We start from the raw sequence: 69,855 nt of genomic DNA on the forward strand, positions 1-69,855 counted from the left end.
CCTGGTATGTGAGCAGAAGGGTGGTTGTTAGGTGCCATCGAGTCAGTACCAACTCATAGCGACCTCATGCACAGCAGAACGAAACACTGCCTGATCCTGGGCCAACCTCACTGTTGCCACGCTTGAGCCCATTGATGCTGCCACTTGGCCAATCCATCTCCCTGGGGGTCTTCCTCTTTCTCAAACATGTATATTTGACCCTTGAACAATGCCGCTGCCCCTCCCCCCCTCCACAATTTAAAATCCATGAATAATGTTTGATTCAACAGGAACTGAAGAGGGTCTTCATCAAGGTCATATGCAATAGGCTATGGGAGGAGGACTGGGAGGGACTGGCCTTGCTGTCTCAGGTGGCAGAGGTGTACAAGGTAGTAGGGGAGGCAGACATACTTGGTGGCACTTTTCAAAAGAAGTGCAAGGTTGTCACACAAATTTCTACACAAATTTCTTTCCTCTTGCACTGGATTCATGATTCTTGAAATGGTGGCCGGCCACGCCTGCAGACCTCAATGGACAGTACCTGCCAAGCAACTCAATTCTTTTTTTTTTTTTTTTTTAAATAAAATCATGACTTCTATTTTGTTTCTGAAAAAAAATCTACATGTTTTTCAAGGGTCAACTGTATTTCTGTATGTTGCGCTTTTTTTTTTTTTTTTTAACATGGTGAATCTGCACAGCGGAATACGCACCAACTTCTCCATGCACAACCCAGCAACATGGATCCCATTCCTCCAGTTCTGGAGCCCACCTCATCCCCGCTCTAGACTCCTTGCTGGTTCTGCTTGGTTCTGAGGGACTCTGAAAGTGGGTGCACACTTTTGGAAAAATGGCACCGATAAACTAGCTCAACGCAGGCTGCTACAAACCTTAGATTTGTAAAAATAAAATAAAGTATCTGCTAAGTGCAATAAAATGAGGTATGCATGTATTTCCACCAGAAGGAAAGGCAGACCCCTGCAGAAAGCTCAGACCTGCCACCATCTTTGTAAAGACCCAGGGGGCTCAGATCCTCCTTGCTCTGCTTCTGGAAGCATGACATGCTCTCTTGATGCCCCCACCAAGAAGGACCCTGAAATGCGAGAGCAGTGAAGTCTGAACATGTAAAACCATCGGAGTGTCTCAGTTGAGGAACAACAGGCCCCTCTGGTACAGTGCATTTTTTATTTACAATTCCTTGAATCTCGTACAGATTTGATCAAGGACATTTCTGGAGGGAGTGGGATCTCCCAATCACTGTTGGTGCATGCTCCAGGCTCCCCATGTGGGCTTGGGCAGTGGAGCCTCTGGAGGGAAGGGGTCCCACATTCACAGGGGGCATCAGGTGGCCCCTCAGTCCCTCACTGAGTTTCACTCCTTTGCAGGAATGAGGTTTGTGAGCCCTGAGACCTACACGTGCATGTATGAGGCTTCTTAGTCCAAAACCTATTGGGTTTTTGTTTTAGAAACAGAGGAAACTGTTTACTAAGGAGCCATACAGCACAGACGGCTGTTGTTACTAAGTGCTATTGAGTAGCTTCGACTCATCACGACCCTATGTAAGGTTTCCAAGGAGTGGCTACTGGGTTTCAACTGCTGGTCTTGCAGTTCAAACTGAACTTGCAGTCCAGTGATTATTCTACAGTGCCATACCAGGACTCCAGCACAGACAGCGGTGACCCCCCACCCCCCCCACCCCCCACAAAACCCGCCCCACCCCCCCCCCCCCCCAGCACAGACAGCGGTGACCCCCCACCCCCCCCACCCCCATAAAAGCAGTTGGTTCTGGGACTCAGTTTTCCAATGTTGCTTTGCTCCACAAAGACTGCCTGCCCCAGACCAAGTGGGGCTTGCCGGGAGCCCTTCGGTCACTTGTAGTTTGGCTGGGACATTTCTGAGCCAGTCACTGTAACCCCATCACACCTGGGACTTGTGGGAAGTGGTTCACTTGACAAACTGCGTGTGTCCCAGCGATGCAGTAGACCTGCAGGTCAAAGCCTGGACCGAAGAGGAGGCAGTCTAGGGTGGGATACAGCTCGACAGCAGTGGGTTTGGACTCAACTTAGAAGTTTCCAAAACCCAGAGGCAAGCCATATGGATATGGTATGATGGATGGTACCATAATTTTCAGACATCTGCACTCTTATTGCTTCATGCTCTGGAACACAAGGCTTCATGCCCCAAAATGGCTGCTTTAGCTCCAGACATCACATGCACACTCCTATCAGCAAGAAAATCTCACGAGATCATTTCCACTTACATCCCACTGGTTAGAATCAGTGGCCTGCACAGCTAAGTACTGTCTTTATTCTAGGTGGCTATCGAATCAATCAAAGTGGGCGGTTCTAAAACTGAAAAAAGAGCAGTTCTATTACTAGAAGTCCTGGTGTGGCACTGTGGGGTACGTACTGGACTGCAAAGTCGGTTTGAATCACATGTCAGCGGTTCAAACTTATCAGACACTTCTTGAAAACCCTATACAGAGTCGCTATGAGCTGGAACTGATGTGACAGCACTTAACAATGACAGTTACAAGGGAAGGAGTCCTCGTGAGGTACTGAAGGATGAGCACTAGACTGCTAACCACAAGGTTGGCAGTTCAAACTCACCAGCCATTATGCAGAAGAAAGAGAAATCTTTCTGCTCCCATAAAGATTTAAAGTCCTGAAAACCTTATACAGAGTCACTATCAATCAAAAATCAAACGATGTATTGCATTAGACAAATCTACTGCATAAAACCTCTTCAAAGTGTTCAAAAGCAAAGATGTCAGTTTGAGGACTAAGACGTACTTGACCCAAGCCATGGTATTTTCAATAACCTCATATGCATGTGAAAACTGGACAGTGAATAAGGAAGACAGTAGAAGAACTGATGAATTTGAGTTATGGTGTTGAATATTGACGGTACCATGGACTTCCAGAGAACAAACAAATCGGTGTTGGAAAAAGCAAAGCCAGAATGCTCCTTAGAAGCCAGGATGGCGAGACTTTGTCTCTCATACTTGGAACATATTATAAGGAGAGAGAAGGACTTCGTGCTTGGTAAAGTGGAGGGTCAGCAAAAAAGAGGAAGACCCCCAACGAGATGGATTGGCACAGTAGCAGCAGTCATGGACTTAAGCATAACAATTGTGAGGATCATGCCGGACCAGGCACCGGGCAGTGTTTTGTTCTGTTGTGCGAAGGGTTACTATGAGTCAGAACCAACTCGACAACACCTGACAGCCTGAGTCAGCATGGAGTCCTGGTGTGGCGTTGTAGGATAAGCACTGGACTGCTAACTGCAAGGTTGGCAGTTCAAACCCACCAGCCACTCCTCAGGAGAAAGAGAAGTCTTTCTGCTCCTATGAAGATTTACAGTCTCAGAAACCCTCTATAGGATAACTGTGAGTCAGAATGAACTTGAGGATCGTTTCTGTGAAGTTTTGTTACTAAGAAAGAAAAGAAGATTGGGTTCAGAGGGAGGGCCAGTACTCTACCACATCCCCCTTCCTCAACACCCCCTCCCAACTGCCTTCCTTTTAGGGGGAGTTTGGTAGGTACTGTTGTGAACACAAAGAGCCCTGGTGTGGCACAGTGGGGTTAAGTATTGGGCTGGTAGATGGTTCAAACTCACCATCCTCTCTGAGGGAGAAAGAGGACTGTCTATACCCATAAAGGTTTACAGCCTTAAAAACCCTATGTAACAGTTGTCCTCTGTCCTATAGAGTCACCATGTGTCAGGAAATGACAGCAGTGATTGGAGCAAGTCGTGAAGTAAGGGTCTCACCGGCTGCTCTGAGGAGGAAAGATGAGGCAGTGTACCTCCATGAAGGTGACAGCCTCGGAAACCCTCTGGGATGGTTCTGCTCTGTCCTACAAGGTCTCTGTTTGGTTTGGGTGAATCAGGAATACTTGCTTACCCCTTGCTCAGCAGACTGACTTGGGTTCCATCTGATGCCTAGCTTGTTGCCCACCCCTCCCCTCAGTCCTGAGAGTCTCTCCAGACCTAACCTCTGCCCTCCCCATTCCAGGAGCCCCTTTGCCCTGGTGTTTTTTATTGGCAGGTAATCCTTCCAATGGTGCCCCCCCCCAAGCCCTGAGGACCACCCCCATCCTCAGGATGTGTCCACAGCATGCAGCCCTGCCAAACTAGGACCTGCAGGACTCAGGGGACACGTCCACTCCCCTACCATACGTCCTGGGAGCTCAGGGCCCTCCCTCCATGAGTGAGCGTCCCAGACAGAGGAGCCCCCAGATGAAAACACCAAGGGCTGTGTGGGTAGAGGGGAAGTTGGGAGGCCAGAGAGGGAGGACTTGGCGTCTGTTCTGAGAAAGAGTCGTGGGAACCAGACCGGCTTTGGCAGGAGAACAACGTGGGGTCGGATTTGCATTTTAGGAGGGAGAGGGGACCTGGCAGCTGAGCTATGCACTGGGTCCATGACTGGGGAACCCTGGGACAACAGATCCACCCCCAGTCCCGGCAGAGCAGCCCCTGGAATCTTCAGGAAGGAGCTGGGGTGTCATTTGGAGGGAGGGAGGGCAAGAGAGGGGAGCTTGCTTCCTGCTAATCTCTGACCCTAGCAAGAGCCCCCCTCTGAGCTCCCAGAGACCTCCAGCATAGGTGGATGGGTGGGGTGCAGTGTAGGCACCCCACAAAGCCCACCATATCCCTGAGGCAACTCTGAAGTGAGCCTAGGTGCCTCTATGTTCCCCTCCCTTCTCCCCATCCTCCCTGCTGCAGAGCCAAGCAGAGGTCTGGGAGAGGGCGCTCCTGGCCAACATAGAATTTGGACCTCAGTTTCCTTGTGTGTGAGTGAGGGTGCTGATCCCTTGCAAATGATGGTTGTTCCAGACACCACACTATGGTATTTACCACACGGTCACTTCAGCCTGGCTTCCAAAAGCCCCTCCCTCAACCCTGGATGGGTTGAGCGCCTCTTGGGACTTAGGATTTTTGACTTGGTCCCAAGGCCCTGGAAGCTGGGTTGGGGCTGGCAGGGCAGTACCTGGACAGACCTACTCTTGAGCACTCTTGTGTACCAACCTCACCCTGCTCTGTACACCTGCCCCTCATACCCCCAGTGACCTTGAGTCCTGGGAAGGGCCTCTCTGGCCCCCAGAGCCAGATCACGGTTAACCAAGATGAAGTGAGCTCCGGGGCCTGGTCAAAAGAGGCTGGATGGTGAATGTGGGGTCCTGCTCTGAAGGCCTTCCCACCTCGTCTTCTCGCCTGCCTTAGGAGGGGAGTACACCCTAGTGGCCTCTAGAAACTTCTCTGGTCTTTGCAAATCCAGCACCCCTCCCTGGGCTGAGCAGGGCTCACCAAGGTGGCCAGCATTCTGCAGAAGGCTGGGGAGGCCTTCTGCCTTCTGTGCACACCACTTGAAATCTTCATGCAGGCAGGGAGCTTCATAGTGGGAATAGAGGTCTGAGGAGCCCTACCCTGAACCAACTGGAGGAAGTCACGGGGCCTCTATGGGGGAGAGGACAGTGGCTCCAGGCTGAGGGATGAGTGATGCATCTACGGGGGTCTTGGGGCCAGGTCACAACGGGCAGGGGCAGGTCACAGTCTAAGAGAGAGCTGGCTTAGGATTCTGAACATCCCTTTTCTAGCATGTCCTGGCACCAACCCAGGAACAGACAAAAGTGTAGCGTCTGTTGCTTGCCACTGGGGACATCCAGAAGAGGAGAGTCCCCTCCCAGAAAGGGCAGGACTCAGGGAAGGGGAGGGGAGGCCTGTGCTCCCCCGTCAAACACACACACACACACACACACACACACACACAGAGTCACTGCTGGCTGCTTCTGAGGGAAAGAAAGGGTCTTTTCTCTCTTGGAGTACCAGGGAAGTGGGGCTGGTAAGCCAGCCTCTCAGCAGCTGCTTGGCCTTTGTCCCCAGAGCAGACTCCTCTCCCTCTCAGAGTCAGAACAGCATACAACCCATCCATGACCATCCTCTCTCCTCTGCCCACCACACACAAAAAACTCACACACCTACTGCCTTCCAGTCAATTCCAGCTCACAGCCATCCCGTGTGTTAGAGAGTGGAACTGTGCTCCATCATGCTTTTAGTGGCTACAGTCTTTATAGGATCCTGGTGGTGCAGTGGGTTGAGCCAACAGGCTGCTAACTACAAGGTCAGGGGTTCAAACCCACCAGATGCTCCCCTGAAAAATGATAAGGCTGTCTGCTGCTCCTGTAAAATTAAGTCTCATAAATCCTACAGAGCATTTCTCTGTTCTATAGGCTTGCTGGAGTCCTGGTGTGGTGCTGTGGGTTAATGCACCAGACTGCAAAGCCATTTGAACAGCAAGATCAGAGGTTCAAGCTCACCAGCCGCTCCTCGGAAACCCTATACAGGGTTGCTAGGGGTCGGAACTGACTCGATGGCACTTAACAGCAACAACATAGGCTTGCTAAATGGCAATGGGCTTGCTTTTGGATTAGAATCTTTATGGAAGACGATCTCTAGGCCTTTTTTCCACAGAGCAGCTCAGCAGGTTCAAACCGTCAACCTCTGGTTCATTGTTGTTGTTATTGTCAAGTGCTGTGGAGTTGGTTCCAACTCACAGAAACCGTGTAAAGGGTTTCTGGGGCTGGCAGTGTGGGCTGGGATCAGCAGGGTGGTTCTTCAGCTGCTCTAGTCTAGAGTCCCGTTTCCTGGCTGTGGAGCCCTGTTTTCTTGCCTGTAAATGGGCTCATGCTGCCTCCCACATGGGCTTAGAGAACAACACTGGCCCAGAGCCTGGTGTGTGGCAGTAAGGGTGCAGATCCCTGCTAGCCATTCCCTTAGTGAAAAAGGCTTATGATTATATGTTCCTGGGAATCAGGGCTTTGGCCTGGGGTGAGCTTGGTCCCCTCTCAGAGCCTCAATTTTCCCATCTGTACAATAGGGAAATTGAAAAGACCCTCCAATCCCACTCCTAGGTATGGACCCCAAAGACCCTAAAGCAGGGACTCAAACAGATATGTTACCACAGTACTATTCAGAATCATCAGAAAGTGAACACACTGCATGTGTCCATCAATCTACGATGGATACAACCAACATGGGCCATCCACGCAATGAACACAGGATGCTGAGTGAAACGTGAAATGTCTACAAAAAGTAAATTCATGAAGACAGTAGATTAATGTTTATCAGACCACAAGCTAAGGAACACCTGGGGTCCCCAGACTGGAAGAGACTGGAAGGATCCACACCCCATGCATTTGGAGGTAAGCACAAACCTGCCCATGCATTGATGTCTAGTTGGTTCCAAAGCCTAGTGACCCTGCAGAACAGAGTGGATGTTAAGTCTTTACAGGAGTGGATTGCCTCACCCTTTTCCTGAGGAGCAGCTGCTGAAGCGAGTTCAAACCACCGACCTTTCAGTCGGTAGCCAAGTGCTTAACCACTGCACCACCAGGGCTCCTGAATTTAGACTTCTGCCCTCTAGAGTGGTGAGAGAATACACTGAGGTCACGCACTGTGTGGGCCTGGGGCACTGCTCCACAGGAAGCTCACACAATGAGAAGCCTGAGCTGACTCACCATCAGGGGTTGCTCCTGGACTGGGCTGGGGGCCAGCCAGAGACAAGGAGCCACATGGGGGGTGAGGGGGATCTCTGTGATTTCCTGTTAGCACTTGGAGCAAGAAACCTGGGCTCCTTTCAGATGCTGTCCCTGAGCTCTGGGGAAGTGAGGCTGCTGGACAACGGTGGTTCTAGGTAGGAGTTACTCTGTGTCTGGTGTCTGGCCGTCCAGGGACAGTGCTGGCTAGATTGGAGGCAGCGTCCTGTGCTCTGAGTGGTCAGGCCAATCATTCAGGTTATCTGGTGAGCAGGGCCTCGTGCCTGCCCTTCCCCTTCCGCCCTCACAGGCCTCACTGGCTGGGTGCCAAGCACAGGGAATCCACTGTCCTGGCCCCGGCCCCAGTACACGAGACCAGGCCCTGCCCGGCCACGTCAGCATAAGCCTGGCCTTTCTCCCAGAACCCATGGGTCTGGGCCAGCCGCTCAGGGGCCCCTGTCCACTACCTTCCTAGCCAGGAGACAGACCCTTCCCCTGCCCATTCCAGATGCTTTCAGTATCTCAGCCCTTGTGTGCTCTCCTTGGGGATTCTCTCATCCTCAGAGGAAGGGAGAGACAAAGGGGGAAGGTAGGAGGGAAGGGGGAGGGAAGGGATATGGAGGGAAAGAAGAAAGTGAGGGGGGAGAGAGAAGGAAGGAAGAATGAGGAGAAGGAGTGGGGGAGGTAAGGGACACTGAGTGAAGCCCCTTCATGAGGCTCTTGCTTCTTTCATTCATTTCTCAAATCTGACAGGAGACATGGCCCCTCCCATTTCACCAGAATAAACACTAAGGCTCAAAGGGACTTGTAACTGGTATATAGCATGAAGACAGTTGACTCACATCGACCCCACATGTGTCAAAGTGGAACTGCATCCATTGAGTTTTCAGTGGTTGATTTCTCAGAAATCAATCAATCACCAGACCTTTCTGACTAGGCGCCTCCAACCTTTCAGTGAGTAACTGAGCATTTTACCATTTGTGCTAGTCAGGGACTTCAGAGCCTGGGATAACTTTAGGTAAACGCAACAACAACCAGGGACGAACTGGGTTCCAGCAGTACAGTGCACAGGTCAGGGATTCTGTCCTGCTATCACAGCACCAGGGAGACAATGACTATTTTTGGTCCTAGGTTAGAACAGGGATTCCCAGGCCCATCTTTTGGCCACTGGAGTGTGTGGACAGTACAGACAGGGGTCAGTGTTTTCATTTCCAGGACTTGAAATCACCCTGTCTAACCTGCTGAGGTCTGGCAGAGGCCATGCGTGACTCCAGAACTTTCTGGAACCTTCTAGGACTTTCCAGATTCCCAGGTCCTCAGGGTTGAGGGGAAGGGATTCCTAACATCTATCTGACCACCACCTGGGGAGGGCTGGAGGTTTCCTCATTCATCGCAGTATCCCCAAATCCCTCTGCAACCAGGCATACTCCCCCTCCCTGCCTCTGCCAAGCCAGTGGGATGAACAAGCCCCCAGACAAAAGCTGAAGGGGAGCCAGGAAGCAGAGGAAGCCTTGCTTCTTGCCCTATCCTCAATAGATGTTCATTTCCTGTGTCACAAAGTGTCACAAAGTGGAAGGTTGAAGCAACAGAAATGTGTTCTCTCGCAGCTCTGGATTCTGGGGGTCTGAAATCAAGGTGTTGGTCAGCAGGGCCCTGCTCCCTCTGAAGGTGCTAGGTGAGGTTCACCATCTCCAGCGTCTGGTGGCTCCTGGCAATCTGGCCTCTGTCATCACGTGGCCACCTTCTCTCTGTTTGTCTCCATGTTCCTTCCTGTTTTATAAGGACACCACCTAGATGGGATCTAGACCCACCTAATTCCAAAATGACCTCATGTTGTCTTGTTGTTAGGTGCCTTTCAGTCAGTTCCAACTCAGCAACCCTGTTTCGGGCTTCTCAGGCTGTTAATCTTTACAGGAGCAGAAAAGCTTATCTTTTTTCCCTCAGAGCGACTGGTAAACTCCAATTGCTGACCTTGATTTGCAGTTCAGTGCTTATCCCACAGAGCCACCACACTCCCAGATAAAAGTACAGATGGTAAAAAACTAAGCAAACCCATGTACAACAAAACACAACACTGCCCAGTCCTGCACCATCCTTTCTCACTGTTGTTGCTAGGGTTCAGTCCATGGTTGCAGCCACTATGGCAATCCACCTCATTATGGGTCATTCTAACTGATGACAAAGCCACAGATCCTATTTACAAATAAGGAGAGTTAGCTGAAAGGCTGACCTGACACCTTGAACCCAGCCACAGGCACCTCAGAAGAAAAGCCTGGTGATCCGCTTCAGAAAGTTCACAGCTTTGAAAATGCATGGAGCAGTTTGACTCTGAACACCTAGGGTCGCCATAAGTCATTTCCAAACATGTCCATGGATACCAAGGGTTAGGGCTTTAACCTGTCTTTTTGGGGGTGGGGAGGCACAACTCACCCCATGATGTTACTGGAGTGGATGCTCTCTGATCTTACCTTCACACTTCTGGGTGCTAGGCTCAAGAACTCGGTACGTGTCTGCCTGAGATCACACCACTGCCAATCCTTTGGCTATGAACCCCATTCCCTCCCTGCCTGCCTGCCAAGAAGGTCTATTTCTTGACGATCCCCCACGCCCCACCCCTAGCAGCATCGGGTTGGGATAAGGAGCAGAACTGGGGGGAGTCCCTCTTTTCCTTTTTCACGAGACCCTGCTAAAGAGCAGTGGGTTAAGCATTCGGCTGCTAACTGAAAGATCAGCAGTTCAAACCCTCCAGCTGCTCCAAGGGAAAAAGATGAGGTAGTCTAGTAGTGTAACGATGACAGCCTACTTTCTCCAAGGGAATGTCTTGCCTGCTCACCTCTTCACAGCTAGCAGCCACTTGGTACCAAGGGAGAGCATCGACCTGGAAAGGTACCAGCTACTCCAAATGAGACCTTGGGTTGGTAGGGATTGGCATGGCCAGTTCTGACCAGGGATCCCAGCAGCTTTGGCTCCAGGGAAGAGATTGGAAGCTATGTTGTTGTTGTTAGCTTCCAAGAAATTTCAGTGTCTGTGGCTTTGGCATGTTATCAAGAGGTACCAATCTCTGGAGAAGGATATCATGCTTGGTGAAACAGAGGGGTCAACAGAAAAGAGAAAGGCCCTCAACGTGGCTGATTGATACACTGGCTGCAACAATGGGCTCAAACATATTAATAATTGTGAGGATGGTACAGGACTGGGCAGTGTATGTTCTGTTGTATGTGGGGTTGTTATGAGTCAGAACTGACTTCATGGCACATAACAACTAAAAGGACGCTCCCAGAGATCTAGCCATCCTTCTCCTTCTCTCAGTCCCACCATCATTTTGTCCTTATTATCCCTCATCGGAAGGAGCACCAGTAGCATAGTGGTTATGAGTTTGGCTGTTAATCTCAAGGATGGAAGGGGTGACCTCCCTGGGTATGGTTTCCATCATGTGGTGGTTGGGACTTATCTAGCTTTGCAAAGGGCTTTTTTACCTGACCCAGCCCTGCCTGACCCTTGCCTTATCTTGTTAAGTACCATCAAGGAGGTTCCAATCCACAGTGACCTTGTATAGGATTTCTGAGGAGCAGCTGGTGAGCTTGAACTGCCAATCTTATAGTACAAACTGAGTTTGCAATCTTGCCCATTAACTCACAGCATCACACCAGGATTCCTGCTTTATCTTAGGAAAAGGGTAAGTCAGGGCAGTTGGAAGAGCAGACAGACGGGTCTACTAGGTGGGCCCTGCCCAACCAAAAGCCTGCCCAAAGGGTCCCATCTGCTGGGAGAACTAGCAGAGTAGAAGGATGAGAGATATCAGAACACAGGAAGTCAACGAGGAAGACGGCTCAGAGAGTAAGAAGTAAAAACTCAAAAACCCACCTCCATGGGGAGACGAGTGTTACAGTCAAGTGCCCACTGTGGGAGCCTCCTCCATTTGAGAGGCTCCCATCTGTGGCTGTGTGGTTCCAAAGTCCACATTCAGCTGGGAATTTCCAGGCCTGATTTTAGGGGCAAAGGGGCACCACCAGGAAACCAGGACAAGGCACTGTCTTCCTCCAATTAATTGTTTGCCATATAGTCAGTTTGGACTCATGATGACCCACGTCCAACGGAACAAAGCATTTACATGTCACCCATCCTGCACCATCTTCTCAATTGTTAGTTCACTTGAGACCACGTTTGCCAACACCCTGTATTTGGAGTACCTTCCCACCTAGAGGACCCCGGGTAGTGCAGTGGGATAAGTGCTGGGCTACTAATCAAAAGATCAGAGGTTAGAACTCACTAGCTCAGAAGGAGAAAGATGAGGCAATCTGATTCTTGAAGATTTACAGCCTTGGAAAATCTATGGAGCATTTCTACTCTGCCCCACAAGCAGTCCTGGTGTGGTGCTGTGGTTAATGTGTCAAACTGCAAAGTTGCTTTAACTGCAAGGTCAGCAGTTCAAGCTCACCAGCTGCTCCTCAGAAACCATATACAGGGTCGCTATGGGTGGGAACTGACTTGACAGCACTTAACAACAACAAAAACAAGAGCATTAGGAGTAGGAATTTACCTACTAGCAGTGGGTTTGGTTTTTCTGGATTTTCTACCTTGGGGCTCATCTTTCAGCACTTCACCAGGTAATAATACTCCATTGTGGCCCAGAGGGTCTTTACTGGCTGCTTTTCAGAGGTAGAGTGCTTGACTCATACGACCTTGTAGGAGATAGCATGACTGCCCCCAGTGGGTTTCCACGGCTGGAAATCTATATGGAAGCAAACAGCCACGTCTTTTTATCGCAGAGCGGCTGGTGGGTTGAACCGCCGACTTTGTGGTTAGCAGCAGTTAGCAACCGAGCGCTTTGGGCACAGAGAGGTTGTGTCGCTTGGCCTAGATCACACAGCGCCGGGATGACAGTCAGACTCGGAATCCAGTCACCCCATTTTGTAGGCAGCGTGGAAGTCGCGCGGCCGGGGAAAACCCGGGGTCGCGGGTGGAACCGGGTCCTAGACCTCCATCCTCTAGGTCCAGCTCCATGAACAGGCGCGAACACGTGAGGCGAAGTGCAGTTCAGGCGGCTGCACATGGAAGGGCACCGGGAGCAGGGCGCCGGGACCCTGGACGCACTAAGTCCCGCCGGTGTCCTACGTCTCTGGAGGGCATGGGCGGGATATTTATTTGTCAGCCAATGACGATCAAGGGGCGGGGACAGTGGCCAACTGTCGTCAGGAGGAGGGGCCGGTGTCAAGAAGTCGAAAGGCGGTGAGGGGCGGAGCCACTGGCTCGAAAATGTCCGTCATCTCGGGGCGGGCCTGTAGCAGGGGACCAATGGTGCTTCGGAGGCAGGGCCTCTGATGGGAGGGCAAATAACAACGAGGGGCGTGGCCTCCGGCAGCAGCCCAATGGCCCCACGGGGGCGGGGCCGGCGCGGGGTGGTGGTGGAGGGGGGCAGACGGGGTGCGAGAGGAGGCGGCGGTGGCGGCGAACAAAGAGGCGGCGGGCGCGGGCGGCCGAACGGAGCCGAGCGCTGCCGAGCCGGGCCGAGCCGGGCCGAGCCGGGCCCACCAGCGGGCGGGAATGCGGGCTGCCGGGCAGGGGTCCGCGGGCCCCTGAGCCCCGCGATCGCCGCGAGCCGAGCAGCCAGCAGCTGGGCCGCCATGGCCGGGGTCAGCTACGCGGCGCCCTGGTGGGTGAACCTCCTGCACCGGCTGCCCCACCTGGACCTGCAGTGGGAGCCCACCAGTGACCGATTCCGGCCCGAGGACCGCGACTACCAGCAGGTGAGGTGGCCGACCGTGGCCTCTGGGGTCCCGGATCCTCCACCTGGGGTCCCTAACCCCTTCCTTCTCGGGGTCACTACACTCCCCTCCTCCCGGAGGCCCTACAGCCCTCCTTCCAGGGTCCCTACAACCTCCTCCTCCTGGAGTCCCTCCACCCTTCCTCCCGGGAGTCCTCCACCCCCTCCTCCCTGGGGTCAGTACACACCCTCCTCCCTGGGGTCACACACCCCTCCTCCCCGGGAGTCAGTATACCCCCTCCTCCCTGGGGTCCCTGCACCCTCTCCTTCTGGAGGGTCAATACACCCTCTCCTCCCCGGGGGTCATGTATCCCTTCTCCCTGCGGATCCTGATCCCCCTACTTGAGGGTTCTGGTTTTATAGTTCTCCCTCCTCTCCTCTGAGGATCACAATATCCTCCCCAGAGACAGGTCCCCTCCCTAAAGATCATGGTCCTGACCCCTCCTCCCTCCAGTCTCCAGTCCTCATCTGGGCCCTGATCCAGCCCCCCATCTGGGGTTCTGTGGATCCCCTCCCCTCATACCAGCTGTCAATTCCACCTGGCCCCTCTCCATCCTGGATGCTCACCCCAGGGACCCAGGGAATCCCATTGCTGGGCTGTTGGTAGCTGAGTGACCTGGGTCAATGCCAGCCCTCCTAGTTGGTAATGACCACCGCTCTGTAGTCAGCCTGTGGGATCTGCAGTTTGTCCATGTGGTGACACCACTGAGTCCAGGCTTCCAGAGTCCTGGGACAGGTGGGCCTTGGGCTGGGCTGTGGGATTGGGGAGACACTGAGCTGGCTGAGCCTCCAGGGCCTGGCTGCCTGCCAAGGTACCGCTACCCCTGTGATGGATCCACTGGCCCTGGTGTCCAGGCAGGGTTCTGGCAGCTGTGGGCCTTTCTTTCCTGCCCCGTGGTCTGGGGTGCCTTCTGGCCCAAGTCCCCCTGGGTCCCCTTTGAGCTGTTTCTGCAGAAACCCAGGTGTGCTGGGCTGGCATGGTACTGGACTTGTACATCCACAATTCCATAGGCTTTGAGCTCTGTGGCCTCCCCCACCCAGGGAAAGGACCGGAAGTGAAGGATGGGGAGCGGGGGTGGATGTATGCTCTGCAGGGTTGCTTACCTGCTGCTCAGGTTCCCTAGTTTCTAAGCAGATGAAAAAGGGGCCTTGGGATTGGCCCGGGCTTGCCCAGAGACCTGGGAGCTGGGAAGAAGGGGAAGGGCTATAAAAAGCAGACTCCCACGTTCTAGCTCAGGACTTGGGGCTGGTTAGTATGGAGTGTCTTGGACCCCCCCACTCATGCACACCAGGAACCTAGAAGTGGGTTGTCATTCTGGGAGGTGAAGAGGTGGGCTGATTTACCTTTCAAAGTTGTCCTTTCAGTGCATCGCAAGGCTCCAAGTGAGCTCAGAGCTTCCTCCTTGTGTATACTACCTTCCCCTCGGCTTTCAGGGGTACTCTCACTGCAGCCTTGGCTGGAATTCCGGATATGTGGTGGGGGAGTGAAGGAAGGGGTCGTGAAGGTGCCCTGGTGTCCGTGGGAGACTCTGACTCAGCCCGGTCTCTTGTGTTAACCGCTGAATAATTCACAGTGTGGAAACCATCCCATCTCCATCCCAGCCGCCTCTGCTCCAAGGAGCAGCAGCAGCAGCAGTAAGGGGAAGCCAGGCCTGGTGTGCCTATCCTCTTGCTGGGCATCCCAGGACATGTGTGCAGCCTCTCTGGGCCTGTGTCACTACACCGCTTCCTCTAAGGCTGGGGTTGCCTTTGCAGTGTTCTGTGGGGGGCAGTGTTCTTCTAGATGCCCATGTAAGATAGAGGTGAGGGAGTCTGGGCTGTGGTAAGGAGTCCTTTCCTTCCCTCACCTCACTCCTGTGGTGTAGCAAGCACTCCCCATTCCTAAACAGGTTGAGGTACACCTGGCCCCTTGCCCTTCCAAGGACCCCTTTGTGTCCTGGCCTACCTAGTCTCAGGGGTCTGGCAGCTCCCCCACCTACCCCATGGGCCTTACACAGGGAGGTGGGTCTGGAGCTGGGCAGGCACATGGGGGATCTGCCTTCATCCCTTGTTACCTCTTACCCCCACAGCTGTTGGTAAGGCCCCCTGGGGACTCCTTGGCCCAGCAGCTCTGTGTTAGGCCTTCAGAGATGGAGATAATGGTGGCCATTGTACAGAATAGCAAACTGAGGCTCTGAGTTGGGTGAAAAGAGCAGAGCATAATCCTGCTTCAGGCCTCTTGTTCCTGCCCCACCAGGAACCAAAGCCTGGGCTGGGGCTGGGAGGCACTTTCCAGGGAGGCTGAGTGGGGGGAGCACCGTCTGTGGTGTTGGAAGTTGTCCTGGGCAGGGTGGGGTGGCTGGGAGTGTGAACTCCTGGGAGTCCAGCCTGGACATGCCTACCCCCATCAGGCCTCCCAAGCATGGAGCTAGGTCACGGGCACTGGATGCCCCTTGCTCTAATGAACCCTCAGTTGCCCTTCTGCTCCCCTCTTTCCCTGTTTGCCAAGCCCCTGCTGGGCCCACACTGAGTCTCGCAGCTTCTGCCTGAGTGTGGTGAGTATCTCCATCCCACAGGGTTAAGATGTGTTGGGGACGGAAGCTACTGGGCCACCATGTATATCCCCAAGGTCTCTCCCCTAGTGGAGAATTCCCCATACTGCATCCCGCTCTTTAGGGACCTCATTTCTTGGGGACCCCGTGACATTTTCTGAATAAACAGACTCCAAGAAGGGGGCCGGTGAGGTGGGTGCTGTGGGGGTGGGTGGGAGAGGAGCTTTGGTGCTCCGCCCTGTCCCCCATGCCTGCCTAACACAGGGACCACCCTGCTCCCAGACTCTCAGCATCCTAACTCAGGGTCTTGTGAGGGGGCTGGGCCATCCCCAGCATGCTGTGAGCCCCAACCCTGCCTCTGCTGGAGCCTCTAGGGTCTTACCCTCATGAAGTAGGTAGGTAGGGGCGCTCAGAAGCACCTTACTCTTCAGGGAAGGGGTATGGGGGTCACTGGTAGTCACACAACTGAGCTGGGACCTGCTGTCCAGGTAGTGTGGATCCTGATTTTCTGGTTGGGCAGGTCTCACTGTGGATAGGGTTCCTGGGGTTCCCTGCTCTGAGGGGTTGGCTCCAGGCACATGGTAAGAGAGAGGTAGCTGTGCAGACTCCCGGGGAAGGGTATTCCATGGAGAGGGAACAACATGTGCACAGGCCCAGAAGCAGAGAGAAGCCTGCGTCCCAGAGATGCAGCCTCAGCCCAAACTAAGGGAGGAACTGTGCATGGGAATGTTGTGCCTCAGGTGGTGGTGAGCTCCCTGAGCCTAGTGGTATGCACATCAAGTCTGGATGGCCATTGGGAGGGGATTTGAGCTCTGGACTGTGTGGTATTCCAGCAGAGTCGGGCCCTGACTCACAGAGCCACATCACAGTCCAGGTGCTGGGGTTGGGACTGGTCCCGTTCTCCTCATAGAATGGCAGGAAGTAGGCTTTTAACGAATAGTGTGCATCTCCTGTCTTGTCATTTCCGGATTAATACCCAATCACAGAATGTTTAGGAAATGGGAAAGAGCAAGACTCCAGAGCAGGTCCCAGCAATGAGATTTTGTCCATGCAAGTGTACCTGGAGGGCAGGTGTCGCTAAAACAAGAACCATTTGGGACACCTACTTTTTAGACATCATGTATTTAGGGTTATGTCTTTTGTCTTTTATTTCCTTTTGATAATTATGTTAAAATATATAAAACATTTGCCATTTTGACCATTTTTATACATAGGATTCAGTGACACAAATCCCAGTCACTGTGTGTTGCAGATACTTGTTGTTAAGTGCTATGGAGTTGGTTCCCACCCATAGCGACTGTATAGAGCTTCTGAGGAGTGGTTGGTGAGCTTGAACCACCAACCGTACATATATCAAACGAACTTTGCAGTGCAGCGCATTAACCCACAGCGCCACACCATCTCTATCCATTTCCAAATTTTGTTTGTCACCTTTCACAGAACTCAGCACCCCCACTTAAACAACAGCTCTCCATCTCCCCTGACCCCACCTGCTCCAGGTAACCACTTACTTTCTATTCTGTTTCCTGCATTTGCCGGTAAGCGAGGGCATATAGTAGTATTTGACCTTTGGTGTCTGGCTTACCTCACTCAGCAGGATGTGTTCAAGGTTCATCCATGTCATAGCATGTTTCTCTCTTTGTGGCTGAGATCAGAATGGACCAGATCTTGTTAATCCATTCACCTGCTGATGGGCACTTGGGATGTATCTACCATTGGGTTGTTGTGAATTGTGCTACAGTAAACATTGGTGTTTGTGTATCTATTGGATATGTCCCTGCTTTCAAGTCTCTTAGATTGATACCCAGGAGTGGAATTGATGAATCATAATACTATGGTCAACTGTTGTTTTTAATTGTGGTAAAATATATGTAACATATGTCTATACAACACATAAATATAAAATACATAGAACAAAACATTTGCAAGCATTTGATGGAACCTCCACACTGCTTTCCATAGTGACTGCGCCATTTTCCACCCTCTCTAGCAATGCCCAAGGGTTTCAGTTTCTTCAATTCCTCATCAGCACTTCCTGTTTTCCGGTTTTCTGCTGATAGCCACCCTAGTCAGGGTGAGTAGTGTCTCTGTGGTTTTAACTTGCATTTCTTAATGACTAACAGCAGGGGCATCTTCTCATGTACTTTTGGTTCTTTGAAGATCTTCTGTGGAGAAATGTCTGTTTGAAACTTTGCCTGTTTTAAAATTAGGTTGCTTATCATGTGGGATCCTTGGGTTCTTGATACCTGTCCAGAGCCCCAGTCAGGATTCTGAGGTTGCAAGTGACAGAAAACCTGTATTGTTCTGTCCAAGGGCTATGTGGGGAGAGGGCAGCAGATGTTTTGAACCTGGTCAGGGGCTCTTGGTCAAGTTCTGGAACTGAGAGATGGGTCAATCTGTAGCTCTGACCCGGGTCCCACAGCCTCTCTGCCAAACAGGCAAATGCTGTTTGTTTCATTCCTTTATTTGGTGAAAAGATACACAGCAAAACATCCAGCACGTCAGCAATTTCCACATGTACAATTCAGTGACGTTGGTGACATTCAAGCAGTCACCTTCCTCAACAACCTTTGCTAAACATTGAGTTGCTGTTGCCAAATTTATCACACACACAGGCAGACCTCGGACACATTCTGATTTGCTTCCAGACCAGTACAATAATGTGAGCATCAGAATCAAGGGAACCACATGCATTTTGAGGTATCCCAGCACAAATAAAAGTGATCTTGACACTAGATTGTTGTCTGTGAAGTGCACGGTGGCATGATGAAAAGAGTTGAAAACATTGCGAGAATGACCAGCACGGGACACAGAGACACGAAGTAAACACACAATGTTGGAAAAATTGTGCGATAGATTTGCTTCGATGTAGGATTACCACAAACCTTTTATTTGTAAAACACAGTATCTGCGTAGTACAATAAAGCAAAGTGCAATAAGCCAATGTATACTTATAAATAGTTCTTTAAGAGTATAAAGCATAATTCTTCTCTAATTAGGCTAAAAGATTCTTAGGCTCAACAATGACTTTCGGAGTGGGGGCATAGTTTCAGTTTAAGGATTGAAGGTTCTATTAGGAAGTTATTAGAAGTTATTAGAAGGTTCTATTAGGGTAATAGCGTCAGGGTTCATCTGAACTCAATGGTTCCAGAAAGTCTGAATTCCATGAGAATTTTATTTTCTGTTCCACACTTCTCCCCCTTTTGATCAGGATTCTGCTGTAGGATTTTTAAAAATCTGAATGTTCAGTCATGGTACCTGGGCACCATCCAGTTCTGGTGTCATGGAAAAGGAGGCAGTTGTTCATGGAGGTGATTGGACACCTAGCCCATCTCCTCCGTGGATTCCTGACTCCTCTTTTTCCTCTGGTGCTCTTAGTGCATGGAGGTGATTCTGTTGGTTTCTGATGCAGTTTTTGGATTGGGGGCAGTGGGGTGGGGAGCTGTGAGGTGGGCATCATTGTATAGAGAAGCTCCTGTTTTACAGAAGCAGGAACTGAGGCCAGTGGTCCAGGCAGCCTCTGTGAGCCGGAAGGAAGTAGGTGGGGGATTCAGGCTGATTCAGAGAGGTTTGGAGGAGGCAGGCCCAGAATCTGCCCCCCATTTCCCTCAGTTCTCCCCACAGCCTATTCTGCAGGGGCCTCAGATTTAGAAGAGGAGGTGAACTTGCTCCAGGGATGGGTGGCTGGTATGAGAAGTGTCTCATCAGCCACTAAGGGTGGGGCATGTGGCAGTAGGGGGTGGGGACGGGCAGGGGGTATGGGAGGACCCCAGGGAGGATCGCAGCAGTGCCACGTACTCACCGCCCAGGTTATCCTCACTCAGGGGCCTCATGGGACCCCTCTCGATCCTGGAAAGGGCTGGGGAGAGACCCCTGACCACTCAGGTGTAACCTAGAGCAGGGAGCCATGCAGGCAGGGGATGGGCCCAACTTCTTGGAGCTTGTCCAGTTCTGGGGTCCCAAGAAGGGGTACCCTCTTGGTGACAGTCCACCTAAGCGGGCTCTTCCCATGGATGAGGCCTGGGGTGGGTTATGCCTCCTACCTTGCCTGGCGGACAGGCTGTGCTGAGCCAACTTTGCTTCTTCTTTTTGCGTGTTTTGAACTTTTTATTGTGAATTGAGTGAAGGTTTACAGAGCAGACCGTCAGTTTTGCAGTCAGCACTTCATTTCATCTCAATGATTGTAATCCCTTCAGTGCAACATCACTCATCCCACATCCTCCCTGTGACTCTCATGGGTTCTGGGTGGCCCTTGGAGACAGGGGCTTGTGAAGTGAGGCCACCTGTGCTGCTTGTGTACTGGATGGACTTGTGCACATGCACACACGTATATGCATACATACCTGCAAGCACAGGTGTGTGCCCCACTTAGGCTCCCACAGATGGGCGGAGAGGGCAATGTGCCAGGGAGTGGGGGTTCCACATGGTCCTGTAGGTAGGACTGTGTTGGCTGAGGGGCGTGGAGGAAGCTGGGCTGCTTGGGGCATGCCCTTCTGCTGCTGAGAAGGGACTGGTGCTCAGCCCATCTTGCCCACTATACCTTGACACCTCCCTTCCCTGTGCTGGGTCCTGGACCTCATGCAGGGGACAAGCCTCAGTTCTGGGGTCCAGTCCAACCCTGACCCAGAGCATAGGGGTGGGCCATGCCCCATGGGTGACTTCCAACAGGGACTGAGGCACATGCAAATAAACTTCAGGAAAAGCAGTATGTTCAGTGTTGGCATTGGGCCACATGCTGGAGACATTATCTAGGCCCCTGCTTCCCCACCTGAGTGGGGCTAGAGCCCTATGTGTCTCCCCATGTCCCTGAGCACAGCCCCCGGGGCTGTAGGACCACTACCTCTCCTGAGAGGAAGAATTGAACTTCCTTTTGTGCCCCTTTCTGGGTGATTCCTAGAGGGCCCAGGCAGTCTTGGGGTGCGTGTCACGTGGGTACAGGAGGGGAGTGCATGGGTGGATCTAGGATCCAGGCGAGCGGAATCCCTGAGACCCAAGGCTGCTGTAGGGAGAATGTGTTTTTAATTTCTGGCCCGCGTCCCTGAGAATGGGGCCAGCCCGGCTCAGCGCTGCACTCTGCAGTTGGACCCAGAACAGGAGGGGCCCTTTCTGGAACCTACCCCAAGACAGGCAGCCCTGTCCTCTGTGTGTGACCCTGGCCTCCTGCCCAGCCTCAGTTTCCATGTGTATGCTTGGGGGATCTCCTGGGGATAAGATGAGGTGGTACCTCCTCCCTTCTGCTCTGTCTCTACCCATTTCCTTATTCCAGGCCCAGACTCTAGCCAGAGTAGTGTACGTGGGACCAGAGCCCCCTGCAGGCCTGGGAGCACCCTAACCAGCCCCCCACATCCTCCCATATACCCACATCTTCCCTCATCCTTTCTCCTCCATGAGATCTGCAGAAGTAGAAGCCTCCGGCAGGTAGCAAACTGGACTAGAAAGCTCCCAGAGCGAGGGAGGAACCTTTTGTCCCATCCCCTGCTCTCTGTCCACTCCACCCAGAGGCCTTAGTCCCCTCCCAATGTGGTCCCCAGACACAGAGGGACCTTTGAGCTGCTCTTGGTCTTTGTCATGTCCCTGTGGGAGGTCAGCCCCTGTGCCCCTCGTGATCCCAGCTTTCCTCTGTGTGGCCATAGGTGGGGTGTTCGCAGAGGGACCCGCACACCTGTTGGGGGATCATGAACACTCCTTGAAAGGAGGAAGTGTTGCAGACACAGGGGTCCCTGTGTTGTGCCCACCCCAAGAGCCACCCCCACCTCAGCTAGGCAGGAGGAGAACTCAGGGCAGGAGCTCAGCCCTTCAGCCCCAGCTGTCATTTGGGGAGGCTTTGGAGGGAGGAGGGGAGGCCTCAGGCCACAGGAGGACAGTCTGGCTGGAGGGGCAGGGGTTCCTCTGAGAAAGCAGTCTAGGGCCTGGGGGACTGCCAGGGCAGCATGCAGAATAGGGTGAAGGCTGCGAACCCCAGCAGGGAGGTTCTAGGCCCCTTGCCTCGACTGACCCACAGTGGAAAGTTCCATGTGATCAGCACTAGATGCTGATCCGACAGTTCCCATGCACCTTCTAAATGGGTCCCAGGAGCGGGAGTGGATATTGGCTGTCCTGGGGCGAGGATTCCCTGCCCAGGGTGTGTGATACCCCTCAGCCTGACCCAGCACACTCAGAACACAGCCGTTCTTCCCACAGCCCTGGAGCTGGACCCCTATGAGCCTCAGCATTCTCATTTGCGGAATGGGTAAACGTGTCAGCTTCCACCTGTGGCTGAGAGCTGACCCTGGAGCTTGGCTGCCCGGCTTCTCCAGCAAGAGCCAGGGTGGAGCAGGGGGACTTGAGTTTCCTGAGCACAATGATTCTTAGGCTCAACAATGACTTTAGGGGTTAGTCTCAGGGAGAAGGCACTCACAGAAGTGAAGGGCTTCTTATGTGGCACTTCTGCCCTCAGTTGGGTGGGGCTTCTGATAGTGGAGGAAGCTGCCTTGCAGGGTGACTGGGTCACAATTTGCCCCATGGGCTCAAGTGACATCTGCCCTTGACTTGTTCCCTCGTCAGAGCTCCAGCACAGGTCCTCACCCTCCAGGACTTACCCTGGGCTGAGATGAGAGTTGTCCTGCTCTACAGAGAGGTGCTCTAGTAGCGTAGTGGTTACGAATCGGGCTGCGAACCACAAGGTCAGCAGTTCAAAACTATCAGCTGCTCCGCAGGAGAAAGATGAGGTTTTCTGCTCCCGTAAAGATTTACAGCCTTGGAAACCCTGTTTAGGGTCACTATGGGTTGGAACTCACTCGACAGCACTTAACAACAACAACAGAGAGGTGAGGTGCTGGGGTAGATGGTGCCTGTGTATGCATTAGCTCCTGGTGGATGGGTCCCTTCCCCTCCCCTCCCAGCCTCCAGCACTCACTGCAGACTGCTGGGGAGACCCTGGCCACAGATGCTGCTCTGGCTCCTCCCACTGCTATCTCCCCACCCATGCCCATCCTTCCAGATTAGTGACACTGCTGGACCCAGAAGCTCTCACTTTGCACGCGTTAGCTCACTGAATCTGTCTCCTTATTCAATGAAGGAAAACAGGCCTGAGCAGGGCAGTCAGCGGATCAAGGCCAGCAGCTCCGGGCCCAGTGCATTGGCTCCCTGCCGAGCAGGCAAACCCCTCTCTGGTAGAGTGGGATGGGGGACTGTGGAGTTTGAGCAACTCAGGCCTCTCAGGCTCTGAGATGAGGCCAGTGCTGCCCAAGGTGTCCCTTGGTACCCTCTTCTCCTCTGACAGCCCTGGGTGGTAGGAGAATAGTCACCCTGTCCCCCAACTTTATTGGGAAAGAAACCCACCAGAGAGAGCAGCAGGTCTGGCCAACCCCGAAGTGCACCAAAGCCTCCTGCCCAGCACATCCCCCAACACCCAGGCTTCCAGAGAGAGTTTTGCTTTTTAATGTGTATGTGTTGCTGTTGCTAAGGTCCAACTCATAGTAACCCTGTATAGAGTTTCTGAGGTGTGGCTGGTGGGTTTGAACCTTTGACCTTGTAGTCCAGTGCTTATCCTACAGTGCCACACCAAGACTCCAAGGCAGTGTGTTGTGTTCATGATTAAATCAAAGCTCCAAAAAGAAGACCCAACCAAAGTAGAAGTGGCTCCTCCCCTCCTACTTCCCCAGAGCAGCCAGCTGAGGTTGGCCCTGAAACTTTCAGGAAGTGGCCCTCTTGCTGAGGGCTGTGCATCTCAGTGTGATTTGCACTGGTCAGTACTGTCTGTACTCCTGCTTCAGCTGGTCACAGCTGAGTGCCTGACCTCTTTTCTCGGGACAGACCCATCCTGGCCCCTACCCCACTCCCCAGTCCACCCCACTTTCCCTTTCCTTTCATGCCTCATATTTCCTCCCGTATCATATTTATTAAGGAGCCCTGTGGCACTGTGGGCTAAGTGTTGCGCAGCTAACTCAAAAGCAGCAGTTCAAACCCATGTGTTGCTCGGCAGCAGAAAGATGAGGCTGGCTGTTCCCATACAGACTGACAGTGTCAGAGCCCAAGTGGGTATTCTGCATGTGGGAATCGGCTTGAAGGCAGTGGGTTTGGTGTAGTAATACCAACTTTTGCACTGACCAACCCCCTCTGTCAGCCCTCCAGCAGCCAGGAACACTCCACAGACAAGGACAGGGAGCCCAGCTGGACCCTGCTGTTGGCACCACCCTCTCTGCATGCCAGGAGTACCCCCAGTTTGTCGGCTAATAGTAGGCTTCCTAGATCCCATCTACTGCCCCTCACTCCTCCAATGCTAGCATCCCTGGGTCCCCGGTTTTGGGGTTTTGTCTGGCTGCTGGTGCTCTTCATCTGCAGGTGGAAGTGGCTGATCTTCACTACTCCCACAACAGTCTGGGCACTGGGCGGGACACCCCCAGACTAGTGCATATTCCCATGTGGTCAGTGCTCTACAGAAGTGCTGGGGACTGAGGGTCTCTTTAGCTAGGGGGCTGGGCCTGAAGCCGGAGTACCAGTCAGTGGGGAGCCAGGCCTGCAGAACTGGGTGGGGTGGATTAGGAGGCCCTGGAGATGTCTAAGTCGGGGTGTGTGTCTGGAAGTATTTTAAGGCTCCTCAGGCTGGGCTGGGCTTGGGAGGGGCTGCTATAGGTGAGGTGGGGGGGACCCAGGACGTACTGTTTTAGAAATCACTTTTGGTGCCTGCTGCCCCCACAGTTTGCATCATTACCTGCCCTGCAATCCTCTCCCTTTGCCTTTCTCTCCCCCCCACTGCAGCTGTGCCTGGGAGGGCAGGCATGGAGAACCCACTAGTGTTGTGTTTAGGACCTACTATGCAAAGTCAGCCCCCGGGTCCCACCCAAAGACCTTCTGCTAGGGCCACTCCATTCCCCTGTCTGGGCCTTGGGGTTCCCCTATGGTTCTTGGGTACCCTGGATGCTTTAGGAAGTCTGGGACTGGCCTACTCTCTTAGCTGGGGATCAAGAATATCAGGACCTGTGACAGTGGGGGGCAGGCAGCAAGCCTGTGCTGCTAGTGGGGAGCAGCTGCTGGGGACTGAGGCATACCCTGAGGGCCCCCCACATTGTCCCCTGCAGGGTAGAAGAGGCCCAGCCCTTGAGTCTGCAGACCTTGAAGGTTTGCTCCTCTGCCCATGCTAGCTGGGCTCACAGGCCCTGGTTGGTCTTAAAGGGCTGGGCTGGGCTGGAGAGGACTCCTGGGAGGGCCAGGAGTTTCCTCCTCCCCACGCCTGGCAACCTGGCAACTGTCTCCTGGGAGACAGCCCTGGTTGTGGGGGGGTGGGGGCGCTCAGCTGCTGAAGGAGGCTGAGCCTCAATCCCACAGGGAGGGGGAGGGGATGGGACCTTCTGCCTCCAATGATGGATGGCTGCAGGCTCAGAGCTAGGCACCCTGGGTTTAGGCATGGATTGCATAGGGGTATTCAGGGTCAGCAGAGGAAAGGGGTACTTGGGGTGTCACATACCACCAGGTTTGATACCCCCCTGATTGGGGCACGTAGGTAGGTCTGCACCCCATCCTGACCAGCAGGAGGGTGATGAGGTTCTGAGCTGGCTCCCTACCCCCCATGTGGACAAGGCTTCCTGAAGCTGTGAAATGAGGTAGAATCTCCTTGTATGGCAAACTGTAGGATGCAGTGTGGGGGCAGCAGGTGCTGGGGCTGTCTTGTGGTGGGTGGGCGCTGACCTCAAAGATCTCCTGAGGCCTAGGGGGCTGACCTGGCAGTGATGTGTGGGTATGGGTGCATGGCATTAGTGGTGTGGTCCCAGGGTTACCTCTGAAGGGACTCTAAATGGAGGCCGGCCTCCCCTTTATCCTGTGTGGTAGGGTTCCACCATGAAGACAGCTCCGCAGATAGCAGTTGGGCAGGATGGGCCAGGAATGGGTGAAAACAACACCCGGACATGCATGCTTGGCCTGGTTATACCCCTGCAGCAGCTGCAAGGAATGGCTAAGGGGATTCAACCACTAGCAGGCTTCCCATTTTTCTCCCCAGCCCCTAAATCTTCAGCATTTCAAATTGGGCCCCCTGGCCTGGTCCTAGTTCCTTCTGCCTGTGGGCTTGGGAACCCGCCTCCCCCTTCCTCTGCCTTGGACTTGGTAATGGGGGCAAGGCTGGAGGGGTGGGGACCTCGGGCTGCCAACCCCTCCCAGAGGCCAGCATCTCGAGGATTACTGGGAATCTGAGCCGACCTTGGGAGTGGGGAGTAGCATTGCCCTCTTTAAACTAATGAGAAATTGAGGCACTAGGAAATCACACCACGTGGCCGTGTAAAGGAACTGGAGTCCTAATGCCCCTCCTCGGGGTAACGGGGAACTCTTAGGCCCATTGCCCACCCCCTTCCTGTCCTAGGAGGGGCTCCACCCTTCCTTGACTTGAGGACCCTGCTGTCATGATGCCGGGCCTCTGGCCAAGTACCCGGGACCTCGGCCTCCATCCCCCCAGAGGGAGGAGAGCAGCCAGGGCAGCTGGGTCACGGATGAATGGACGCTCCTCGTAGGCCCCCTGCTGCAGCCCGCTCCTTGGTTCGTAGGCGCTGCTGTTGCTGGGGGCAGCCGCGGTGGCCTGCCTCGCCCTGGACCTCCTCTTCCTCCTCTTCTACTCCTTCTGGCTGTGCTGCAGACGACGCAAGAACGACGAGCACCTGGACGCCGACTGCTGCTGCACTGCCTGGTGCGTCATCATTGCCACGCTGGTGTGCAGGTGAGCGCAGGCGCGGAAGAGGGCGGGGGCGGAGCTGGGGTGTCAGTGTCGGGGGGCCTCTCCAGCTAACTACTGCAGACTCCAGCCCACGTGGGTCACATCATCCCCACCACCCGCGGGTCCCACAGATAGTTGGGGCTCCTCTAGCTGGCCGATGGTTCCTCAGGGGGGCGGGCCTCCCCAGGACTCCTGTAGGCCCCCACTTACCCTGCCGCCTAAATGGGCCCCCAGACAGAAGCTCACCTGTCCACCCCCCACCCCCAAGCGCCGGCATCGCCGTGGGCTTCTACGGCAACGGGGAGACAAGTGATGGAGTCCACCGGGCCACTTACTCGCTGCGCCACGCCAACCGCACAGTGTCCGGGGTCCAGGATCGCGTGAGTGGGGTGCCCGATGCGCCCAGATGTCTGTAGGGGGAGGAGAGTCTGGGGTAGGGGACATGTACAGGGACCTGTGAAGGATGCCTGGGCTGCCTCCTCACCCACTATCCCCTCGCAGGTGTGGGACACGGCAGCGGCTTTGAACCACACAGCGGATCCCAATCTGCAGGTCCTGGAGCGACAGCTGGCTGGGCGGTCCGAGCCCCTGAGGGCTGTGCAACGTCTTCAGGGGCTCCTTGGGACGCTGCTGGGCTACACGGTGGCCATCCCATTCTGGAGGAACCCAGCCGTGTCGCTGGAGGGGCTGGCTGAACTGGTAGACCTCTACGACTGGTACAGGTGGGGCAGCCTGCTGCCCCCACCACACCCCAGTTACAACCACCCTTGTAGTCCAGTTTGTCACAAGGGGTGGCCCCATATTCAGACCCAGTCCCCATATCCCAAAGCTGTCTTCCAGTCCCCCTCCTGGTCCCAGCCTGTCTGACTGCATTCCCCGTGTCCCTGCAGGTAGCTGGACTTCCTTACCTGCCCACATCCCATGTAGCCACCCACCCCCTTCAGAATTCCAGTAGGTGACAGGCACCTGCCCACACTTCTGTGTCCCCACAGATGCCTGGCTCTACTCAAAACCCAGCCCATGTCCCAGGCCCACCCATATCCCCACAGAATCCCTCCTCCAGGTGGCTGGGCCCCATTCACACCCCCGTGTTCCCACAGGTGGCTGGGATATCTGGGCCTGCTCCTGCTGGATGTGATCATCTGCCTCCTGGTGCTGGTGGGGCTCATCCGGAGCTCCAAGGGCACCCTGGTCGGGTCAGTCTTGGGGTGGGATGCTCCCCTGCTCAGCTGCTGGTCTGCCCCAGGTGGGGCTTCCTGGGGACAAGGTCCTATTCTGGGACTACTCCCATGACCTTGCCAGGCAGACCTGGTGATGGGGCCAACCTGCCCTTATTTCCCATCTGCTTCTCTCCCAGGTCACAAAGGGGAGACTACCACCCTTGGGTTCCCTGTCTGGGAGATGTAGGAAACAGCAGCTTTCGGGGAGTGCAGAGAGGTGGTTCCACATTGTGGGGTTGACTCCTCAGAGCACATTTGAACCACTTCATCCTAGGCCCACCTGGACCAGGCACTGGGATGAATACGAAGAGTGCTCATGGGTCAGGAGGCCATGGTCTCTGGGGAGGGCAGGGCAGGGCAGGGCAGGTGGGCATCCGGCAGGTCTGTGTGTGTGTGTGTGTGTGTGTGTGTGTGTGTGTGTGTAGAACAGACACGGACGAAAGGTGTAGCCTGGGGTCTGAGTGTGGTGCCTGAGTGAGAGACCGCAGCACCTGGCCAGGCAGGGGCCAGGTGGGGCTGAACCTGGTCTGCTTGAGACCCCTTCTTCAGAATGAAGCTGGGCTGTGCAAACAGCTATCTGCTGAGAAGGGACTTGGGCAGGGGTGAGCTGAGCTCACTGCGTGGGAGAGTCATTGTTCTGCCCCATGCCAAGGCCAGACCCCAGGGCTGGGCCCTGGGCCCCAGCTACCCCATCCTGCAGCCTGTGGTAGGTTGTCCTTGGCCTGGGGTGCTGACCACTCTCTCTGTCCCAAGGGTTTGCCTGCTGGGGGTACTGGCCCTCATCATCAGCTGGGCCTCCCTGGGCTTGGAGCTAGCTGTGTCGGTGGTGAGTGACAGAGGGCCAACTGTGTGCTGGGCAAGGTGGTAGGGCGCAGGAAGCCTACTCCTCTCCCCTCCCACTATCATCCCAGGAGGCATGGGCATGCCCAACAAGTTACTGGGACCCCCTGAGATAGCCATTTTGCCTCCATAAACCGATAGCAGCTCCAGGGGTGTTGGTTCCCCTGTAAGCTGAGGGGCAGGTGTGTAGCTTCCTCTAACCTTCCTATGTTACCCCTTTTTTTTTTTTACCTGGCCCCCCAGGGCTCCAGTGACTTCTGTGTAGATCCTGATACCTTCGTCACCAAGATGGTGGAGGAACACTCGGTGCTTAGTGGGGGTGAGTGAGTGGGGGCCCTGGGAGCTTGTTGGCATCAGGAGTGGACGCCTGGTCCAGGGCTCACAGATCTGAGCAGAAACCCCTTGGAGTGATGAGCTCATGCCCTTTCTTCCCCTTCCATTTCTGCGATGTGCCACAGAGCTGGCTCCACAGATGGGCATTCTGTTAAAGGGAAGGGCCCCCTGTAGCACCAGGTTTCCCCAGAAAAGTTGGCAAGTAAGAATTGTGCATAAATGCCTCTGCTTTAACCGCTGGTGTACAAATTTGAAAAATAATCTTACCTGGCTTGGGGAGACAGACTGCACACCCTGGTTCCCAGTTTGTGGCGTTGGGGCTGTGGCCTCACCAACTTGGGACAAAAAGCTGGCTGAGTATTGTGTCCTCCCTGAGTGAGCTGGGAGTGCAGTTCTAAGGTATGGGGTGGGGGGCCTTGGCCCAGGTGGGTGTCCCCAGCTAGGGAGAGTGTACTTGGGCCTCCAGGATTAGGGCCTCTGCACTCAAACACAGCTGGCCATGCCTCTACTGCCCCCCCACCCCCCACAGGCACACTCCTGCACACACACACACACACATGTACATACATGGGCGCTGGCTCAGCTGCCCTCACTCTCTCTGCAGACATCTTGCAGTACTACCTAGCCTGCTCCACCTATGCCGCCAACCCCTTCCAGCAGGTAAGGCGGAGGGGAGGGGAGGGGAGAGGGCTCCTCTGCCCCCTGCTGTGCTTGTCCCCTGGGAGGAGCATAGAGTCTGAAGCACCTTGTTTGCATGTGTGGGAGGCCCGTCCACTGGCCCAGGCTTCCTCCTCAGACCCCAGCAGCCATGACACAGGCCAGCTGGGCACAACTGTATTGGTATCACCAACTGCCCCTTGAGTTACTACCCTGTTGTCCTGGGTGCCAGCCTTTTGGGGGGCCTTCTAGTGGTTCCCACATTCTTGGGCTGCCCTTGGAAGATCTGTTTGGCAGGTGTGGGACCCTCAGCAGGTGTGTGTTGTGGGGGTTTATCCCTGAGGCCAGCTCTGCAGAGTTGTTGTCTGGATCACTTTCTGGGAATACCATTTAGCCCATTGACTGTCACCGCACCATTATCGCGTCCCTCCTGGGGTCCTGAAGATTATTGTCTGCTGTAGATTACCATGGGTTCAGGAGAGGGCCCGCTGTCGGGGGTGTGGGCAGCCAGGTGCCATTGGGTAGACAGTGTACACGAGGCCACCGTTACTGTCACTACCTGGGCGTCCCTAGGCTGCCCTCCCTGGCCTGGTACTCCCCCTATCACGCACTTCTGTGTGAGCAGAAGCTGTCAGGCAGCCACAAGGCGCTGGTGGAGATGCAGGACACAGTGGCTGAGCTCTTAAAGACGGTCCCTCAGGAGTCCCCAGCCACCAAGGTGAGCATCATGTGGGGATGGGGGGCACACATATGTTCAGGAGCCCCTCCTCAGCTCAGAGGAGTGAGGGTGCAGAGCAGAGCGGATTTAGAAGTTGGGGTTTGTTCCCTTTTCCACCGTCCTTTTGCCTCCCTTCTTCCCCCTCTTCCTTTCCCATGGAGACTTTTGGTAGGTTACCAAAAAGAACTTTGTTTTTAAAATATTTTCATAGTAACACAAAACTGTATTAAAAAATGGGGTAAATAGCTCCAAGACTCTCCTGGTGCTGTGCCCCCTGAGGGGTTCTGGGAAGACTGGGGTGGCGGGGGCTTTACTGTGGGTATGACCTGAACGTCTGCTGCCTGTACCATGTGTTCCTTCCCATGTGCCCTTTTTCTGTGGTAGCGAGGATGGGCACCCTGTGGGCTTTTGCAATCAAGGGGGAGCACAGAGATTTTTGTATAGGTTACAGTAGGAAATATAGGGTGGGTCTGATGCAGGGAGAAAAGCTGATTTAGGGGAACCGCTGTCCACATTTAGGGCTTCTTTGTAGTTAGTTTTTCATGCATGAAGTATAAACAGATGTCTGTATATAGACACATAGACATACACATACATACACACATATACATGTGGGCACAGACAGACAGTAACACCCAAACACGCATCCCTAAAGTAGAGGATTTATAAACAGAAGCCCCGCCCCCATCACTGGGCATGTGGCTGTGAGTGGTTGCTCCCACCACCAGTCAAGGGACCCTGCCTCCCCGTGTCTGAGACCCCCCTGGACCCCACATTTGCAGGCCCTGATCCATCATTCTCCAGGCAGCTGTGAGGTTCTGCATTTCCCAGGGCCCGTGCTGAGACCATGGGTGGGTTGTGGGATGGAGACTGGGGCTCCCAGAATGGGGGTGGCTGGTGCTGACCTCAGATGGCACTTGCCACCAGGAGCCCCTGCTCCGCGTCCAGGAGGTGCTGAATGGCACGGAGGTGAACCTGCAGCACCTCACAGCCCTGGTGGACTGCCGGAGCCTGCACCTGGTAAGCTAAGGTGCTGAGGAAGCTGGTGGTGTAAAAGGTGGGAGAGGGCGCTGTGTGGTGAGGGGGATGTGGAGCTGTAGGAACGGATGCTGTGTGGGGGCCATCACTGTGTAGTAGGGAACTGGGGATGCTGTGTGGGGAAGGAGGGGCTGCTATGTAGTAGGAGAGATGCTGGGTTCCGAGGGAGAGGCTCTGGGGTGGGTGCTGTGTGTTGAGGAAGGGAGGGAAGGGGAGGGGAGGGTGGGAAACTGCTGAGGAGAACACTGCAGGGAGGGATGGGACACTGCTGTAGGGGATGCTGGGGGCTGAGGGAGCAAGTGCTATGTAGGGAGGAAGGAGTTCTGGGGGCTGAGGGGATTGCTGGGTCTGCGTGTGAGGAGGAATAGGGTCCACCAAGGGGATAGCTGGCCCACCACCTGGCTCATGTGCCTGCCCCATCCCCACCATCGCAGGACTACGTGCAGGCCCTGACTGGCTTCTGCTATGACGGTGTTGAAGGCCTCATCTACCTGGCCCTCTTCTCCTTCATCACGGCGCTCATGTTCAGCTCCATCGTCTGCAGTGTCCCACACACCTGGCAGCCCAAAAGGTGAGGCCTGAGCTGTACAGACATGCCCTCCTTGACAACATTGTGTGTGAACACTCTGGGGGCCTAGGGGGAATGCTGGGGAGCAGTCCCATGAAAGACTGATCCCCAGGGGATACTGAGTCTAGGGCAGACAGGTGATGGCTGGGGTCTCCACCTTCCAGAGCTGGCTTTGTGCCCGTCTCTTAAGGGCTCTGACCAGCCATTCTCCCCTCCCAGGCTGGTGTTCCCCATCTCAGGGTACAGGTGTGTAGGGGACTCAGCCTCCAGCTGGGTGGCCAGGATTGGGGTTAGCTCTTTGAAGTACGGGGGTCTGTTGAGGTACTGCCTCAGTGTCCCCAGCAAGTACTGGATTATGTGTTGTATAGGGATGCCTGACTCCAGAAACTGAGTAGCTCAGAAAATGAGGCTAAAAATTAATGTAGTTGAGATCAACTCCCTCCACATTGCCTGGACTTCCAGCCTTTGCCTTATGCCCTTGATGTGCTTGCTGGGGAAGACGGAGGCTTGTCCAGATCCTTTCTGTAGCTTGAGCCCCCATGGCACATTCCCCAGACTCACCCACCTTCCCTCCTGCTCAGAGTGTGGCTGCTGCTTGTCGGTTCAACTGGAATGCAAGGAGCTGAGCTGAGCTTTCCTCCCTTTGTTTGGATTTCTCCTCTGTTTTCAGTTAATGACTGTGGTGATGATGCTCCTGATGGTTGTAGCGATGGTGGTGGTGATGGTATTGAAGATGGTGATGACAAACGTGGTGATGGTGGTGGAAGTGGTAATGGTGATGATGAAGGTAGTGATGCAGGAGATGATTTAAGTTGCAGTAGTGATGGCGGTGGTAGCAATGGTGATAATGATGGTGATGTGGTGGTGGTGATAGTGATAATGATAGTAGTGATAGTGATGATGGTGGTAATGATGATGATGGTGGTAATGATGGTGGTGATAGTAATGATGGTGATGGTAATGATGGTGATAAGACGTGATGTTGATTTTAATGGTAATACGTTGCTGGTGGTGATAACAGGTGGTGATGGTGGTAACTGGTAATGATAATAGTGGTAGAAGTTATGATGGTGATAGTGATGATAGTGGTCTTGTTGGCAGTAGTGATGGGGGATGGTGGCGGTGATAGTGTTGACCGAGATGGTAGAGGTGATGATAATAGTAGAAATTGCAATGCTAGCAGTAATGATGATGATTGAATGATGGGATGATGGTCGTGATGAAGGAATTATATAAGCAATAGTGATAGGGAGGATGTTGGTGGTGATGATGAAGGCGGTGATGGTGATGTGATGGTGGTGATGATGAAGGTGGTGATGGTGATGTGATGGTGGGATGATGAAGGCGGTGGTGGTGATGTGATGGTGGGATGATGAAGGCAGTGTTGGTGATGTGATGGTGGGATGATGAAGGTGGTGTTGGTGATGTGATGGTGGTGATGGTGCTGGGATGATGAAGGCGGTGATGGTGATGTGATAGTGGTGATGGTGATGTGATGGTGGGATGATGAAGGCGGTGGTGGTGGTGATGGTGGGATGATGAAGGCAGTGTTGGTGATGTGATGGTGGTGATGATGAAGGCGGTGTTGGTGATGTGATGGTGGTGATGGTGGTGATGATGAAGGCGGTGTTGGTGATGTGATGATGGTGGGATGATGAAGGCGGTGATGGTGATGTGATGGTGGTGGGATGATGAAGGTGGTGATGGTGATGTGATGGTGGTGATGGTGGTGATGAACGTGGTCATATAGGCAGTAATGATGGGGAGGTGGTGGTGATGGTGGTGATATTCGTAATGATGAGGATTGTGTTGTCAGTAATGATGGTGGAAGTGATGGCAGTAGAGATAATGGCTCCAGAGTTGTCTGAGGGCACAGCCTGGGAACCAGACAAAATGCATTCAAATCCTGGCTTCACCCTCACTGTGTGATGTTTCTAACTCCTCTGAGCCTCAGTTTCCTAAACTCTTAAATGAAATTGTAAGAAGAGAGCCCTCTCAGGGTCCATTGAACACTAAGGACCCCCTCCCCTGTATGTAAGGGTGCTGGTAGTCCTGGTGAGATGGAAAAGTAGTGGGGAGTGGGCCTAGCCGAGTTGTGTCCTCATCACCAGATGCCTGGGGTCAGGTGGCCATAGGGGAACCTGGACTCCTGCAGAGCCAGGAGAAGGGTATACAAGCCCCAGACACCCACCTGCTGGTTTCAGGTGAGAATAAGCACGTGCAGGCCCCAGCTTAGGTGAGCCCCTTGGACCTGAATCATCCAGGCCTAAAACCCCTTTACAGAGTGGGGAACTGACGTGCAGAGAGGCCAGGGACTAGCCAACTGTCCCCTAGTAAAGCGTGGCAGAGCCAGGTTGGGACCCAGGTGTGCTGTTCTTAAGCTGATGCTTGAGGTTCCTAGCGTGCCCAGACTCTGAACCCATGCTGGATCCCTCCCTGCAGAGGCCCTGACGAGGATGGGGAGGAGGAGACAGCTCCAGGGCCACGGCAGGCCCCCGACAGCCTGTATCGTGTGCACATGCCCAGCCTGTATAGCTGTGGGAGCAGCTATGGCAGTGAGACCAGTATCCCTGCCACGGCCCACACCGTCAGCAATGCACCCGTCACCGAGTACATGTGAGGGCTACGGGCTGGTGGGAGCACCATGGGGTCACTTTAACCCTGAGCCAGGGTGGCTACTGCAGGGGCAAAGTGGTGGGGGCATGGAGTGGAGTGGATAGTTAGAGGGAAGAGGGCACCCTAGAGGCTGGGATGCAGCAGGGCAGCTCTGGGAAGCTGATAGGGCAGTGGGGACCGGTCAGAAGTATAGGGGTCTGACAATGCTCCTTCGTGTCCCAGCTCAACCTTCTGATGATGAGGGTTGGGGTGGGATGATGCCAGGCAGGGGCTCTGTGTCTTGGGCCCTAGAACCTGGCCATGTTGTGGGCAGGGCGTGGGGAGGCAGGCAGCTCTGGGCCTTCATCACTGTCCCTGGGGTTCTTGGGGTGCCTGTCCTACTCCCAAGCAGCCCACAGGGTGGTGGTGGGGTCCTCTGAGGAAGCTTTGTGCTGTGCCTGCCCTCTATATCAGTGTTGGGGACACTCAACTCTGCCTCCCCAACCTGCAGGAACCAGAATGCCAACTTCCAGAATCCCCGCTGTGAGAACACCCCCCTCATCGGACGCGAATCCCCACCACCCTCAGTAAGTCTCAGGAATGGAGGATAGGCTGAGGGTTCCTGGCCTGGCAGTGGGGGCCACCCCACTGTGTCTCCTCCCAGGTGGCACAGTGGGGGCTCAGTGGCCTCTGTCCCAGTGAGGCGCTGTCCTCATGGGGTCTTTGGGGGCCTGGGCCGGGCTTACCTGGCTCCTCCCAGCAGCCTCAGGCTGGTCCCCTTGCAGTCGGAGAGCTGAGTCCCCATAAGACTTCTTTTCATTACTCATCTCAGGTGGTGCTGCTGGCCTGGTTTGGGGCTTGTGGGCTCTGGGACAGCCCCTGTCATCTCTCTCCCCACACCTCTCCTGGGCCCCTCGAGTTCCAGGTGGCAACCTCACTCTCCTAGTTCCTTCCCTGACGTCCATGCAGGTCCTGGGTCACAGCAGGCCCTCAGGGGAGACACACATATGAAACACACTTGAGGGGGACAGCGCTGTGGTGCCATCGAGGAGTATGTGGAGAGGCTGGGGGCTGAGGTCCCTAGCAGGGCAGCCCCTGAAGTGGAAGGCCATCAGCTGACTTGCCATATATCCTTCTGGTCTTGGTCACCACTCAGACCCAAGGCCGGCCAGCCCTGCCCTGTGTGCCTGTGTTCAGGTGCCCTCTCTCTCTCTCTCCCCCCACCACCCTTCCCACCCTGGGCCCTCCTAGTGCTACCTGGCTGCCCTGGACTCTGGCGGCCACACGGGCTGGCAGTTTAAGCCCACGGACAGTACCCGAACGCTGTGGTAGCTGTACCATCCCCAGCGACAGGTACCGACGCCCCCAGGCTCACCCACCCCGCACGGCCTGCCGCTGCCTGCACCCCCTCCTCACCCTGGCAGCAAGGAGCCATGCTGGCCTCATACTGTGCCTGACGAGTCCAGTGGACAATGCTCAAGCCCATGGCCACATGGCTCCTGCACTTACTTAATCCCCCAAGGCCCCCATGGCCTGAGGCTCCCCAACTGTCCTGGTCCATCAGCCCAGTCTCCAGGCTGTTTGCCAATGGCTACAAGTGACCTCAACACTCCAACAGTGTGTGCCCAGCCCCTGCAGTCACCCCACAAGGAAACCACCCACCCAGACCCTGCGGGTGCCTGCACCCCACATCTTGGCTCAGGGAGGTCGAGAGCAGATGCAGTGAGAGCGGCAAAGCCCCTGCATGCCAGCTCGTGCAGACAGGTGTGTGTGGACAGGTATGCATGTGGACAACTAGGTACAATCAGGTTTGTGCAGGCAGGTACATTTGGTCAGGTGTTGTAGACAGCTATGTGAGTGAACAGGTGTGTATGTAGATGGGTACATGGGGACAGATGTATGCTGATAGGGGCATGTTTACAGGTGTTCGTGTGGACAGGTGTGCATGTGCACAAGTATGCATGCCTAGATGTATGCTGGCAGGTATATGTTAATAGTTGTGGGTGAGGGCAGGTGTCTATGTAGACAACTATGTACAGGCAGGTGCATATAAACAGGTATACGTGCCAACAGGTGTGTAAGTGTGTATGTGGAAAGGTACATACTGACAGGTATGCGTGTGGGCAGGTGTGTGTGGACAAGTATGTACAATAAAGTATGTGTCAGCCGGTGCATGTGGATAGGTGTGTAGATACGTATACCTGGACAGGTGTGTGCAGAGAGCTGCGTGTCGATGAGTATGTGGACAGGCACAAACTGCTCCCACCCGTCCCCCACAGCAGATGCCCAAACTGTGGCTGCCTGGCCACCTGCCCTGCCTGCCCCTCCCGTGCATGGATGGCCTGGCCCCATGACAGCCTGCCACGTCCTGCCCCACACGGCTGCCCTTCAGCTCCTTGCAGCCTTCTTCCCCACCGGGCTGTGGGAGGACTCTCAGGGACCAGCTGTTCTCTCTCTGCACCTGGGGTGCTGCAGGGCTGAGAGGCCATCCTTGAGGTACATGCCTGCCCACTCACACACCCTCACATGTGCACCATTGTTCACATGTATGCACATATATACGCAAGCCTTCAAATGCACCTGTCTATATCCACACCCACATGTACTTACAGGCACATACCTGCACACATCTGCACACTAACACACTTATGCATGCACATGCCCACTCATGGGTGTGTACACAGTGAGTTTGACGAGGGTGTTCAGAGATTGACTGTCAGGGGCAGGGGGTGGTCAGGGGCCCCAGGGAGGAGCTGGTCCTTCACCATGTGGTCTGGCCCAAGGAGCCCATTGGAGTGTTCTGGGGATTTTTTCTAAGGAGGTACTGCGTGGTCCCTGGGCTAACCACTACCATAGGGATGAACCATGGGCGAGGGCCCAACCTGACCATTTTAGATTCTTCTGTTAGCTCCTCACATGGCCTAGGCCTGACCCCTGGACACAGGTACCTCAGAACTCTGGCACCAGAGAGAGGAGGCTTATTGAGAGGAATCGGGGTACCCTCTCCAGGCCAGTCCTCTTGGGGTCCCAGCCCTGGGCCAGCTGCTTCTGTTTGTGCTCCTGTGTCCTGCCTCCCAGGGAACTGAGGACCTCAGGCCTGTTGCTCCTACTGACCCCTTCGTCTCTTTCCCCCAGTACACATCCAGCATGAGAGCCAAATACCTCGCCACCAGCCAGCCGCGCCCTGACTCCAGCAGCAGTGTGCACTAGACCATGTGCCAGCACGGCCCCCACGTGCCAACCCCTTGTACCAGCACCACACTGCCCCTCCCCCTGAGGGTCTCCACCGGATCCCTGCACGCAGCACCAGCCCGGAGCCCTACCTTCTTCCTTCCCGCAGGGTGCAGACACTGGGGTGCTATGGGACCTTGCTCGCTTGCCTGTCTCCAATTCCTGGGCCCAGCCCTGGCTCTGGGGACTGTGAGAGCCATGCCCTTGTGTTGGGATCTATCACTGACACTCCCCTCTCACACCCGCCCAACTTGGCTGCCATACTCACTGCCCTGTGCCCACTTGAGCCCCCAGGCCTTCCTGCCTCTGGCCATGCACCCCTTCTCTCAGCCTCTCCTAGATCCTATAGGCTTCTGGAACCCATTTCTAGTCACAGGTTCCCACGAGCCACCATTGCACATGGTTTCTCACCACTGCCGGAGTGGTGGGTGGCAGGCAAGACCACCCAGCTTCTCCACCTCTGTTCCCAGCTGGCAGGCGGCCATGGACAGAATGATCCTCAGGCTGGACTCTACTGGGTATCCCTGACTCTCTTCCTCTCTCTCACTCTCTGGCACCTGCCTGGACCCTGGACCCCCTGCCAGCTCCCAGAGCCTTACCCGTCTCCTCCTACGGCCCCTGTGGACCTGGCCTGACCATGCTTGGCCCTCTGACCCTGCCTGTGCTGCCGAGGCCATAGCCCGGCTGTTCTTGGTGCCAAATTCACCCTCCCGCCCCCAACCCTGAGCCTTGTGACCTCGGAGGCTTGTTCTTTGCACTAACCACATTTGTCATTTCTAGGTTGGCTGCACTCCCCCCACCCCCACCCCACCCCCGCTTCCAACTTGGTTCCATTTCCATCCAGGATGGTCAGGTGCAGTGTGCCCTGGATCTCTCCGGGGGGCGGCACCAGGCTTGCTGTGAATGCCCCCTCAGCTCGTGCCGCCCTTTCTGCTACTAACCACTAACCTCACTCCCAGCACAACAGGTGCTGGACCCAAGTAGTGGCCAGTAGGCACTCACAGGGGGTAGAGGCCCCTCCCTGGGCAGGGCCAGCCAAGGGAGGCCTTGGTTCTTGGGTTGCAGGACTGAGCTAGGCCTCTGCTGGCTTCAGTCTTCCTATCTGTGAAGTGGGAACAAGCTTCCCGATGGTGCTTTGGTTTTAGTGTACGATGTTTGCTTGGGCTTCTCATGTCAGTGCCAGCCCTGCCTGGGCAATCCAGAGGAGGCAACCGGGGGCAGGCTTTGGTCTGTAATCAAACCCAGTAGCCAGGGGCAGGTTGGGGCCTGCGGTTTACAGCCCAGAGTGGTGGGTGCTGCCTGTCCCAGAAATGACCCCCACCTTTCCCTCTGCGGCTGAGCCCCCCTTGACCCCTTTTCCTTGTGCTGGTGTCTGGGACCAAGAGGGAGAATGGGTGACTACTTCTCCATGAGGCAGCTTTTACCCTGGGTGGAGAGAGCTAGAGCCCTGCCTTCCAGGCGTGGCCACACCTGTGATAGTGGACTCTGTCCTGGGCCCCGTGGGGCACTGCTGACCGCCCAGGCTGACCATCCTGAGCCTGACCCAACTGGGGAGCCAGCCAGAGACCTCCCATCGGGCCCTGGCTGCAGGCCAGGGAGGCGTGAATGCCGGGTCCCCTGCCTAGAAGCACAAGCGGTTGATTCACTGGGACTGTACACACAGCACAGGGGTTTGGCCCCGCCCAGGACTCTGGGTGCCTCGGACCCTGCCCACCGCCTACCCGTCTGGACTTACCGACTTCCTTTCCTCATGAGGCTGGAGAAGAAAAAAGGAAATCGGAGTTCAAACCTAAACCTCAGTCCGTGGAGGGGGAGGGGTCATTGTGTCTTTCTGTTCTGTTTCTGGTGCCCTGTCCTGACCACCTTGCCCTTGTGGCACCTCACACCTGGGAGTGTCACCCCACTTCCCCCCCTGCCCTAAGGGGTCACCCCATAGTGGAGCCTCTGGGTCCTCGATGGGCTAGGCAAGTGGACAATAGCTGTGAGTCCCTGTCCACCAGACCCAGCTGATGGGGGCTCTCTCCTTCACCCACCCCTGGAGCCTGGTGTGGCCAGGTTGGTAGTGAAGGGCCCGTTGGTCATTTCCCTTGCCACCACCCACCCCCATCTCACTATGCAACTTCCATCATAGGCCCTGCCCTTCCCCTCCCTCCCGGGCCCTTCCTGTCCCTGCCCCAGGAGTGGGTGGCTGAGGGCCATGAGGGACAGGGGCCTCTGTGGATGTATCTTTGTGTTTAACCATCATGGTGTGTCTGTACCACTTCATACTTGTTATATATAATATATATATATGATTTTGTTAAACTCCTGAGCCTCCTAGTTGCCCCTCCCCCTGCCCTGCATCTCACCCCCAGTCCCACCATTGTGAGCGGTAAACTGAGGCTCAAACCACGTGCATCTGACCCTCTAGCCTCTGTCAGCCGCAGCCCTGTGGTCCATCGCTGTGTTCCTGGGTTTTTTGTTTTGTTCTTTTAAATTTTTCTTTTTGTTTTTTAACTGGGTTTGGGATTTGATTTTTATTTCCTTGAGGGCTTTATTTTTCTTGGCAAATACTAAAACTTGTCAATGTAATTTCTGTGGTTTCTATTCAGCTTGGGTTGAATGTTTTCAAATAAACACATTTTGAAAAAGGGGGCTCTTCCCCCAGGTGGCTTTGAATCCTGTAGGAGTGGGAGAAGCAATGGGAAGTTGGTGGGGAGTTGGCCATTCTGGCCTCATGCTCAGCAGCCTGCCGCTGTGCCCAGCGTCGGAAGCAGACCAGCCAGGGTGGCAGGTGCAGAGGCAGGCAGAAGGGAACAGGCTGCTTTTCTGCAAGGAGGAGTGGTCATTCGACGTGTCACAAGCACCACCTTGCAGTTGGGGATGTGGGGTTGAGAACCTTGGAGCACATACCTTTGGTCCCTAGGTTGGAGATAAAGCATCCGGCCAGTGCAGGGAGCTGAAGGTAGGTAGTGGGAGAGTCTGTGACAGACCCTCTATGAACGTTGGGATTTCTGGGATCCTCGTAGGACAGTTCCCTTTGGCACTGGCCACCTGGTACGTTTTTCAGCATCCACCTCCCAGTGTGGGTGTGGAGTGGGCACAGCTAGACACAGGTGAGCCAAGAAAGTAGGCATGGGAGGGGGCTGTGGAGGGATTCTGGAGTCAACCAGGTTGGATCAGGACACGGAGAGGGAGCTGGACAGCAGGTTGAAGCCAAGGGCATGCATGAAGCTGAGGTGGGATGGGGGACAAGATATCTGGGAGAAGGGAGGCCAGGCTGGGGGACTCACCTGTAGACACTGAAGTCTCCAGGCATGAAGGCAGGGGTAGAAGGAGGCAGTGGGGGATTCAATGTTGTGGGAAGGGTGGTGGTAAAGGAGGGAGGAAGTGGAATGAATAGTCTGGAAGGGGCCAAACCAAATCCACGGCCGGCAAGGCCATTCCAACTCATACTGACCCTGTGGGACAGAGTAGGTCTGCCTCATAGAGTTACCAAGACTAAATCTTTATGGATTGGGAGCACAGTGGCTGTAGAGTAAGCACTGAACTGCTGACCCCCCAGTTCAACCCTCCCCGCCCCCCAGCCACTCCATGGGAGAAAGATAAGGTTTTCTGTTCCCAGAAAGATTTACAGCCTCAAAAACCCTCAACAGGAGCTCTGTGAGTCGCAACTGACTTGACAGCACTTAACAACAAACCTTTCTCCAGAGGAGCAGCTGACGGGTGCAAACCTCTGCTTTTTCAGTTAACAGCTGCGTACTGAACTGCTGCACCACCAGCACTTTCTGAGGTGACCGGTGTGTGACAGCAGGGGGGCTTGTCAGGACACAAGTTCCCAGATGACTGGTGGAGGTCAATGATTCAGAGATGATCAGATTTGGTAGAGAGACCCAAAGGGGAAGAGAGTGGTCTCAGTCCCTAGAACATGCTCAGTTGTGTGCTCAAAAATTCAACTCCATCCTGGGGTGCCTTGGAAGAAAGACTTGATGCTCTGCTTCCAAAAACCAACCATTGAAAACTGTTAAGGAGTGCAGCACTCTAACACACATAGTGTCACCGGGAGTCAGTGTCAACTTGTCTGCAACTGGCAGTGATAGGAGACCAATATGGGTAACGATTTCTAATTGTGGTATGAACTTTTAGACAAGATAGGCGGCTGCTCACCTCTACAGAACAGGGGGAAAGGTGCTGGAAGAGACAACACCAGCTGTCACCACCAGGTGGTGATAGAGGACCGTTGCAAGTCAGGCACGAAAAGACTGGTAAGGTCTGAAATCTGGTAAGGAACTGTGGGAGCTCATGGGAGTAAGCCCCTAAACTCACAAGGTCACACCATGTGGGAAACCTCCAGGGGCTGAGATAGGGTGCCCCCAAACCCATGTGTGCTCCTACAGATCAATTAAGTGCTTTAAGGCTGGGACAGTGGTGGCTTCTGCCCCACTTCCAATCCCAGGCCTGGAAAGACAGGACTGAGTGTGGCCATGGGGTGGGGGACAAGATCTCTGGCAGAGAGGAGGCCAAGATAGGACTTATCTGTAGACACTGAAGTCTCCAGGCATGAATGCAGGGGCAGAGGGGGGAAGCCAAGGTATCTGACATGTAGACTTAGGCAAAAGTCCTGTTCCCTGCTGTCTGCCTGGTCAGGAAACGGGAGATTTGTGGAGACCCTCGACTGCCCACCTCTTCCTGGAAGACTGCCATGATTGCCCCAGGTGGAAAGTCGTTTCCTTAGCCTCTGCTCTGGCTGGAATGCAGGGGTAGATAGTCCCATTCGTTGTTTTTGTTTTTTAAAACCTTTTATTTCTGAGGGCTCCACAGATGACTGACAGTTGGGCTGGGGGTTCTGGCTGAGCCAGCCAAGATCCTGCTGACAGGGCATATCTAGCTGACTGGACACAGCTGCCCCAGAACATGCCTCAGGGACCTCTCCCCTTCCTGACCCCTGTAGGCAGAGGTGGGAGCTGGGCTCCTGTCAGGTCCTTCTGAGTTCGGGGAAACCTCAGCTTCCTGTTTAGGACAGGGCTGTGCTCTGCTTCGGGCTCATCTTCCTCCTCCAGGACACCCCAGTCCAGAGCACACACTTTATCCCCATTACTCAGTTGGAAAGATCGAGGCAGTCCCCAAGAGCCAGGATTCTCACAGCCCTTCCCCCTCTCTGTTCTCTCAGCCTGTGCAGGGGACAGCCTGGCCAAGCTGCCCCAGCCAGTGAGCACAGCCACACACCGGAAGCAGTATCACCCGCCGCCCAGGCCCCGTGCCCTCTGACTCAGCACCCGCAGGAAGTGCCCCTGCCCGCACTCGGGAACTGGTCCCCTGCAACTTCCTCTACCCAGTTTCAGCTTCTCACCACCAGACAGGCCTGACATCCCAGTGACATCGTGGGGCTGGCCCAGGTCCTGGAAGTCCAAACCCCCTCTGCCTTCGCATGTGAGGTCTGATGGATTAGTAAGGGAAGGAGAGGGCCCTGCATTGCCCTCTGGGCACTGCCCACCCAAGCAGCTGCTTGAGGGCCTTGAGAACAATGTCTTGCTGCCTCAAGGCCATGGTAGGGTCAGGCCCTGCCAGGATGAGGGCCCTGACTCTAACCCTCCCACCCCAAGCCCCTGTGTGAGGGAGTGTGTGAACCTGTGTCTGACCAGGCATGGCTGGCATTGTCTCCAAAACACAGATGATTGAGGGGTGTTTCCAACTGCTTTCTGATATGCTGGCACCACCAAGCTTGGGGCAGAGTCAGGGGGTATGGAAGAGGCAAAAGACTTACTTCCTTAAAATAACGGAGCCCGTGACAGGCAACTGAGGAGAGTGCTGCCGTTACTGAATGTTTGATCAAAGATTCTATATATGAATCTTGATCAAAAGGGGGAGAAATGTGGAACAGAAATCCAAATTCTCACAGAATCCAGACTTTCTGGAGCACCATGGAGGCTAGATGAACCCCAGAAACTGTTGCCCTGAGATCTTTAAACCTTAAATCAAAACTGTTCCAGAAGTCGTCTTGAAATCATGCGATAGTTTCATGAGTAAAAAATATCTGCCTTGAGCATTGTGTTCTTTTAAAGAATTTAAAGATTCAACAATATGTGACCAAATTGTCAACAGCAACTCAAAAGAAGAGATGAGAAACTTAGGAGGTGCTGAGTTTGTGTTGTAATGGTAAAACCCAAAGCAAACCAAATCGATTGCCATTAAGTCGATTCCTACTCATAGCAACCCTGTAAGACAGCATAGAACCACCCCATAGGGTTTCCAAGGCCATAAATCTTTTTTTCTTTCTTTCTTTTCCTCCCCCTGCTCTCTTAATATAAATCTTTATAGAAGTAGATGGCTTCATCTTTCTCCCAAGAAGTAGCTGGTGGGTTTGAACTGCTGACCTTGAGCTTAACCATTGACCCACTCAGTCTCCTTAGTAATTTTGAAATGATTTGAGAAAGGGTTTTAAGAAAAATGGTAGGACTTGAAAAATGTCACTGATGTCCCCAAATAACTTGTAGAAGAGATTTAAGTGGTGTTGGGGGTGTTGGGTTGCACCGATAGGCCCCAGAAATGTCTGGGTTCCCTTTGAGGAAGAGCCTTCTGACTGAGCAAACAGCTTAAGAGGAAGTAAGGGCTGCCCTGCGCTTCCAGGAAGGGGGTGTGGGAGGGGACTCCCCAGCAAGAAGCCACAGTAGCCCTGCTTCCACCCCTGCCAGCTCTCTGGGGCTTTATTTGAAGAAGAAAAGGCACCAGGGAGTGCTTCTTTAATGCCTAAGAATGGCTTGAATGCTGCCCTATTTGGAGACCTGAGGGGAAGGAGAGGTGGCAGGGGAGGGGCGGTTGAGCGGATCCCCTGGGACTACCCCCTTAGGCTGCAATCAGAAGAGAGAAGGCAGAGTCTTTGTGCCTAGAGCAAGTGAAGACTGGAACCTCCTCACTGCCTCAGGCATCCCCACACTGAGCCTCAGTTTCCCCATCTTCCTGGGCTCCAAATGGATTGAGCCAGGCACCTGCCTTGGTCAGGCCCCTGGAAGTCATGTGCCTTCAAGCAGGAAGGCTCTGGTGGCCCCTGAGGTCAGAATGGCAGTGTGGACCTCTAGGGACTGTGAATCCTAATAGTCCTCAAAGAACCCTAAGGGAAGCAAAGTGTCCACCACCACTGACCTTCATGGCCACTGCCCAGGGAGTGTCCATGGTTGACCATACCCTCCCAAGCAAAACAGTAAGCATCTGGTGACTTAGTGGGTTAAGCTTTGGGCTGCTCACCACAGGTTCAAACCCACCAGAGAAAGATGAGCCTGCTTTCTTCTGCTTAGATTTAGTCTCAGAAAGCCTATACAGGTTTGCTATGAGTCATAATTGACTTGATGGTAGAAGGTTTGGTTTTAATTTTGATCCTAGGAGGCCCTGGGTGATACAAATGGTGAGCAAACTCTCTACTGCTAAAGTGGCAGCTGGAGTCCACCTAGAAGCACCTCAGAAGAAAGGCCGGGTGAGCTACTTTCAAAAAGAAACCCTAGTCATTGAAAACCCTATGGAACATAGTCTACTCAGATGTGCACAGCGGTGCTGTGGGTTGGGAGTGATGCAAAGGCATTGTTTTTCTTCTAATTTTGATCCCAAGTGTGTTTTTTTGACAGAGCTGGCTTGAAAAGATTTTGCTCCATCCTCCCCTGCCCCTTGTCGGGGGGACCCCCCTTCTCCCCACCTAGAGGCCCTCAGACCCAAGGCTCAGGCCCTACCTCCAGTCAAGTCCAGGAGCCTGGAGTTTGCAGCAAAGAACACTTTTATTCAAAGCAAAAGATGTAACCATAGCAACAATTCCCTGAGAACTTTTCCCTTGCAGTTGAGTTCCTAGCTATGTCTTTGTAAAAAGAAGAAAACAAAGTCCTCCCCCCATCAGGCCAGGTGTGCCATGGAGGGAGAGGGGATGGACAGAGACAGTGTGTATATGTGGGGTGGGGTGGGCAGGGACAGGAACATTCCAGATACTGGAACATATAAATACAGAGGCTAAGAAATGGTCAGTTCAGGTTTGAAACGAAGGGCCTGATTCAAACGAAGGGCAGATTTGGCTTCTGCTTTTTCTGATCCACAGAAAAGATAAAATAGCACACACTACCCCCACCCACCCCTGTCCCAAGAGAAAACAAAAACACCCTCTACCTTGTACCCACCCCCTTTTCAAAACACGACACAGTAAAAAAATACTGTCACAATATTTACAGTTACACCCACTGTGGGCGACATTCTCTCTACTTGGGAGAGAAGTTAAACTGCTCCCCCCAGGGCAGGGGGGAGACTAAGGGGAGATCCCCTCCCCAACCAGGCGGCTGCTAGGGGCATCTCAGACCTGGAGCTGGGGAGTGATTACTACACATTCCCAGCTTCCCTGGTCTGAGCAGGGGCCAGGGCCCCAGACCACAGGTACCTCCAGAGGCACCTGTAGGGTAGCCCCTGACCCCACGATGCAGAACAACTGCTTCACAGAGCTGCCTTCTGGCGGGGTTCCTGGAGCTGGCAGATGTGCGACAGGCAGAAGGCAGACATGGGCGCATCCAATGGTTCCTGCCCAGAGCAGACCCGCCCAGCAGGCTGTTCCATGGACGGGCACACAACAACATACACACAGAGAACACAGCCCAAGGAGCCTCGAATGCCGAGGCCAGGGAGGGCATTGAAACAGGGGTCCCCGAGCCCTTTGGATACCAGGGGCGCCCGGGAACAGGGTCTCAGCTATGGCTGCTAGAAGGTGGCAGGGTGGGGGCACCAGGGTGTGTCTGGGTACAGGTGACAGTGGATCGATCGGAACCTATGAAAACAAAGAGGGGCTGGTCTGTGTGGTGTGGGTAGATCCTCACCCACCCTGAGTCGGGCTCCCAGGGGTTGCTCTATAGCGATACCTCAGCATCCTTTCCACCAGCCCGTCCCTCCCTGGGCCTCAGTTTCCATACCTAGATGGGTCTGCATCCACTGAGAAAGCCCCTTTCAAGTGGATGGCATTCCGCTTGTTTTCAAACATGCCGTAGCTCAATGTCACCTGAGGGGAGAGGGGCAGAGAGGACGGGAACCCTGGTCACATCGCTGGCAGGGACTAAGTCTACCAATAACCTGGGTTCTGCTTAAACCTACAGCCCTGCCCTGCCCTTCCTCTGCCCTCCCCTGTCTGAGTCACCATGGGCCACTTCCACCTGCTCAGCTGCACCTGTGAAAAGAGTCCAAAGTGTGGACTGAGACTGGGAGAGAGAATACTCCCAGATGCACGTAGGGCATCCTGCACCTACAAGGTCTGCCATGGCAAAGATGCAGGACAGAAACGGGGCAAGCCAACACAAACGGGTACAGCGGCCAACTCAGTGGCCCTCTCTCACCATCCCTGTCCATCTCATCCTTCTCTCTGAACTGCTCCTTCCTGATCTCCCAGGCCACACCCCTCTGAGTCCTGGCCACCCTGGGGACAGGCTCACCTGCTCATGGAGCTCGGAGGCCGGCACCTGCTGCAGGTTCTCCAGGTGGGAGTGGAAGAGGCCACTTCGGGTGAGGGGCACACCCAGCAAGGCCTCCACGATGTAGCCAATTGTGCAGTCGTCCGGCAGACGGATACGCTCAGCTGTGCTCAGGAAGTGGCCCCCACTGCCAAGGAAGGGGGACAGGTAAGTTGAGGCAAGGCCACTGGCAGGTGACCAAACCGGAAGTTCAAAGTCCTGGAGACTCTGAGAGTTGGGGAACCCTGCCCATGGAGTGTGGGATGTTCTCAACAGGGTAGGGCCGGGGGAGATGCCTTCAAGGGCCTGGAGGGAAGGGGCAGAATGGGTGCACATGTGGTGGGGGAACCCGCTGCAGGGAGAGGAACCAAGCCAGCCTGCTGGAGGATCCTGGGACCCAGGGGCACTCACCTGGCCCACGGGCTCATCTTCAGGGCCAGTCCACGGCTGATGCAGAAACCGGCCCCCCCAGTGGCAAACCAGAAGTGGACGGGACGCTGCGGGGGAGGGAAGGGCAGCACGTGTTGTGAGATGTTGCCACTGTCCCACCCAGCCAGTCCTCCCTCACTGGGGGTCCTGTCAGCACTCCCCCGACTAAGGGCATGTGTACTCACCACCTCGCCCTCGCCCACCCGCTCCGTGGCCTGGATGGGCCGATCCAGGCTGGGCTTGCCCAGGTAGACGTCCTGCGTGTGGGGGTAGCTGGCTAGTAACCGCAGCAGGGCCTGCACGTTCACATAGTTGTCATCATCCACGTGGCAGAACCACCTGTGGGCATGTGTGACAGCGTGTGTCAGTGTGTGAGACTACTGTGTTCGACAGCGCATAAGCATGTGTGAGTATAGGTGCACTGTGAGTGTGTACAAGCATTTGTGCATGTGACAACATGTGTGGAAGTGTGTATAAACATGTAAATGTGAGAGCAAGAGACTATGTGACAGCAAGTGTGTGGGAGGACATGTGTGAGTGTGCCTATATAAGGTGCACAAGCATGTGTGTAAGAGCATTGTGTCTATAAATGTGCCTATGTGTGCATGTGACCATGTGTGACTTGTACGCATGCATGTACGAGGTGTATGCATGTGTGGGTGTACATGAATGTGTTGTGTGGCTGTGTATGCATGTGGGGAGCATTGTGTGAGCATGTGTACACACATGTAATTGCATTTGCATGTTATTTGTTGCTAAGTGCCTTCAAGTCAATTCTGACCCATAGCGACCCTTTATAGAGTTTCCATGGAGCAGCTGGTGAGCTTGAACCACCGATCTTTGCAGTTCAAACAACCTTGCAGTCTGACGCATTAGCCCACAGCGCCACACCAGGACTCCTAGGAGGAGGCTTAAAAAAGTTTGTGGGGAAATTCCATTTTCCACAAACATTTTAGAGCCCCTCATGTGCATGTATATACATGTGTTTGCATGCATATGTGAGTTGTGTATGCATGTGTGCATCTATGTGCATTGTGCTGTGCGTGTGCACACATGTCCACATGTGTGCATGCATGTGCGGGGGGGGGGTCCCCTGGGCCTGGTACTCACTTCCTCCCTGACTCGATGAAGCGGTCATACTCCACGGCCATCTTGCAGGACAGCGCCTGGCGGCTGTGGGCTGAGGAGCAGTTGGTGTTGATCACATTGCCTGTGGACCAGAGGAGGCATGAGTGGATCCAAGGGGAGCTTAGGAGGAGGTGGAGCTGGCAGGGTCACACAGCAGGGCCCCCTCCACAGGACCTCCCGCCCCTGTCCATTCAGGCAGCTTTTTCCCAGCACTTGCCACCTGTTGCTGCCTCAGAGGCTCAAAGGGACCCCGGACTGAAAGGGCTTCATTTGCATGTGAATTGTGGGGGAGTGGTGGGGCGGGGCATTGAGCAAACCCCTTGAGTAAACTGCTCTCCCACCCTGCCAGCCCTGTGACCTGGCAGGCTCGTCCACACTCACCCGTGTGTCTGACCAGCACCTCGTCCTCCCCGTCAGTGAAGATGAACGTCTGGAAAGGGACATGGGGCTTTGGGTGGCAGCCCTGGGCATGGGTGTCCACTCACCCTGGCCTTTCCCTGGCCTGCGTGGAGGTTCATGTCCACTGGTGTCCACTCATCCTCAGCAGGTTGGGGCCTCCCCCGCCTCCTCCAGCCCATCCCAGGCAGCTGCATCCACATGAGCCAGGTGGGGTGCCCCTGCTCACCCCCCAACCAGGTAACACCACGCTCCCTGCTGCCCTGCGCACCTGGTGGAGCACACACCCTGTTGACACAGTGCCCGTCCCGGAGGCTGTGGGAGGGGGCGGGTGGGGGACAGGCAGAGGAGGTCCCGCTTTGGGAAGCCAAGACTCAATCACTCGGGGACAAAGGGCTTTGCTGGGCGGCTGCCAAGCTCGGGGTAGACAAAGGCCTGGGGGGAGGATGAATCACCAGGCATGGGCCAGCTTTGTCCCTCGGCCTTAATACAGCCGAGTTAAGCGGGAGTGGCCGCATTGAGCATTACCATACAGCTGGCCTGGTTAACCGATCCCCAGCACTGCCCTGTCCCCATCGGACGGTGTGGCCAGCCGGCAGTTCCCCTCTCTCAGTGTAAGCGGCCTTTGCTGTTCTTTGGGGATGCCAGTGGTCAGCAGAGTAGGGGGGCCTCTTGTGCCCCCAGCCCACACCCTCCTGTGCAACAAGGAACCCAGCCCTGCCCAAGGCCACATCCGGGCTCCACCTGCACTAGCGCCAGGCCACCTCTGCCAGGATTCCTCCTCGGAAGAAACCCGGCCAGTGGGGCGGGGCCAGGAGCTGCCGGCGCCCGCCTGGACCCGTCAGCACCCGAGCAGGAATGTTCCTCCCCTGCCCAGCCCGCCCAGCGCGTGCCGCCTGGCACACCCTGACGTGGCTGATCGTGGAGGCTGGGTAAGGGGTGTTCTGGGCAAGGATTGCAGCCATATGTAGCCCTCCATGCCCACTGGGCCTCAGTTTCCCCCTGGGCATGGACCCTCACCTTGCAGGTCCTGTTCTGGGCCCATCTGATCCCAGACAAGGGGCACATGACCTGGGGAGTCCGAGGCTGAGGATCCCGGGCCCAGAGCCCAGGGGATGGCAGGCTGGCTCTTTTCCTCTCCACACACGCCTACCCCCACTAGCCCAGCAGACACCCCAAGGCGGCCGCACGCACAGACTCGCCGGCAGACCCCCGCCCGCGCCCCGACATCAACCCAGGAATGCCGTGGGAGGCGCAAGGCCGGCCTGAGCAGACGCACCGCGGGCCGCCGAGGGATGAAAAGGAAAATGCTTTCTTAATGAGATCAAGCCAAGGCCCCGCTCTCCCGCGCTTTGGTTGTGCCCTAAAAACCCAGCCCAAGGCTACAGAGATTAAAGTCACCTTTGTTCCTCACAGGGATCAGGAAGCTGCCAGGAGACAGGCACCCAGGAAGGCGGAGCTGAGGGGTGCAGGGGAGTGGTGCTGGGTCTCCTGTCTCCCTATGATCTAGTGACCAGGAGAGTCTCCCCAGCCGCCCCCAGAACTTCAGTTTTTCCCTCTGTAAAATGGGTGCAGACCCTGAATGCCTACAGCATAGCTCCCTGTTTCCTCTTGGTATCTTCATGGCAGTCCCGTTGCAATCCAAGGAGGGAAACCGAGGCCCAGAGAGATACAGGCGCCAGTCCCAGGCCAGACCAGCACCTTGCCTTTCAGGGACAAAGACCCTTAGCTCCCCCCTCTTTCCTGATGGGCTGGGGGAGGAAGAGTAGGGGGCAGCAGGGTGCAGGCTGGCCATGGCGGGCGGCGGTGGGGGGAGAGTGAGGGGGGACACCCACAGGAAGCGGCATTGTTCCTGGAGTTGCAATTCAAAGAAACACAGGATGCCAAGCTCTCTCTCCCCCCATTGTGGCGGATGAGGTGGCAACAGAGGCGGCTGCAGCCTGGCTGCCCCTGAGAGGGGGTGGGGAGCAACATGTGGGCCAAAGGCCCAGCTCCTTAGGCGGGCCACTGTGGACCCTGGCCAATCCCTTCTTCTCTCTCAGTGCTGGAAGCCCCTTAGACAGTCCCCAGACCCACAATACCCTTTCTGGGCATTTTATACTCTGTCCAGCTCAAATGGTGCCTCCTCCAGGAAGCCCTCCATGGGTTAGATGCCCACCTTTGACTCACACAATCTCTTTGGGTTTCCCCCTACCTCCCCCATCAGACTGGATCTGAGTCACCCTGGGGTTCCTGGAAGAAAAATGCTCTGCTAGTACAGATTCAAGGACCTTCCCCCCACCACCCATACACTATAACACTAGAGGAGTTCTTGTTTGTTGTGTACTGGTGACCTGAGGTTGAGGACAGATTCAGTCTCTCCTGAGTGGGGGGAGCTGGAGAGAAATAAATACTAAGTCCTCAGGGCCCAGATGGGGCCCTACCCCAGACCCTGGGCACCTGTGAACTCAAGGTTTTGCAAGTCCTCTTTGACAACATTCTACTGAACACCTCATTTCAAAGAGAAAGAGACTTGGGGTTAGAGAGGCCCAGAACCCTAAGATCACCCAGCCCAGCTGGGACTGGTACCTAAGACCCCACCACCACATCTTTCTACTTGTTAAAGTCCCCAAAGTCCAAGATGAGAAGATATGGTGACAACGCCTAGGGGACTGAACACCGTCCAAGGTCACTCAGTAGGAAGGCAGAACCCTGGGGGGCCCGGCTCAGAAATGGTGCCCCACACGGGCTGTCAGTCAAGGATGTGGGGGGGCCCTGCAGGCCTCTCATCGCCAGGCAACCTGAGTGGCCAGCACGCCAGCGGCGGTTCCCATGGAGCACGGCGCTGCACACAAGAGGCCGGCTGGAGAAAGGGGCTTTGTTACCTTACCCAAGGGGCCGGCGTGAGAGCAGCCCGGGCGCTGGGAATCCTAACGGCCCAACTGCCAAACAAAACCCGCGCCCACCACCCCCCCCCCTACGCCTGCGGAGCCCCCAGGAAAGGGACGCTGTGTTCCCAGGAGGTTTCTGTGGGGTTCCCAAGCTCCCCACCAACCAGACAGGATCGTGACCCCCAACTCCACACTGCTCCCAGGGGTATCAGGCTGTGGGGGTTCTGAACAGGTAGAAGTCTCCCCAAAGCCCTCCACCTCCTCTAAGCACCCCACACACACACACACACACATTCACCCTAAATGGCCAATGAGCTCACAGGGCCTGTAGGCCCAGGGTGCTACCCACTGCCTCCTTTTCCCAGGGCATATTCTCGACCTGTACCGCCCAGCCCGGCCAACGGCCCGCTGCAGCCTGGAGGCTGGTTTTCAAAGTGGGGCGTGGCCTTGTGATTCATGTGCAAACTTCTGCTCAGTGGGGCATTCCAGGCCTCCTAACTCCTTAAGGGTGGAGAGGGCCTTCCACACACCCTAAATCCCCAGTGCACCCCCTTTTTTTCCGGATCTTTGTGGCATCTCAGAACTCTCACTAGGACTCTCCAGCACTAGGTAAGCTTCATTTATGCCTTGCCCTCCCTCCAGCAAAGACTGGGGGGGGGGGGGTATGTGCCCAAGGTTCCTTGCCCACATCTCACGTCTAACGCATAGCTTGAGTCTGAGAAGACCATAACCCAGAACTCCAAAGGTGCCAACGCTGGGGCCCATGGGGGAATCTATATGGGAGAGGTTTGGGGCCGATGGTGCCCCATTCATGCGCTCCACTGTTAGAGGGTCACTACAAGCACTGAGGAGGGGCGGGCGGGAACTGATGTAGGGGAACCCTCTTCATTCAGGGAGCTAGAGTTTGCGGGGAGGGCATGACCTCACCAGGCCAGATGGAGACATTGTCCCCTCACCCTAGCCCGTGCCTCCCGCCCGTGGCGCTCACCATCTCCTTGTGGCGCGAGATCCACGTCTCAAGCAGGAGATCTAGGCGCGCGCGGTGGAACTTTTTGGTGGTCTTGACCGCGATGAAGACGTCTCGGGGAGCTAGCGACTCCGTTGGGGCCCGCGGGACGGCGTCGGCGGGGCGGGAGGCACCTCCGGGCAACGGGCCCGTGTCTGTGCGCGCGCGCGCCAGTCGGCCGAAATATTCGGACAGGCTGCGCACCTCCCGCGCTGGGGCCGTATCTAGCCCGACCACGGGAGCCGCCCCCCCGGGGCCAGCCAGGCTGCGCAGCGCGCGGCGGCCGCGCTCGGAGGGCGGCGGGGGCGGCGGCGGATCAGCGGTGAGCACCAGCAGACACGCGAGTAGTGCACCCGCCAGCGCCAGCAGCAGGCGACGGCCGCAGCGGTTGAGCATAGTGGGGCTGTGCCCTCGCCTCCTGCGCCCCAATCCGCTGGCCGCGCGCTCCGTCCGGCGCGCCGTCCAGCCGGACTCAGCCGGCGCAGTTCACTCATATATCACCAGGACCCGACCCCGCCCCATACCCGCCCCGTCGCGCGCTCACTGGTCCCCGCGTCGTGGGCGGAGTCCGAGCAGGCCGCCCCCAGGAACACGGCAGCGCCCACGTGGGGCCACGGCGGGGGGCTGGGAAAGGCCTGGCGGTGCCGCGCCCATTCCCTGCGCACGTGCGCCCCGCCTCGCCCGCCGGCCTTGGGGCTACAGCTTGGGCCGGCAACACTGTGCCGGGAGCCCGCAACCGCTGCATCCAGGCGACCGGCACGCGGAGGGTGCGCTTGGGGGCGGTGGCCGAGGTGTGGGGACTGGATCGTGGGGCCAGAAGCCCAGGAGCGGAAGGCCTGGTACCCTCGCTGGTGCAACCCTCGTTGGTGTAATCTCTGGCGGTGCGGCAGGCTTCCAGGGATGGCACGTGTACTGAGCGCGCGGTAACAGGCGGCCGTCGGGATGGCATTTCGCCACCTGAGCCTCACCCAGGTGGGAAAATTGAGGTTCCAGCGGAAATGCACCTGTAGCCACCTCCACCTCGGCCCTGGGCTGATGCCCCAGCCATAACTCCGGGCTGGGGGTAAGCGGGGGATCGTGGGAATCAGTCAAGTGTCCCGTGGTGCAGAGAAACCGCCCCTCCCCGCCGGGAGATAAAAGGCTGCCTTCTGTCCCGTTTGGTCCCTCCTCGATCGGGCCAGATGTGGCCCAGCTGTGCGCCTGCCCCGCCTCCCCGGCACACGGCGGCCCCATCTCTGGGCCCTTCCCACGGGCCTGGCCCGCCCTTCGCACGAGCGGAGGCGGCAGGAATGCGCGCCTACAGATGGGGTGGGGGTAGGAGCGAGGTGCACGGAAGCGGTCCTTACACCTCCTACTCCTCCAACACTCTGGAGGACCGGGGTTCCAACCCCCTTCCTGACACATCCTCTCCTAAGGAGGTGCCCTGACTCCCGTCCCTTCCTAGGGAGACGTCCCTGTGGACCATCAAGCTCACTCTGTCCACGGTATTTGCCAGTCCGCTGTCTTTCTGGTTAGCCATCTGCTTTAATCACAAGTTGAACCAGAGCCAGGCGCATAGTAGGTACCCAGTAGAGATCTATTGATTGAATGGTGTTCCCCAGGTGCATGGATTCTCCAAGTAGTTCTTTGTCTGCCAAGGAGGCTGTGATCCATTTGCTCTTTGTGGCCCTGATGTCCCACCCCTGGCCGCAGCTTCAGGGGTGTTATGGGGTGGGAAAGGGGAGGAGTGAGGGGTTCCCAAGCCTCTTCCTGTCCTCACTCCCACCCCCCCAGGTAACTAGCAGACACCACCTCAACTAGGCATACTGGAGCAGATGGTGCTGGTTGTGCCTAAGTGACAAGTCTCCCATGGCGTCACCTCCTGCCATAAACCCCTCCCCCACAACCAGGCATGGGGCCTCCCAGCAGCTGGAAAGTCCTGGGGGGTGGGCAGGAAAGAGAGAATCTCACGGCTGGGTGGATGGCTTCCAGACGGTCAACGGAGCCTACTCCCAGCCTCAGACCTGAAGTCTCACCAGGTATGAAGTCTGTTGCATAACTGGGCTGCTTCTCCACCTAGCCTCTGTCAGGGACCTGTCTCCCCACATCTCTTCACTGGATTACTTTGGTAGCCCACCCTGGTCTCCCTGTCCCCAAGTTTGTCTGCTCTGTTTCAAAACCCCAGTACCCCAATCCCCTTCACATCACTGCCCATTGCCTTTAGTTCAAGCTCTGGTTTTATGTCTTCTGGACTTACTGACCCCATTTCTTCTGTCCCGTCCCATCCCTCAATGTCCCAAAACAGTCCACATACCTTTGGATAACAGGTTGTGCCCTTAAGTCTCCAAGGGTTGCTGTCAAAAAATTCCATAAACTGAGTGGCCTCTTATGGACAAAAATCTATGTTTTAGCATTGTGGAGGCTGGGAACATGAAATCAGGGTATCAACCTAGTCAATTTCTTCGGAGGGCTCCAAGGGAAATGGTGTTCCATGTATGGCTCTGGTGATGGCTGGTGGTCACTCCAGTGTGTCTTCACATGGCCACCTTCTCTCTGTTTGTCTCCCTGCATCACTTCTCTTTTTTTGAGAGTACCACTCGGTTTGGATTGTTAAGTGCCATCGAGTTGGTTCCAATTCATAGAGACCCTGTACAGGGTTTCTGAGGAGCCGACTGGTGGGTGTGTGGTTCAAAGTTCAGTGCTTGTCCTATAGCACCATACAGGACTCCAGTTGGATTAGATTAGGACTCACCATGCTCTGTCTATTTCTGTAAAGATAGGACAGCCTTGGAAACCCTCTGGGCAGTTCTTCTCGTCCTATAAAGTCACTATGAGTCAGAACCAACTGAACGGCTGTGGTTTAGCTTTTGAGTTACTCCAGTGTGACCTCAAGATAGCTGGTAGCATCCTCAGACACCTTCTGTCCACGCAGGTCTGTGTTTGCAGACGAGAGGTTAAGACTTTATTATATCACATCTTTTGGAGAGACGCAATTTACCCCATGATATCCTGTACCCGTAATTACACTTAGTGGCATCAAGAATTACTTGAGCATTCTTTAGGAGGCTGGAGAAGGAGCAGGGAACACCCACAACACCACCACCCCTGCCCCCAGAATGTTCCTGCCCCCCAACTCAGCCTTTTGCATCAGAATGCACACTTTCACTGATTGCTGTCCTGGGCAGCTGCAGTGCAAACCCATTGCATTGAAAACACATTGAGGGCTGCTGGTGAGGGGGACTGGAGCTGGGCAGAAGCTCCAAGAGCCTCTCTGCTCTGGTGGGAACACAGGAAAGAGACCTGGCAATGATCTTGTTGGAGCCACAGGCTTTGGTAGGCACAAGTCCAGTTCTTCGCTGTCAGCAGAATGGAATTTCATGGTGACTTCTTGTGGTCTACACATTGGAGCTGGTGGCCCACTCACCACTTCTACCCTCTTCCCCTCTCCACACTCAGCTTCAGCCTAACACAACCCCCTCCCATAAGCTCCAAAGTTCCCTCCAGGGGCCCACTGGACCAAACAGCCTGGGGGCATAGAGGAGGGTCCTCAGTCCTAGCCCTAGGAAAATGGAGAAGCAGGAGAGGGGGAGCAGGGGCTGGCCTGGGTTGCCCTAGAGTGCTTGGGCAGGGGGCTGGGATGGCAGCGTTCCAGCTGGAGCACATTCGGGATCCTTGAAGCCAGTCTGCTTGTCCTTAAACATCAGAGGGGCCCTTCTCAAGCTTTTGGACTTTGGCTGCAATTACACTGCTTGGTTTTCTCACGAAGGGCCTGGGCATAGATGGCATCCCTATCAATGCTAAAGGCACAACTTGGCTTGGGGTGAGGGCAGGCTCAGCATGGCGCCTTCGCAAGACTCTTGGGAGACCTGTCCATGGACGGTGCATGGAGAGCTGTCCCAGGGCAGGGAACTAGAATGCCCCAAGAGATCACACTGGGTCCTATGATGGCCCCAGATGCTCAGTTCCCTTCCCCTGTAGGGGCTCAGCCGGAGGCCTTTGCTGGTGGAGTCCTGGGGGCATTGCAGCTGAGACTTCCAGGAGGCCCCTGCATGTCCTCCACGGTCTGCTTCTTGGGGCGGGGGCCTGCCTGGCCTCCTTCAAGGTCCTGGGAAGATCCATGTAGACATAATGGGTGACGCATTAACTCTGCACAAACTCATCTGAGGCGGCTGTCCTTGTGGCCTCGGCAGCAGGGGGCTGACCTGGGGGCCTGGATGGGGTGCTTAGAGAAAGCCCAGTCTGGGGACTTTGGGGTATCATTATAGGCAGGGGGAGGTGATACAGGGGGTCGACTTGTATTCACCACAAAGCTAGACTCTCAACAGGAAGGAGGGGCCTTGGCAACAGCTGATTGCAGTAATTTCACTGCCCTCATAAGAGAACAGACAGTTTTCAGCTGTGACTAGAGTTGCCCCCTTACCCAGCTCTGCCTGCCTACCCAGAACCCCTCATCCCCTGGCCCATGCCCTGGGTTGTCTTGGGCTCTTCCACAAAGGTCTGCTCTGTAGGCCTCAGGATTTATATCCACAATATAACGTGCACCTGGCTGGCACCTTACCCGCTCCCTTCCCCAAGGGCTAGGTGCACTGGGGTCCTTGTTTGTGTACCTGAAACATACCTGCACAGTATAACTGGGCTGTGAGGGCCCAGCTGATAAGACCCACAGAGTACCTGTCTGCACAGATGTCTCCTTTGGGACTTCCTCCATTCAGGTGCAGACCACAAGCAATTGTAACTGCCCACCCACTTATCTGCTTCCAACCTGAGCATTCCCCTTGTCAGGAAACTCCATGAAGGCAGGACCACATCTTTAAGGGAGGTGTTCAGTAACACTGTTTGAGCTGATGATAAAGGGATGAATGGACGGGTATGTGGCAGGATAAATGAAGGGTTGGTGGTGGATGGGTAGATGATAGATGGGTGGGTGGGTGGAGGATGGATGGGTAGATGAAAGGATGGAAGGATGGATGTTGGGTGGATGAATGGAAAGATGGTGGACAGATGGATAAATGGAAGGATGAATGATGGATAGACAGAAAGATGGACAAAAGGGCAAAGAGATGGCATGTGGATGGCTGGGAGTGTGACTGGAAGGCACTTGATAAAAATTTTACAGATTAGAGGGAGAGCGAAGGTGTGCTGAAGACCTGGGGGGCACGGGGGAAGGATTGCATGAAGGGGATTGTAACCATGGCAATGAGACGATATACAATAGAATGAATGTAAAACTAATGTTCTCCCATGTAAACTATCACATAATTCACAATAAAACATTTAAGAAAATTTTTTTTTACAGATTGATGAATTAATAAATAGGGGTAGATATCTCAAATATCATCAGCCAAAACAAGGTCAGGGGCCAACTGCAGAACAGACCATCAATTGCTCACATTTAAGTTCAGGCTGAAACCGAAGAAAATTGAAACAAGTCCATGAGAGTCAAAATACAACCTTGAGTCTATCCCCTCTGAATTTAGAGACCATCTCAAGAACAGATTTGACGCATTGAACACTAAGGACCGAAGACCAGAAGAGTTGTGGGATGACAACAAGAATATCATACATGAAGAAAGCAAAAGGTCAGTAATAAGACAGGAAAGAAAAAAAAAGACCAAAGTATATGTCACAAGAGACTCTAAAACTTCTCTTGAACATAGAATAGCCAAAGCAAATGGAAGAAATACAGAAGTGCAAAAGCTGAACAAAAAATTTCAAAGGGCAACTCCAGATAACAGATTAAAGTATTACAATGAAATGTGCAAAGACCTGGAGTTAGAAAGCCAAAAGTGAAGAACACACTCAGTATTTCCCAGGTTGAAAGAACTGAAGAAAAAATTCAAGCATCAACTTGAAATATTGAAGGAGTCTATGGGTAGACTGTTGAACAGTGCAGAAAGCATCAAAAGCAAGCGGAAGGAATGCAGAGTCACTGTACCATAAACAACTGGTCAAAGTTCAACCATTTCAGGAAGTAGCATATGACCAAGAACTGATGGTACTGAAGGGAGAAGTCCAAGCTACACAGAAGACATTAGGAAAAAACATGATTCCAGAAATCGATGGAATAGCAATTGAAAAGTTTCAACAAACTGGTGCGGCACTGGAAGCACTCACTAGCCTATGCTAAGAAATTTGGAAGACAGTTACCTGGCCAGCAGACTGATAGAGATCCATATTTGTGTCCATTCCAAAGAAAGGTGACCCAACAGAGTGCAGAAATCAGCAGGCTTATCATTAATGTCACATGAAAGTAAATTTTTTTCTTAAGATCATTCAAAAATGGTTGAAGCAGTATACTCACAGGGAGCCACCAGAAATTCAAGCTGAATTCAGAAGAGGACATGGAACAAGGGATATCATTGCTGATCTTGGTTGAAAGCAGTGAATACTAGAAAGATGTTTGCTTGTATTATGTTGAGCGTAGTGGTTACGAATTGGGCTGCGAACCTTAAGGTCAGTGGTTCGAAACTACCAGCCGCTCAGCGGGAGAAAGATGAGGCTTTCTACTCCCGTAAGGATTTACACCCTCGGAAACCCTGTACAGGGTCGCTATGGGTCGACTCCAACTCGAAGGCACTTAACAACAACAACAATGCAAAGACATTAGACTGTGTGGATCATAATAAGCTATGGATAACATTGCAAATAATGGGTATTCTAGAACACTTTACTCATGCACAATCAGTACATAGAACGAGAAACAGTTGTTTGAATAAAACAAGGATACTACATGGTTTAAAATCAGGAACGGTATATGTCAAGGTTATATCCTTTCGCTGTACTTATTCAGTCTGTATGCTGAACAGTAATCCGAGAAGCTGAACTATATCTAGAAGATTGTGGCATCCCAATTTGAGAAAGACTCATTAACAACCTGCGATATGATGATAGTGATGATACAACATTGTTTGCTGAAAGCAAAGAGAACTTGAGGCACTTACTGATGAAGATTAAAGACTACAGCCTTCAATATGGATTACACCTCAATGTAAAAAAATGAAAATATACATAACTGTACCAATACATAACATCATAATAAACTGAGAAAAGATTGAAGTTGTCAAAGACTTCATTTTGCTTAGATTCACAATCAGTGCTCATGGAAGCAGCAGTGAAGAAATTAAAGGACATACTGCATTGAGCTAATCTCCACAACACCTCTTAAAAGTGTTAAAAAGCAAAGATGTCACATTGAGGACTAAGGTGCACCTGACCCAAGCTATGGTGTTTTCAGTCATCTCATATGCATGTGAAAGTTGGACAATGGATAAGGAAGACTGAAGCATAGTTGATACATTTGAATTACGATGTTGGTGATGAATACTGAACGAACCATGGACTGCTAAGAGAACAAACAAATCTGTGTTGGCAGAAGTACAGCCAGGATGCTCGTTAGAAGTGAGGATGGGGAGACTTCATACTATATACTTTGGCTGTGTTATCAGGAGGGACCAGTCCCCGGAAAAGGACATCAGGCTTGATAAAGTGGAGGGTCATCAAAAAAGAGGAATACCTTCAATTGAGATGAATTGACAAAGTGACAGCAACAACGGTCTCAAACACAGCAAAGATGGTGAGGATGGTGCAGGACTGAGTAGTGTTTCATTCCATTGGCTTGCTAAGTCTGTACGGAGTCAATTGCTCTTGACATAAACAGGGCTTAAAGAAACCCTCCTTTGCTTCCTTCCCCTCAACACTCACTCCTGGGAGAGCATGGGTCTCTGGGTAAGAAGGGTGGCTGTCCACTGAAATCTGAGCTGGTATCAGGGGATGGGACATAGGGGCAGTGCTGGCTGACAGGACCTGAAGCCTGTGGAAGTTTCCAGTGACCATACATCCCCAGTGGGAATGATGCCAGACACCACCTTACATTACAAATGGCTTCATGTAACTGTGGTCTTACTGTTGGAGCACAGAGCTGAGACAGGACCCCCCAACCAGGACTGGGGCTCAGCCTGGGGTCCAGGGTTTGTCCATACCACAAGGTTAGCAGGTCTGTGCCCACCAGCTGTACCACCTCCATGGGTCTGGAGGAAGCTAATCTGATTTGCAACTGCTAGCAGCAGAGCAGCAGACCACCAGGACCCCCTTAATGATGAGCCTGCTGGGGCCAGACACCCACCAGGGAGACACCAGAGCCAGCCTGCCTCGGCGGCCTTTGTCTCATCAAGAATGGCCAGCTTGTGCAGCGGCCACTGTGAATAGGGGGATGGGGTGTGCCAGACCCCAGGCACGACCCCCGCCCCAGTCATGACCCCGTGCCTAGGGCAGTGGAGGAAGGGCTCAGCTGATGCAGGCATTGGGAGCCAGAACTTTGGCTTGAAGGAGGCCCTACCTACTACATAATTCTTGACTTCTCTGTACCTCTCTGACCTCAGGCTCCTCTTTTGTAACATGGGCTGGCTTTGCTGACTTCCCCTGTGTGGAGGTAGGGGTGGCAGCATTTTGAAGCCTCCCTGTCTGTCCCTGTCCTGCCCTGGAAGTGGGGTGGGGCAAATTGTACCCACAAAAAGATAAACAACTTCCATGGGTCCAGAGAGCTAATGTTAATCACAGGGCTCCAGCCACCTCTGTCTGCCCATCCAGCTATCCGTATGTTCATGTTTCCACTCACTCATGCACCAGTGGCCCCAGCACCTTCTCCAAGCTAGGCCCTGCTTGGCACTGTGGGTATTTAATGGGTGATGGGACACAGCCCTTGCACCAAGGAGCCCAGTGGCAAGAGTCAATGTGTCCAGTGGAGAATGGGACCATGACCTGTGCACTGGAGAATCCATTGGGTCCCAAGGTTGTAGGTAGGGCCTTCAGGAAGTCCTCTAGGGTAAGATGGTGGTGTGGGCTTGAAGGATTTCAGGCAGGCAGAGCAGTAGATGAAAGGCAGGTGGATCAGGGGAGGCTCTCCAGTGGGGTTTGTGGGAAACAAGGCTGGAAAGTGGGGGAAGCAGGAGCCTCCAAGTGAGGTCCAGGCACTGGCTTAGAAACAGGAAGGATGTAGTGGACTTGGGGGAGAAACAGTGCTGAGGGTGTGTCAACCCTGAATCTCCCTGTATGTCTGTCCTTTAGGGCCTGTCCTTGGAACCAAGGAGGGAGGAAGCTGGAGGGGGCTGGGAGCCCCCTCGGCCTTTGATCTCCTTTCTCCTTCCCCTGGGAAGCTGAGTGTGAGGCTCAGAGGCTGGGGCAGGATCTCTGGCTGCATTAGAAGGAGACCAGGCCCTTGACCTTGGCCCCTCTGCCACCTGTATTCTCAGTTTCTCTGTACAGACCCTGACTGCAGGTTCTCAAACAATGTCTGGGAACATTTTTGGGTGTCACAACTGGGGTGGCACCTCCCCTACTGCCCAGGGCAGCCTCATCACCAAGTGTCCACATGGGCTCCAGCTCGATGACCTGAATCTCCTGAGGGCTAAGGGCGGGGGGCAGCTCTCCTGGGACCTGTCTCCTGACAAGGTGGTATGCATTTGGCTGCAGGGCCTGGGAGCGCCTTCCCCCAACCCCATGCCTTCCTGCAGAAGGTTAATCGAGGGCAGAGGATGCTGTGGGCAGGGCTGGCTGGGACAGTGCGCTCCTCAGCGTTGTAGGAAGGATTATTCGCAGCTTCCTGTGGTGGTGGGATGGGGGTGAGCAGGGGCCAGGGGAGTCTACTGCCCAGGCGGGGGTCCAGGGCTGGGTGAGGGCAGGGACAGCAGATCTGTGCCCCGAACCTTCAAGTTCCTCAACCTCCAGATGGTCCAACTTTGGGACAGGGTGGGATAGGGAGGTGGAGAAGGGGGGAGGGGCCTACTTGAATGCTGTTTGTTCAGTTGAGCTTTAATCTCCAAAACAGGAAGGCTGGTGTTGGCTTTGTCTGCCAGGTTCAGTCCCCTGGCCCCTCCTGCTGCCCCTCTAGGACTGCCACCTCTGTCTTGTCCCTCAGTCTGTGCCAGCCAGGCCTCAGAGAGAGGGTACCCCAGCCCTTCTGCCAACTGCAGTGAACATCGGGGCCAGAGGGCCCAGGGTGGGAAGGAAGGTGGAGGTGGGGGCTCCAGGCTTTCAGGTCCATTTTTTTGGCACTCTAAGGGAAGTACACAGGACTGGGTCACAGCAGGGTGAACGGGTGGGAGGTCTGCCCCCTGTCCCCACCCCAGTTCCCAGCAGGCTTGGGCTCTGTGTTGTCCCCTCCCCTGAACACCAGGTTGTGGTGACAGTGGCGGTTTGCCCAGGGCCTGTCACTATCAGAGGAAGTGGTGGGGACAGGCAGGGGCAGGCTGGCTGACCTGGGCACCCTGGTATCATTCCGGGCCCCACAGCAGGTCTAACAACAATCCCGTGGCTGTATTTGCTCCTCTCCCACCCTTGCTTGCTGTTGACTCTGACTTGGTGGAACCCAAATCGAAAGTCCACCCAGTGCCCTCTGGGTCACTGGGGGCAGCTGAGCCCCTTTCCAGGCCTCAGTTTCTCTGGCTGCCCAAGATGAAAGTTGGGTCAGGATTCTAGGCCAACCTCATACATGTTGTTACTTGGTGCCTTGGAGTCTATTTGGACTCAGAACAACTTCATGTGACAGAGTAGAACTGCCCTGTAGGGTTTCTAGGCTGTCATCACTGTGGAAAAAGCCTGATAGTGAATGCACTTGCGTGCTAACTGAAAGGTCAGCAGTTCAAATCCACCAGCTGTTCCTGGGGAGAAAGATGAGTCTGTCTGCTCATGTATAAATCAAGATTTACAGCCTTGGAATCCCTATGGGGACCTTTTCCTCTGCCCTAGGGGGTCACTGTGAGTCAGAATCGACCCAATAACAGTGGGTTTGGTTTTGATTTGGAATTTTTATGGAAAGCAGATCACCAGGTCTTTCTTGGGTGGTTCCAACGGCCAACCTTTAGGTTATCAGCTTTGTGCTTAACCACTGTGCCACCAGGGTTTCTGATTCTACACCTAGGATGTTGTGATTCCTTGTTAAGAGTCAGATCAGGGTGACAAGCCAGCAGACACTGAGGGCTGACCCCTAAATCTTAGAGGTGGGGCTCTGGCCTGTCCACCAGTGCTCACCAGTCCCCCTCAGATCTCTGCCTCCTCTACCTGCCCCCCTATACGTGAAGTCTGCCAGGCTTACTCTCCCATCCATCTCTCACTGATCCCTGGGCCCCCATGGTCCCCAGGACACAGCCAAGGCACGGAATGTAGTGAGGGTTTCCCTGACTAGGCCTTCCTAGAATTGCTAGACGAAGCCATTAAAGGTCTCTGGGTCCAGCCCCATCTCACAAATGGGAAGATTGATGCTCAAGGGATGATGCTAGCCCTTATCTCCCTGGGGTACTCCACACCCCAGCCCTAGAGGAGGGCTTCAGATGTAGGTGGTAGGTAACTGCATCCTGGGTAAGACTCCCAGCAGGAAGGAATCCCTACTTTCCATAGTGCTGCTTGGTCTGGGAATAGCTGAGCTGGAGGCGTGGGTGGCCGGCTGGCTCCAAGAGGGTAGGAGTGGGGCGGCCAGTCCCCCAGCCTACAGAACAAACTTACGAGGACTCTTATGTTGCTCTGTTTCTATAGGGTCTCACTTGACCCCTGCAGTCACTCTGAGGCTGCCCCTGTCTCCACAGGGCTGGATACCCTTGGGGCAGCCCCCTTGAAGCCCTGGAGCATCCTCAAAGGCCACCCGCCCTCCTGTCTCGTCCCTGCCTGCTGCTGTTGTCATGTTATCCTGACGACCCAGTTTTCCTCTTGTCTGTGCTGCCCCCCCCCCACCCCCCCCCCCGACAGTGTCCCCTTTGGGGGATCGGGTGTCACAGGTGGGGCCGGCAGTCCCGTCTGCTGGCTGGGGGCAGGGGCCATGCCTTTCAGGTCCTCAATAGTGGAAGATTAGGTTCCATCCCCTGGGGGTACCCGCTAGGCAGTATTGTGGTGACCGTGGGAACCTCAGCCCCCTGGCAAGGCAGGGATGTACCTCCTGCCCACTGCCCACTGCAGCCCTGGCCTGGGACTGGACCTTACCTGCTGGGCCCCCTTTGGAGTACATGTGCACACAGGACCCTGGACCTGCTGACCCCTGGCCACCAACCCAATGGGGACACTGGGGCCTAAGGCCACCACTTGAGATAAGGTACTCCCTCTTTTTTTGGAGGGGTGGAAATAGTTAACCCAAAGGCACTTCAGCAGAAGGGTCTGGTAATGTGCTTCTGACAAAGGTCTAGATACCTGCAACTATGAACAAGTCGGCGTGGGGAGCAGAGTGTGGCCTAGATTCCCAACACGTGCCTTAGATCAGCACACAACATGCACAATGGTGTCAGGCAGCCCTGTGCTTCCACCCCCCACCCCTGGTCTCTTCTATTCCCCCCAGCCCCACTGTTCAATGTGCTGACAGCTGACCAGGTCACATGCCAGCCTCCTGGTAGTGACAAGGAGCTGGGGACGGCAGGCTGACCATCTCAGCTCCTCCAGGCACAGCCAGAGTCAAGTCCTGTGAAATAAGTATGGAGTGGGGGGTGGGGGGGTGGGGGGAAGAAGGTAGGCACAGTCTCTCTGACCTGGCCCTGAACGTGTCTCAACTCTATCTTGATCACCCTCCCAGCTCCATTCTGAAGACCAGACAGGGGACTGTACGGCATAGCCTAAACCAGGACATCTTTTATTGTGGTAAAATATGTATAATATCAAGTTTGCCATTTTAACCATTTTTAAAGTGGCTAAAATAGCAAATTTGGTATTGTATGTATTTTATAATATTAAGGTGTGCTTGACCCAAGTCATGGTGTATTTTCAATCACCTCATATGCACCAGAAAGCTGAAAATAAAGAAAAACTGATGCATTTGAATTATGGTGGTTGTGTCACTGAGTCATTACAGATTTATAGGGACTCTGTATAGAGAGTTTCCAAGGCTGCAAATCTTTATGGGAGAAGAACGCCTCATCTTTCTCCTATGGAGCGGCTGGTAGATTCGAACTGCTGACCTTGCAGTTAGCAGCCAGCTCGTAACCCACTACACTACCAGGGATCCTTTGCATTATGGTATTGGTGAAGAATATTAAATATTCTGGAAGAAGAATGAGCAAATTCTGTGTTGGAAGAAGTACAGCCAGAATACTCCTTGGAGCTGAGAATAATGAGACTGCCTCATATACTTTGGACATGTGGTCAGGAGGGACCAGCTCCTGGAAAAGGACACTGTGCATAGCAAAATAGAGGGTAAATGAAAAAGAGGAAGACCCCAATCAGAAGGATTGACACAGTGGCTGCAACATTGGGTTTAGGCATAGCAACAATTGCAAGAATGCTGCAGGATCAGGAGTAGCCGCTGAAACTACAGCAATGGGCTTGGTTTTGGTTTTTTGATCTCAGGCATATCAGGCCACCAGAAAGACATGAAGCCTCTCAGATCATGATACATTCAGGGGCAGGGGTGTGTCAGTGTGGGCTGTAGTCACATGTATGCATGCAGATGTGTACACACCTTCACACAGTCAGGTGAGCTGCGTGTGCCACATGACCGAGGATGCGTGTTTCTGTGTGTGCACATGGCAGGCCCCGCCTGCAGCCCCAAGCCGGCTCCTTCCCTCCGGCACAGCTGGAGGTTCGGGAAGGAGGAGGCGGGTTTTCTGGCCACATCCTCCGTCCCCAGAGAGGCAGTTGTGGGCCAAGGTGGGGCTGAGTGCGGCTGGGCCCCCACCGCATGCTTCCTGCTGGGCCCGTGGCCTTGGACAGGACTCGGCCCACACCAGGAACGCACTGTCCACTCATGTGGGGCTGGAAGCTGACTCAGCTTCCCCCTGAGTTGGGGCTTGACCTCTACCCTCTTCCTCCAGGAAATCTTTTCTGACCCTGCTGTCACCAAGCTGCCTCTTTACTTAAAGCAAGCTGTCTCCCAAGTCCTCATTGCCCTGATCAGGGGTCCAGGGACCAGAGACAGGTAGGGCTTGCTCAGGGATACACAGCTTCCCAGTTCCAGGCACCTGAGGTGTGGCACCCAGTAAATTCTCCTTGGACCCCTAATTCCACCACCCTAGTCCACAGCCTGGCTTTAGGAACAGAGAGGCCCTGGAGCTGGAAGTGTCCTCTGAGGGGCAGGTCTGATGGTCTCTCCAGGTACAGGGTGAGGCTGGGGACCTCAGTGTCAGAGGGAGGTGATGTTGGCTTAGGGAAGGTTAGGCATCCTCAAGACCATTCCACCTGCCATGAAACCGGAAATACTAGGTGAGATGGAGTGTCCTGGATGTGGAACACAGAGTGAGAGGATCAGGGGAGGAGGAGTGTGTGGATGTGGAGCACAGAGTGGGAGGACTAGGGGAGGAGGAGTGTGTGGATGTGGAGCACTGAGCGGGAGGATCAGGGGAGGAGGAGTGTGTGGATATGGAGCACAGAGCAGGAGGATCAGAAAAGGAGGAGTGTGCTGGACTTGGGGCGCAGACCAAGCAAGACAAGCGGATGTTGTAGCTCACTGTGTGCTGGGAGTGGGGCCCTGGGCTGCACAGAGATGTGAGAGAAAGACAGGCTGCATTTCATGAGGGAACTCAATTTGGCTGGTGTTTTGGGTTGAATCAAACCAACTCCGACCAACCCAGTGTCATTGAGTTGATTCCAACTCATAGCGCCCCTACAGGATGGAGTTAGAACTGCCTCTTAGAGCTTCCAGGGCTTATGGAAGCAAACTGCCTCATCCTTCTCCCGAGGAGCAGGTTCAAACCACTGACCTTCCAGTTAGCTTCTGAGTGCTTAGCCATTGTTCCATCAGGCTCCTTTTTTTTTTTTAGTGTTTTATTGTGAATTATGTGGTAGTTTACATGGAGAACATTAGTTTTACATTCATTCTATCGTATATCGTTTCATTGCTATGGTTACAATCCCCTCCATGCATCATCAACCAACCAAAGGGTATACACTACAAGCCATTGTGCCACCAGGCTCCTTTTGGGGTGAGTGGTGTGCCCCAAATATATGTTTAAGTCCTACCCTTAGGACCTGTGAACACAATGCCGTTTGCAGATGTTCTCTGAGGTTACACTGGAGTGGGGTTACATCTGAGTGACTCTGTAGAAGAAATGAGGTGCAGACCCAGAATCCTCATAGGTCAGAACTCAGAACCACCCCATATAGACGACAGCCTGGGAAGCCCTGTGGGGCAGTTCTACTCTATCATTTGGGATCACTATGAGTCAGAATTAACTTGACACCCAACAATAACACATTCAGCCTCTTGCACCCCAAATCCCAGGAACCTGGGTGCTGTATCTTCCCAGATTGCTAAAACTCTGTCTCTCATTGGGGAGCCCCAGAGCTATGGAGACGCCTCTTGATAGAGGTGATCAGGACCAGTTTAGAACGCATTGTGAGGGTGTGACTCAGTCTGCCCTCCCAGAAACGCAGCCTATCGTCCCTACCTTCGTAATGAGTACCTGGCAGGCAGGTGTCCTGCCCATGGATCCCTGGCCAGTTTGGGGGACCCCCAGGCACCTGCACAGTGTAAGACACAGAAACCACATTGCCATTATGACTCCACTCCTATCAACCCTACAGGACAGAGTCGGATTACTCCATAGGGTTTCCAAAACTGATGGCACTATGGACTGCTAGCTTCAAGGTGGATGGCTCAAACCCATCGGCTGCTCCTCGGGAGAGAGATGATTTACAGTCTCAGAAACCATACAGGGTCACTCTGAGTTGGAATTGACTCAATGGTGGTAGGTGGGATCTTTACAGAAGCAGACAGCCACTCACATCTTTCTCCTGTAGAGTGACTGGTGAGTTTAAACTGCTGACTCTTTGGTTAAGCAGCTGAGTGCTTAGCCACTGTGCCACCGAAGGGCTCCTTGCAAACCCCTAGAATGTCTACAGCAGGAGGTTCCTCTCCCAGCCTCAGGTCTGGGCATGAACACAGGGCACAGAGGCCACCAGGCTCTGGGCCAGCGAGGCCAGGCTCCAGGTTCGCCCCCTGTGGATGCTCCGCCAGCCGGAAGGCGCCTTCCGCTCATCATTGCTGCACGGACCCGTCTGAAACTCAGCAGGGTGTTTTACAAGATGAGCAAACCATGGCTCGGAGCGGTCAGGCACTCCAGGGCACCCAGCCAGGAGGCAGTGGGCCCAGATTAGGAGCTGAGTCTGTTGACCTCGACTGCTCTGATCTGGCCACTGCCCCAACCTCAGCTTTTCCATCTGTGAAATAGGATCATGGTCTTTCTGCATGGAGGCAAGACAATGTCCCCAGTCATAAACTGAGAAACGGGCTGGGAATCATCTGGCCTGGTCTCCTCTGTCCAGCAGATTCAGGTCAGGGCAGGCCAGGGCCTTAGCTGGCCTGCCACCTGCTGACCTGCTTCTGCCGGGTCCCCCAGAAGGGAGGCAGTGGGAACAGGCTGAGTCTCTGCATCCTGGCCCCCCAGCAGCCACCTCCTGGGAGGCCTGGTCAGCAGTCTCAGGTGTCCACACAGCCAATTCCCCTGCCTATTCCCATCCTGGGCTGCAGAAACTAGAGGGAGGGTCATCCCTGGGGGCTGGGGGTAGTCTGGGCCCAGCCGGTGAGGATGGCAGTGGGCGGGGTGGCCGCCTGGCTGCGGGTGGGCTGGGCCAGCTCTGATACAATCTCCTATGTCCCTGGAGAAGGTTGGGCCATTCAGGTGTGTCCACAGGGAACTCCCCCACAGTCTTTTCCCATGACCCTGCACCTGTCCCTGGAGTACCCACACCCACCAGCTGTCTCTTCAGGGAGGTGGGTGGGGCCCACCTAAGGCCCCTGGCCGCACCTGGACTTTGGTCTAGTGCTGGACTGAAGAACTTTGGGAAAATGTCCCCTGGTGCGGGAGAATCTGCCTCTCTCAGCTGCCCACAATCTCATCTTATGAAGTTAGAGGTTCAGAGTGGCTAAGGGGGATGTGGGCAGGCCCCCACAATCAGCTACTGGTGGCAGCACCTAGGTTCTCCCAGCCAGACCTGGGTGCCCTCCCCATTGTC

At 54.6% G+C, this 69,855-nt stretch overlaps 2 protein-coding genes across 2 annotated transcripts; one reads left to right on the forward strand and one right to left on the reverse strand.

Annotated features, from left to right (window-relative positions):
• Nucleotides 1–13,135: 13,135 nt before the first annotated feature.
• Nucleotides 13,136–37,666, forward strand: TTYH3 (tweety family member 3). The gene is made up of 14 exons (XM_006859877.1): nucleotides 13,136–13,258; nucleotides 26,321–26,490; nucleotides 26,756–26,867; nucleotides 26,989–27,209; nucleotides 27,588–27,683; nucleotides 28,461–28,533; nucleotides 28,791–28,866; nucleotides 29,485–29,540; nucleotides 30,163–30,255; nucleotides 31,183–31,275; nucleotides 31,728–31,864; nucleotides 34,304–34,477; nucleotides 34,968–35,043; nucleotides 37,592–37,666. Exons 1-14 carry the CDS (start codon nucleotides 13,136–13,138, stop codon nucleotides 37,664–37,666), a joined length of 1,575 nt encoding a protein of 524 aa, XP_006859939.1.
• Nucleotides 37,667–46,583: 8,917 nt separating this feature from the next.
• On the reverse strand, nucleotides 46,584–53,352 carry LFNG (LFNG O-fucosylpeptide 3-beta-N-acetylglucosaminyltransferase). Its single transcript, XM_006859786.1, has 7 exons — nucleotides 52,939–53,352; nucleotides 49,066–49,114; nucleotides 48,667–48,766; nucleotides 47,742–47,895; nucleotides 47,539–47,624; nucleotides 47,110–47,275; nucleotides 46,584–46,682 (listed from the first exon to the last, which is right to left on the reverse strand). Exons 1-7 carry the CDS (start codon nucleotides 53,350–53,352, stop codon nucleotides 46,584–46,586), a joined length of 1,068 nt encoding a protein of 355 aa, XP_006859848.1.
• Nucleotides 53,353–69,855: the final 16,503 nt, after the last annotated feature.

Source organism: Chrysochloris asiatica, unplaced genomic scaffold, assembly GCF_000296735.1.
Source record: "Chrysochloris asiatica unplaced genomic scaffold, ChrAsi1.0 scaffold00034, whole genome shotgun sequence".
Classification (NCBI taxonomy): domain Eukaryota; kingdom Metazoa; phylum Chordata; class Mammalia; order Afrosoricida; family Chrysochloridae; genus Chrysochloris; species Chrysochloris asiatica.

Bases quoted from the DNA above. Each gene is read 5' to 3' on its own strand.
- TTYH3 (XM_006859877.1), top strand. From the start codon at position 13,136: ATGGCCGGGGTCAGCTACGCGGCGCCCTGGTGGGTGAACCTCCTGCAC. The intron at 13,259-26,320 runs GTGAGGTGGCCG...CTTGGTTCGTAG, and splicing joins AGGACCGCGACTACCAGCAG to GCGCTGCTGTTGCTGGGGGC. The intron at 30,256-31,182 runs GTGAGCATCATG...ACTTGCCACCAG, and splicing joins AGGAGTCCCCAGCCACCAAG to GAGCCCCTGCTCCGCGTCCA.
- LFNG (XM_006859786.1), bottom strand. From the start codon at position 53,352: ATGCTCAACCGCTGCGGCCGTCGCCTGCTGCTGGCGCTGGCGGGTGCA. The intron at 48,767-49,065 runs GTGAGTGTGGAC...TCTGGTCCACAG, and splicing joins GGTGCTGGTCAGACACACGG to GCAATGTGATCAACACCAAC. The intron at 46,683-47,109 runs GTGAGCCTGTCC...CTCTCCCCTCAG, and splicing joins CCTCCGAGCTCCATGAGCAG to GTGACATTGAGCTACGGCAT.